General features: G+C 35.3%; 1 protein-coding gene across 2 annotated transcripts; it reads left to right on the top strand.

Annotated features, from left to right (window-relative positions):
• Positions 1-5,926: 5,926 nt before the first annotated feature.
• LOC118751766 (dopamine D2-like receptor) lies at positions 5,927-43,366 on the top strand. Of its 2 annotated transcripts, XM_036486584.1 has the most exons (6): positions 5,927-6,174; positions 6,364-6,671; positions 39,656-39,889; positions 40,383-40,517; positions 40,928-41,028; positions 42,881-43,364. In XM_036486584.1, exons 1-6 carry the CDS (start codon positions 6,037-6,039, stop codon positions 43,090-43,092), a joined length of 1,128 nt encoding a protein of 375 aa, XP_036342477.1. In that variant the 5' UTR covers positions 5,927-6,036; the 3' UTR covers positions 43,093-43,364. The 2 variants fall into 2 exon arrangements, with proteins under 2 accessions (XP_036342477.1, XP_036342476.1); XM_036486583.1 differs by lacking the exon at positions 40,928-41,028 and having other exon boundaries at positions 5,946-6,174; positions 42,881-43,366.
• The last annotated feature ends 11,424 nt before the right edge of the window (positions 43,367-54,790 follow it).

The raw sequence follows: 54,790 nt of genomic DNA, 5'->3' as shown, positions 1-54,790 counted from the left end.
TTTTACCGGTCAAATGATTGTCACTGTTCTTGCAGGGTCGTAATTCGCACGGCTATGGTTCATTTCCAGTTGTGAATAGCGAAATTATTTCACGTCTTCACATTCTTGATCGCTTAATTAAATCGAATGAACTCATCGTCGAGGCCACTTTTGATGGAAGAAGGATCGAGATTGTTCCATGCTTTAGCAAATTCTCGAATATAGAATCTGAAGAATTGGCATTTTTTCTCAATAATAATTAATAGCTAGTTCCGTTATGATTCACACGAAGGCGAATTTATACAAGGTGGTGTTGTCCAATCTGCTAATATATCTGATGATAAATACATATAAACTTTGAGGCGAATTGAGATTTGACATTTTGACCCTGATATAAAATACATGTGGTTGTTGTGTGTTGTATTCTTGCTACCACCTTGTATAAATTCGCCTTGATTCACATTATATTCTGAACTTATTTAAACATTTCAAAACCACTGAATTCAAATTGGAGAAACTTTGAAAATCTTTTAAATATATACATGTTCAAAATTGACTCGGTTTCCGCTAGGGATGGAAATTTTGAGCAGTAACATCGATACATCGATGTTTCGATGCATCGGAGAAAAGAATATCGAGGCTAAAATACATCGCCAGAGAAACACCGATATATCGATGGTTTCCGATGTTTTGCAATTTGTTAATTTCTAGTTAAATTTAAAGCAATATTGAATACTTTAATAATTATGAATGTATTTTTCTGTATTTTATTATCCTTTCTATACCCTTTCTATTATTAGAATCAAAATGCATAACATCGTAAGATCGTTCGGGCCTAAAGATCATAGGCCTGATCTTGTTAAAATTTTAAGGGGTGTTTGGTTCTGTTTTAACGGCTAGGTTATTAGCATGCAGAATGAATCCAACAATTTTATTGAGCTTGGGGCCGTTTTTTATGAAAAATGGGACATCACCACATCTACTAATCAGACTTCTTCAACCGCGGTCACTGAGGAGATGTGGTGGTCTCCGAAATAGCAGCTATAACTTCTACCTTTTGTAAATTATTGTTGATTTTCAATAACATTTTTCATAAGAAACGGCCTCAAGCTCGATAAAATTGTTGAATATAATTGCTATAGGGCCATAAATAACAAAAAAAATCTGAACGAATAATAAATTTAAGGTCAGTCAAACATACCGAAAGAAGGTCGGAGAGTCTCCTTAAAGTCGATGTTTAAAACATCGGTAAAACTTCCATCGATGTATCGTCAATTTCGCGATGTTAGTAAATTGTAAACATCGATGGCAAACATCGAAAATTGAACCGATATTATCGATGTTTCAAAAACATCGATGCATCGTTTGCATCCCTAGTTTCCGCACCGAGTGGTAAATAAACACTGCCGGTAAAAAGTATTTGCGCAGAGAATTTTTTGCAATGTATGCCACAATTTTCGTGTAATTGTTTTTGCTAATTTTTTATAAAAATATGGTTCATACTACAACAAAGAATATAATTTCTAAATATTGTGCTAAACTCGGGAAAATTCAATAAATTTTCATGCAAATTTTCAACTTTTTAGTCAGGATTTTTAGAATTTAAAAAAAAAAAAAAATTAACATCGAAGAAAAACATCGAAGCAAAAAATCGATGTTCGAAACCCTTAATCTTGTCTCAAAACATCGATGTTTCACCAATATCGATATCGATGTTGCAGGCCTAGAATAAATAACAGCAAAGAAATGTCTGTTTCGCTTCATGCAAATTGTGCACAAAACAAAACTCAACTATGTTAGTTCAACAGATCAACATGCAATCAATCGAATTGGATTTTAATATATGCATACCAGGGATGTTGAGAATATTTGCATTCGCATTCGTTATGCGAATGATTTACATCATTTTACACATTCGAATTCTACATTCGCATTCGCGTAAAATGATACAAATGCTTTGCGAATGCAAATGTGTACGTGGGCAGAGAGTCCACTCTAATATTGTTGAAATGGCTCTAAGTCTGTCTAACCAGAGTGCGGACAATAACCGGCTTTTAGCTTCAGGCGCTAAACGGTTAAGTAGTATATCAACCAAATTGATGGGTCTTCAACAAGTACTGCTAAAAGTCTTATAAACAATCTAGAAATAATTTTAGATTCCTCCAGTGAAAGCGAAGGCTCGGATGTAGAATCTGGAGGCATTAGAAAATGTGAAAGCTCAATTGAAGGCCCTTCTTAACTAAAAACGAGCTTATCTCGATTGGTGGAAAACTAAACTAAAATACGACAAATGGACAGATCTGGCCCGCAAATATTTGAGCGCTCCACCCGCCAGCGATCCAAGTGAACAATTGTTCAGTGCAGCCGGCCTTATATACGAGCCTCTAAGAAATCGGCTCATGGAGGCAGCAAAATTACTTTTTTGAAATACAATATGCCCCTTTTGAATTTTGATTACTAGATTAAAACACTGTATAGGTAAAGCACTCTGCGCAATATGTTTGGATACAGCAATCAAAGGGAGATAGTTTTGCGCGTGCACAGGTTTTTCATGTATTATTTAGTATCTGTGAATATATGTGACGAATACATTCAGGCGAGTTTTACGTATCCTCGGTAGGGTTTGAAAAAAAATTTGAAGGGGATTATTCTACTCTGGGGTGCTTAAGCCCCTTTGTTGGCGAGGTTTACTTATACAAACTGAAACTTTATGATTGAGTATTAAAGTTTTATTTTAAAGCTACCAGGAAATTAAAAACCCGTTTTGAAAATTTGTAAAATGATTAGCACTTTATTATTTTGGAATGTTTAATTCAAACATATATTTCCATTTTTCGCTGAGTATAAATTTACTGACTAACCTGGTAAAAACGAATAAATAACTATAAAGACTCACTTAAAATTGTAGTGATCTTTATACACCGCCCGAACAAAGTATTGGCACAGCAAATTTTTCATAATATATGCAACAATTTTTATTCTAATATTTTTTTGCCAATTTCGTATAAAAATATGGTTTATTCAACAACAAAAAACACAAAAATATAATTCCTAAGCTTTGTGCGATACTCGCGAAAATTCAGCAAATTTTCATCAAAATTTTCAACTTTTTAATCAGATTTTTGACAATTTTTTTGAGTATGCAGTTTTGCAGCCCATTAAGTTCTAGTGATAAAATGCAAGTTAGGAGTTAGTCAAAAATCGCGTTGATTTTTGAGAATTTTTTTTGTTGAAGGTGTTTTGCATTTTTTCCATATAAAGTATTTTCGAAAAATAATTGTTGTATGGAAGAGACTGTGTGGAAAAAATCAACGGTAATTCCTTGCTACTTAAATCTTGCACTTTATTATAAAAAAATTCATTGGGCTACAAATCTGCATACTCAAACAAATTCTAAAAAATCTTCTTAAAAAATTTAAAATTTTCATGAAAATTTGCTGAATTTTCGCGAGTTTTGCACAAAGTTTAGGAATTATAATTTTATGTTTTTCGTTGTAGAATGAAACATATTTTTATACGAAATCAGTGGAAAAATATTAGAATGAAAACTTTTGCATATATTGTGAAAAATTTGCTGTGCCAATACTTTGTTCGGGCGGTGTATAATATTCGCAATGTTTTTCATTTGGTTTTTTTCGCGTATTTTTTTTTATAAAAGTAAATTAAATTAAAATAAAAAAAGATATCAACAAATTATCATTACAATTGCAAACTTTTCAGCTAAAATTTCTAGAAATACGCATGTAAAGCTAAATATATTATTTAAATTATCCCCACTTCTTCTCTTAAAAAGCATCTGCGCGAAATTTCTACAATTTAATTTATTATAAAATTCATGAAATCTGTGTTCGCATGGAAAAGTAGCTTATGTCGAAGGGCTGGATTTAGTATAAATCGGCATTCGCAGCATGTGATTGCGAATGATTCACAGGCACTAAGCCGTTGAACAACGTTTGGCAAATAAACGTGCCAGAAATAGTTCCGATACTAGCAAGTCAATATTCTTATTAAGTCTCATCGAAAAATTTCTTCTCGTTTAAAGAATAAAGGGAATGCCGCATTATACTAAAGCCAGCCTTTCGACATAAGCTACTTTTCCATACGAACACAGAAATTAAATGAAAACTCAAAATTCTCTGTAATTTCCCTTTAAGCTCTATATCTTTCCAACTAGTAGCCGGAGCTCAATATATAAGGTATCCTTGGAAAGTTAATAACCTATAGAATACAGAAAAAGGCAAAAAAACGTGTTTTGTTTCACAACTTTAAGCCTAATTCTTAAGAATTCGGATAATCGTTTATGAAGCTTAAATACATTTTGTGGACACACTCTGAAAGACCTTTCCAACAAATCTCGATAACAAATCTCATGTATATATAAGCGAGTCATTTCAGCATGCGACTGTGGCTGCTTTCGTCACTCGCGCGCACTACCGTGCGCTGTGATAAAAGAAAATTTGCATGGATTACAATTTTAGACCGTCTTCCCTAGTATCTTTTAAAATTTATCTGCCTTTTAACATAAATTTTGTTTTAAGAAAATATGTTTGAAAAACTTAAAATTAATGTTTAAATTAACAGAGATTTATAGCTCATTTCCACCAAAAGCGTGAAGTTTTGCAGTTAAGAGGCCTGCTAAGTTCCAAGAATTTTAAAATGGGGTGATTGGAAAGATTTATTTCTTTCTTTCTGACTTTCTTTTGCCTGTACTTAACAATAGATTGGCGCTTACAAATACACTTGTGATCAGCTAATTAAGCCAGCAACATTTTGATAAATTTTGGCTATTTTGCTTTCGTTTATTTAATGTTTATTAATTTTCCATAAAAGTCTAGCTCATTATATAACAAACACCATATAAATCTAGATTTCGAACTTTGTGGAAAAATTATGAAAAATCTGCAAAGTTTCAGCTAAATTTTCAACTTTTTATTCAGATTTTTTTTTTGAGTATGGAGTTTAATAACCCATTAAATTCTAGGGTAATAATGTGCAAGTTTTAAGTTGCTAAAAAATCGCGTTGAGTTTTAATATTTTTTTTTCTGACTGCATTACAAATTTTTTTCCATACTAAATAAATTCGACAAATTTTTTTCCATACAAAATAAATTCGAAAATTTTTTTTGTATGAAAAAAATGCGTCATCAAGTCAGAAAAAAAAAAATTATTAAAAATCAACACGATTTTTTAGCAACTTAAGACTTGCACATTATTACCCTAGAATTTAATGGGCAATTAAAGTGCGTAATCAACAAAATTATGAAAAATCTGAATAAAAACTTGAAAATTTAGCTGAAACTTTGCAGATTTTTCATAATTTTTGCACAAAGTTTAAAATCTGGATTTATGTAGTGTTTGTTATATAATGAGCTAGACTTTTTTGGCAAAATTATAAACAAAAGAAACATAGCCAAAATTTATCAAAATCTTGCTGGCTTAATTAGCTGATCACAAGTGTATGTTGGTGTTAGGCCGAGCTTCTCCTACGATTTGTGGCGCGCGCCTTGATGTTGTCACACAGACCGAAGGTCGACAGCTATTTGAAAAAAAACGGTTTCTTTTTTTTTATGTTAGTCGGGACCTTGGCTTGAACCCAGGCGCTGCGGAGTGGTAGCGCGCATAGCTAACAACTACACCACCACCTTTTTCCAATAAGCATAACCTGCAGTTAAGGCTTGGCGGAAGTGAACTCTTATACCTTTTCTTGTGGATTTTAAAATTGTTATCAGCAGAAAGGACATAGAATACATATTTAGTGCAAATATAATGAACAATATATGGAAAGTGAAATTCAACCACTAGTTTTAACGAAATCCGCTTTAGAATGTGAAAGAAATAAATAGCTTTTTTATATTGATCCACAAAAAGACCAAACATTTAGATAAACGTCTTAACTATCTTTTACTACATAAATTAATATTTTGGTTTGCACATAATTTCAGGTATATTGCTGTGACGCGACCTATAGAATATGCAAAACACAGAAACAGTCCACGTGTTTGCCTGACAATCCTGCTAGCCTGGGCGATATCAGTGGCTATCGGCTTGCCCATAGTGATGGGTCTCAACAACACGCCTGATCGTGACCCGGGACTGTGTCTATTCTACAACACAATGTTTATCCTTTGCTCATCACTCACCAGTTTCTACATTCCGTGCATCATAATGGTGTTTTTATACTGGAGTATTTTCAGGGTAATTAGGCAAAAGCTAAAATTTATTTTTTTCGAATTCCTCAAAAATATGCAAACACATACAGCTATTTCATATTTTTGTGCACTTACTAGCATATTTTTGCATGCACTCCTCTTTGATTTCGCATAGTGTAATATTATAATATGTTCCTTTCTTCCTCCGCCTTTTGTGTCCTGTCACGAACAATAGGCATTAAGTATCCGAGCACAAAAAGCTCGTGCTGCCCGGACGCCGCACCTCTCGGAGTTGACGGGTGGCAGTGTCATTGAGAATGTGGCACAGACGCGTCGACTTGCCGAAACGGCGTTGGACAGCGGAAGGCATGCGGCCCGCATTATACCTGACGAGCCGGCGACGAACACAGCGTCCGGGTCGAATGAAGAGGAGGAGGATCCCGGAGGTGGTGCCTTTTCTCCGGATATCGACGACTGCCACGTCATCGTCAATGACAAATCCACAGAGTTTATGCTAGCCACCGTTGTGGAAGAGACCGGCAAGTAAGTCACAAAGAGACATAAAAAATAGTTATAATAGACTCTAGTTAATTACAAATACACAGAAATAAAACAAAAAGTGCAAACAAAAGAAATACAATGGCGGATAAAGTGAAATAAATTAAAAATTTTGATGGCCACAGTAAAAACTTAGTAATCAAGCATGGATAATTGAAAGGCGTACCACGAGTGGTAGATAGTGTCCCAAGGCCCAATGTGTTTACTAATAAACTGAAGAGCAATGACGGCTCATCATTGATTAAAGTTTTTATAAGAGGTAACATTTCATTTGCGCAAATCAATAGCAAGTTAGAATGGTTAACCGCAAAAGACTTTCAAGATATTGGAAAGGCTGAGGTATTGCAATATGTAGTGTTCAATTACCCATAATCATTCAGAGCCGAACTAATAAAAAATCGCAGAAATCTCCGTTTCCCCGCCCACTGAAATAAGTCATAGGTGCACAGACAATAACTAGGGCAAAGAAAATAGTATATCGCTCAAAAATTGAGTTAAGTATGCAGAAATCACGGCTTTTTCGTCTAAATGTTGTCGACATATTAACCCTTCGCTCTTAAGAAAAACAGAGCAGATAGTGATATACAATGGCGTAGCCAGGATCTTATCTAAGGGGGGCAACGAAATTTACATACTTGTTAATTTTTTTATACATTTTTATTTAACCCTTTTTACGCTAATAACAAACGTCTCGGATTTTCTGAATCATCTCGCGGTTTTCGGTAACGAGTTTCCTATGGACGCTCATGAGTCATAATCCGGAAAGCCTTACTTCTCCTGTTGTGCTTCTGAGCCAGGTTTTTACTCTACGAAGGGTACTAAACGATCGCTACACAGTCGCTGTTGTGCATGGAAAAGCGCTCAAAAGGGAAAGTACACCTATTTATCGCTTCAACATCCTTTAAATCTTCTTCGGACTACTTCTTTTTCTGTTTCTTCCATAAATTGTACCAAAGAATAAGTTCACTGCTCATAACTAGATCATAAATCTGTTGAAAATGCTTCGCGTTCTTTTGTACCTTTTCACTGGAAAATTTAAGTTCTATCCAGAATTACAGCGGACGACGGTAAAGTGGTTGGCGGTAAGTGAACAGCCGTCAGTTGTCATTTTGATTTGAAAATTTTCATTAAAATTAAATATTTTTGCGGTACCTGGAAGAAAAAATTGATGAAATCATCGGAAAAGTTGTGAAAATAATAAAAATTAGTACAATCAACACTCGAATGGGTTTTTAATTCAATTCTATACCAATTCAATGCCTAATGCTGTGCTTACTTCATTGTATCAACGATGAAAAACGCAGGCTTATGTGGAAAGTGAGAGCATAGTTACGAATTCGATATTGTAATCCTTAAATTATATGCGATTACGATTACTTTAATTGTAATCATAAATGGTACCACTATGATTATAACAGTTGTAACCTTAAAAATTTAAGGACTAAGATTACTGTAATCGTAATCATGAAATACAATTCTAAGGGGAAACCGCACAGGCCTGTGTTATTTTGGATTATATTCTTGGATGTGAAATAACGCGTTTTCCAAAATTTTTTAAGCAGATTTGCGCTCCAATGTAACGAACATACTTATTTTAAGCCATTTTACAAAATCTTTTATCAAGATAAAAGCATATACATATACTTATATATCTAGCAAACAAAATGACATATGGTAAGCAATAATTTTCGCCTGGTGGTTAGTTGAATCAAAAGTTAACATCATTTAAATGAAAGTTGAACAATGTAAACGCTTTTTAAATACAATGATTGTGTACGATTAGGAAATAATAATATTCTGAACGGAATTTTTTGAAAAGGAGGGCATTTTACCTCAAAAGGAGGACATAGAAGGACAAATCACGTTTGAGGAGGACAATCCTCAACACACAAACTCTTGAAAAACCAAGGCAAAAACCACCCTAATTCCTTTTCAACTGCAACCTTTGCGGACGTTCTTTGACCGCTTGCGATCATGTTTAAAATCATAATAGTTCAATTTTAGCATTTTTATATGATGAAATGCTGTTTATATTTCCATTTTATGTGCTCTTCTTAGTTATTTTCACGTATTTTTTATGCAGTAAATTACCGCCACTTGCATATCATTGGAATTTTATAAAATGGTCTATTTATAATTAAATTCTAAAAATATTTTTGAAACTTTTTCGATTTTGAAATTTACGGGACAGTCCAAAACTTCATAAAGTATAATTTGTTTTCAAAAAAACTCATTCTAAGCCTATGCTTATAATTCAGGTTTTTAGAGTGATGTCAAACAATAACTCCCATGAACCATTAACTAAAGCCAAACGCTTCAACCACGAAGCAAAAAAATTCATTTGGTTGCCGCACAAGTGGTTTCCAAATACAATCAAACAATGGGTGGCGTTGATCTACAGTGAAGCAGCTTAAGTACCAAACAATGATGATTAATAATAGAAATTAATCAAATAATTATAATCGTGTAATTAAAACAAGTAAAAAATAATTGAAAATGAGCAAAAATAACAAAATAATGATGTAATTAAAATTAATGAATTAATTAACGTTTTTAGCGTATTTAATTATTACTCATTAAACGGTTATCCAAAGCAACATGCTTTAATTAATAATCATTATGAATATTAATCATCAGGGAATGGATTTTTAGGACCTAAAAAGGCAAAATAAAATAACGAAATAGGCTGGAAAAGGCAAAATAAAATAGCGAAAAAGGCAGGAAAAGGCACTTGGTATTGCAAAAAAAGCAAAATAAGGCACAAAAAAAGACATAAAATACGAAGAATAATCAAAAAATACATTTATTTTAGAAATGTTTATATTACAAGTAAAAAGAGAAAAACTATGAACTAGTTTCATTATATGAAAAATTTGTACTTTGAATCTTTGACTATTTTATCCTTTCGAGTTTCTAACTCATAAAACTTTAATCTGTATAGTTGTAGTAACATTGAACCGCAAGATGCATTTTGAAGTTTTCTGGCAGCATTTTCATTCGATTTTCGCGAAGAAAAGCCTTGAATGTACGAAATGTGCGCTCGACGTAAGTTGATACAAGTGGAGCCCAATTTAAATATGGAACGTTTGAAACGTTCATATTATCAGGAATAAGGGCGTTTTCCTCGCCCTTTACAATTTTATCCACACTCCTTATTGTCTCCAAGCCTACGTTAGCTGAGAAAACGGCTTTGAATTTTTCCAACAACAATTTGGCAAGAGGTCCCTGCGCTTCTATAAGCCGCATGGGCATGTGAATATTTTTTAATCTTAAAAAAAAAATTGTAAATGCTATAATGACTTTTGTAAAGGTAGAAAAGGCAAAAAAAGGCAAATATCTTAAAAAAGGCAAATATCTTAAAAAAAGCAACATCAAATGTGTATATATGGAATCAGGGAAAGCTAAATCGTGGACATTCTTAATCGAATATAATCTATCTCTTTAGCAGAAAAAAGGCAATTTCCATGAAATCCGTTCCCTGTTAATCATTATTCAACAGGTCTTGTATGTAGCATTTTCAGTTTAAATGAAACCATTTTAAAATTAAGCGAAACCTTTTTCAAATTAAATGAAACCTTTTTCATGTTAAGCGAAACTTTTTTCAAATTAAATGAAACCTTTTTCAGAAACAACTGAAACTTTGTTCAAATTAAATGAAACTTTTTTCAAATTAAATGAATCTTTATTCAAATGAAATGAGACTTCTTTTTTGGATTACTTTGAATTAGCTCTCCCTTACGGTCAAGGCATGTTAAATACAGTGTTGCCGTTTCGGTCCAATTGGACCAAAATTGGTAGTTTCATTTCTTAAAATAAGGCTTTGGTAGGTTGGTTGGTTTGTTGTGATTTTCGAGGGGTTTTGGTAACTAAGCAAATCATTAAATTAATTCCTCTTATAAAACTTCAAATATCTCTGTTTTCGGGAGTACATGTAAAGGATGGTGTGAAAAGGAAAAGAGAAATGGGACATGTCAAAATTATTCTTGAACCGAAGTTGAATGTTGCCGTGATTAGACTGTGCTCTAATCCATAGAGTTTGTTTAAGTTAAAAGAAAATAATTAGACAATTAATATGCAAATGCCAAATTTTACATTTCGCTTAAGCGAGTGAGTGAGAAGGGAGAGTATTTGTACTTTATTTGCCTCTTCTCCCTTAAGAAAATAATAGTTGACAGCTTTGAATTCGTGTAGCAACAGTAAAAATATTCTCCCAGTTAAACATCATGATCGGCGTTATCGACTCCCTGATATAAGTATGGCGTCGATAACGTCGATGTTATGGGGAGTTAAGGCTCTGTTACGTACGTGTTTTTACGTCGAAATCAAAAACCAACAGACTTCTACGTATGTAATGCTGTGTGTTGGGTAACAGCTTACACGCGAAGCTCATTTAACAGATTCCTTATGTGACAACTCTCAAGCAATGCCAAGTATGCATAACAGAGCCTTTAGTGTTAGCCAGACATGGTGCAAACGGCCCTTACTAGGTTAAGTTGATTTCCTGTTCCCTAATTTAAAAATGTTTAATACTTAATTTGAATAAAGTTTCATTTAACTTGAAAGAAGTTTCATTTGGTTTGAATAAAGTTTCATTGAATCTGAAAAAAGTTTCATTTAATTTGAATAAAGTTTCATTGAATCCGAAAAAGGTTTCATTTAATTTGAAAAAGGTTTCGCTTCATCTGAAAAAAGTTTTAATTAATTTGAAAAAGGTTTCGCTTAACCTGAAAAAGGTTTCACTTAATTTGAAAAAAGTTTCATTTAAACTGAAAATGCTATAATTGAATACATACTCCCTTTAATGGTTTACAATATACCCAAATAAAAGTTATAATATTTTGTTTACTTTATTGTATTAAACTGTCGAAGTTAAAACAGGGCATGAATAAATAGTTTGTACTTGGTACAAGTCTGGTAATTTTCGAACTAGTTCGGTTTCAGTCAGGAAATTCTAGTTGTAAACTAGTATTTTTCCTTACTAGTTTTGGGTTTCACTGCAGGGTACATCAGTAATCATGTTCGCTTAAGTACCCGCATCGAGGTACTGAAGCGGGTTCTTTTAAGTACCTAACCCGCCTAAGTACCTCAAAAAGCTGAAATTTTTCGTGAGGTACTTAAACGGGTTTTACTGTATTTAATATCGGCTATGAATAATTATCGCATTAGCATGCGTGGTAAAAAATGGTACTGGCCACTTTTTACAAACGCATTGGGCGCTGCAATGGTTAATTCGTGGAAATTGCATTGTTCGTGCGCAAAATATGAATGCAAAATACCTATGAGTCAATACGAATTCCGTCTTGCAGTCGTTGAGGACATTATTGTGCCTATGGCAAACGCTCACAACAGTCATGGAAAAACAGTATCAACGAGATCAGAATTGTCCGTTAGAATGGACCGCGTTGACCATTTCAACACCAAACTGGACAAACGCTCTCGCTACTTCCAGTGTGGAAAAAAACTATGTATGGATGCCGAAAATGCAATACTAATTTACATACCAAGTGTTTTAAAGACTATCATAATAATAAGCCACGGAACCAAGCTAAATTCTTTAAGTCAAAATAATAAAATTTTATTGTTGCGATCCATATTCAACTCAAACAAAATTAAATCCCAATTTGCAAATTTTTAATAAGAAACACATATGTTAGTAATACTCTGTTATTTTATGCACACAAGGGACCAATGGGTAAAATATGTCAGCTACATCGGTAACTTCTCGCATGTACTTTATAAAACGAAGGTAAAGTTTGCATCGATGTAATAGTAAAAGATGGAGGAAAATATTCCTAATTACAATTTAACAATTTATTAGTTGTCCTGTTTCCCCCGCTTTATTTTCCAAACTCGAAAAATTTGTATTACTCGGCGTCTAATAACTCCCTTTAATAAAGGAAATTGCAGTATGGTCTCTACTAGACTTAGACTCAGTATTAAAGAATTCTATACCTCGTTGAATTCCATGGAACTTTACTTTAAGTTGTGCTGAAATGAAATTTTATGATGATGGGTTGAGGAGTTGAAACATGATAGCGTAACAAACAAACAAACTCATTTTAGCAATTATAATATGAGTAAGCAAGTAAGGAAGTAAGGATTAAATAATGTGAGTGAAGGTTTTCCTTAGGTCACAGCGCGAGTATCCCCAACGAGATTAATAATAAGAACAAGAATAATAATATGTATGTGTAAAGAGACAAACATGTGTGTAAGTCTGTACAGAAAATTAATTGTTATGCGTAGTCAAGTTGTTTTTGTAATACTAGCTTTGTTTTAGTTTTACTAAATGTTATCTTATCTACATTTTTAATAAACTTGGCATTGGATAAATAATTTAAAAACTTCAAAAATTTTTGGTAGGTTTTGGTTGGCCTTGGTAGGAAATTTTGATAGGAAAAAAATAGTGGCAACACTGCTGCTAACAAATGTCTTGTTGGGCGACTCAAATGTATCCGTGCAGTGTTTTAGTAGGTATAGAACAGTGGTCGGCAAAAGTTAAGCGCTGGTTATACTTGCATTGTGCTGCAGCGCATAACATGAATACTGCCACATATCGAATATGTTTAATAAGCTTTGCATACAAGCGATTATCCTACGCAGCGCATGACAGGGCATGGCAGCTAAGTCTGGAAAATTTTGATTTTTCGCTATGTGACATTTTCAAAGAGAGATGCCACTCTCATTGCTCTCATTAGTCTGTTCCAGTACCAATGAGATTTACAGGAATTACTGAGAAGTCGTTCTTGTACATACATTAGGGCATATTTATATTCGAAACAAAGTCAATTATAAAGTTAGTTGCCGCCATTTCATTGAAAATATTAAAAAAAGCAGCAATTAACTTTAGTGTCGACTTTATTTAAGCTATGAATAAGCATTCTTCAGTTATGTTTTCCTAACTAAATGCTGGAGTACTGGAACAGACTAACTGATTACACTAAACAGCTGATTCTGGGAAATTATGCACTCTATGCCGAGTATAATTATGGCCTGATTATGGCAACTTAACGTAACTTACGGCTCTCTCTTAAAAATTCTGTTAAATGGGTGTTGCTTATAATTGAACAGCCGAAACTTAACGTAACTTAATGCCACGGCGAAATCTGTTTCATTTTGATTCTCTAAGGTCTACGTTCCGTTAAGTTGCCATAATCAGGCTTTTACACCACTGCTTCAGATGCGCTGCTTCTCACGATTGAGAAAATAAAAAGGTTGCGCCGATCTCGGACCGCTATTCCTCTCTTAACGAATTTGACAGAATCGTTGTTTGCATGACGTCACACTTCTGCAACTTGTTTACGTTTTCCTTGCAACATTTTTTCTTCTTCTTCCATTCTTGCTCACGTTTTGGCATTTCTCTCTCGCAATTGCACCAGTGTGACGTCACACAAAAGTTATTCTCAAAAATCCTCTCTGATCGGCGCAATCTTGCAATGTAAGTATAACCAAGGTATATTTAACAAGGTAGAAGTGACAACTAGCTCGAACTCTCTTGTAGCTAGTTATAATGTCAAAAAAACTGTAAACAAACAAATTAACCCTATGAGGTGCGCGTGCTATGTTTGCTACAAATTAGCATCAATTGAACCTCATCATGGTGAAATTATACCAGGTGTAGTAATAAGAGCGAGATGAAAGATTTGACCCTATCTTATTTTAAAATTTGCCTTTAAAAATTTTTATAAGATAGCCGCATGTCAGGAAAATAAAGCGAGAAAGATTTTTTATTACTTTACCTGCTTATAATTTCACCATGGAAATGCAGCAGCATAAGTACATACATATGTATGTACGTATACTAATTTTAAGGATTACTTCAATATTACCCTCAAAGAATTTTGGCTGCATTCGCATCTTATATGCACATATACATATGGACAGAAAAGAATACCTCATAAAGGAAACCACGTCATTAAACGAAATAAATGTTTTATGAAACTGTTTTAAACATTTTTTGTTTCTATTCGCCCAATGTTTTTGCACGTTTAGTTAAATATTTACTTCTAAAGCATCCCAACTTATAAAAAACGATTTAATGTTTTCTTCTACATACGTATGTATATCAGTGTAAATCGAGGTCCTGACGCGGTTATGTGTGCATAATATTGTAAGAAAATTCTCTTACTCAGTTCTGAAATTCCGTGGCTTCAGGCAACCAAGTCTTCTAACCAGTGTTGCTATTTTAGCCGTTTTCCGGCTAGATTTAGCCGGTTGCGATAGCAAACAGCCGGAGAAAATTCGGTTTAGCCGGCAGCCGATTTGTTAGCCGTTTTACAAAAATAAATTAGCCGTTTTTAACCGATTTTGCTATTCGCCTTATTTTATTAAAATTCAAATATACAAGTTTTTATTTTTACAAATTTAGTGATCCAAAATGTATTAGAAATGGCTAGTCTTATCTCTGAGAAAATTTTCATGTCGGACTGTGTTACTTGCTTCAATTTTGCGTCCCAGTTTATATTTGGGAGGACGTAGCGGGGATTTTCTTCATAAAATTTTTGTTATGAATGTCTTAAATTTAAGTCTGAAGTTTTATTCGCTTTACTTAGAAAATAAAAGAGCACGAATTTCGATGTGGAGCAAAACTCTCTGGGAAGACAATACATGGTGCAAACATACTTTTTAAATTTTATAAAACGAAACTGCATTAGTTTCCATTTTATGTGGATAATTCTTGTCACAAATACATAGTTTCGTGCTTATATTTTTGTATATATATTTTTTAGCAGCACCACATCTTTATCAGAAAATTCCGAGAATCAGAAAATTGGTACTATTACAAGTTGCAGGGCATCATTTTAACTCGACCTTCTTCCTCGTTCCACGGATAACGGTACATCTTTTAGAGGTTTAAAAATATTTTGCGTCAGCAATTTGTCATCAAACTGCATAGGATCGTACTACGTACCCTATCCTCGGAACAGAAAAAAAAAAGTATTTTCCAACGTTTGCTCAGGTGTACCGAATTCTGGCAGTTTGGAAACGCGCAACACTTTTAATATTTTCATCCAACTTCATTAAATTGGATTTTTTTTACTTTTCCTGGTGGCATGATTTTAGTTAAATATCATAAACTTGTTAAAAGTGAAGGGTTCGGCAACAACAACGAATGTCAATAAATTAAACTACCTTCTGTGTTTGTATCATGGCGTTTTCTTTTCTCGAAATAATGTTGCCCTGTTTCCTCAGCCCGTTCACAGCTTTACGTGTTCATTTCTCAAAATATTGCCCTCCGACTAAGCAAAAGTGCCATACTTTTTGCTAATATAGCCATTTTTTGGGATAAAAAGCAACCTACTGAAAATGTTCCCATATTTTTATAAGAAGGCAAAATTGTTAAAAGAAAACGCCATAAGTTTGTAATTTATCTCTGTTTTTATATTTAAGTAATACAAACATGACTTCTGATGTAAAGCTGAGCTACGTATAACGACAGTTTCCTTTGTTAAACAAAAATAAAGTGGTGTACAGCTTAGCTACGTATAATGTTTATTAAAAAATTCAATGGATTTAATAGTATTTCTAATTGTAATTTATGTACTTAAAAAAAATTAATTATAGTTGAAACATTTTAGCCGTTTATAGTCGCTGTTCAAAAGAGAGAAATGTCAAAATCACTTCTACCTTGTTTAATATGCCTTGAGTACACGATTGAGAGAATACAAAGGTTGCGCCGATCTCGGACCGCTATTCCTCTCTTAACGAGTTTGACGGAATCGTTGTTTGCATGACGTCACACTTGCGCAACTTGGTTACGTTTTCCTTGCAACATTTTTTCTTCTTCTTCCATTCTTGCTCACGTTTTGGCATTTCTCTCTCGCAATTGCACCAGTGTGACGTCACACAAAAGTTATTCTCAAAAATTCTCTCTGATCGGCGCAATCTTGTATTCTATCATTCTTGCCTTGAGCATAACCAGCGCTTTAAACTGTGTCTGTGTTGGTGAGCATAAAAGAACAGCTCCGCATGAGCAATGTAGTAGGAAATTACGAGAAGTGAAACAAAATTTTTAACGCATCGGGCTTCAACAAAAACACATATTTAACAGATATCGTCACCTGAATGCAAAAAGACGTAACAAACATCGTCGCTGAAATGCAAATGGTCGTAACCCGTAAAATATTCAAAATAAACTTTTTGATTGATATGATGGATTTTATCGAACTACAACTCCCCACATCGTTTTATGACAAGGAAAATATTACTCACGACTTTTTCCATTTCAGGTGACGATATGTATATGGGCATCGCTCACGATTGAGAGAATACAAAGGTTGCGCCGATCTCGGACCGCTATTCCTCTCTTAACGAATTTGACAGAATCGTTGTTTGCATGGCTTCACACTTGTGCAACTTGTTTGCGTTTTCCTTGCAGCATTTTTTCTTCTGCTTCCATTCTTGCTCACGTTTTGGCATTTCTCTCTTGCAATTGCACCAGTGTGACGTCACACAAAGGTTATTCTCAAAAATCCTCTCTGATCGGCGCAATCTTGTATTCTATCATTCTTGGGCATCGCTCATTTACTAGAAAAGTTACAAAATCCAAAAAAGCAAAAAATCTAGTTAAGTATGCAAAAATGAACGTTACCTATTTGAAATGATGTGTAAAAATTGCATAGCTGTAACGATTACCAGTAGTCATTAGAACAAGATGTGTATTAATTTTTCCCCTGGGAGTATATGCAAATTCAAAACATTAATGCCGTTTTGCTCGAGTTTTTAGTTTTTTGAGATATGACACTTCAATACTGTGTAATGGAGTGATATGTACATACATAAAAACTCAAATAAAAAATTCATTTGGATTCACCCACGTCAATATTGAAATTCATGTTCATCAAAATCTTTCATATCATTGTGAAATGTATTGTAAAAATGTCTTTTAATAGCATATTCCCTAGTTTTTTTTAAAGGACGAATAACCCAAAAGGCATCGTATGCCACCAAAATAATTTTCAATGTATTTACATACATATTTCTCACAATCCATCTTTGTATTCAAGAAATAACGCAGAACATCCATCCGCGATGTTGATTTGTTGCTGTCTCGCTAACGACTAGGCATGGGTAACACTGTGCTGCGCGGCGCATTTGCGTTAACACCGTAGCCGGAGTTGCCGCGCCAACAACAAGATATGTATAGCGCTAGCGCCATTAACGCCAAGAAATACATGAGACAAACACACAATTCGCCTCAATTCTTTGTTTTTACTTTTGAGTGGTGAGAACGCCAGAAAATTATGTATATTGGCTAATTTAAAGCTTTACTCAAGAAAGAGAATATCGTGGCATTTCCTACATTCCTAGCAGCTAAATTCGGTTGGCGGTACAAGCGTTGCTCAGCGAAAAATAAAGAAATAAGAGACATGACACCACTGTGTTGTGTATGACACGTGGGGACACTCAGATGGCGCCGTGTTCATATCAGTACACTGCGCTGTTGCGCTGAGTTAGTGCGCTGATACCACAAGGGGCGCCGGCGTTATTGAGCCAGCGCTATAAAAATTGCACTATCACCCATGTCTACTAACGACTAAACGATAGAGCGTAATAGCCCAGTTACGCATAGATAGATGTTTCATTCGTAGTATACATATGTTTTTTGTTGAATGTTTTATTGACTTTAAATACAGTTTTTGTTCTTTTGTAAAAAAAAGACAATTACCCCAACGTTATAGCAGGAGTACAGAAACAAAAATTACACCAACTACGCACAATTAAATAATTTTGACATTAAGAACCACCGAGGCGAAAATCTAGCTGCTCCGATAACACCACCTTATTTCTTTTAAAAAATCTACCAACTTCTACCCTTTTTTGTATGTAAAATCTACCAATATTAATTTTTTCAAAGTTCGTGCACTGCGTACAATTTTCGTATCCAGAAATAAACAGGAAACGGCTACAATTTTCGTTAATTCACGTATTCGAAATCGTTCAAAAAAAAACAACGAATAGAAAGCGACTACAGTTTTCGTTCATTTTCGTATCTGGAAAGCACTCGAATATGATGACGTTATTTGAAAACAATTACAGTATTTTAGTTTTTCAAGAGGCAGCGGCTGAGCGTGCAGAATAGTGTGCTAGTATTTGTTCGCTTTCAGAAGGTGCCGTGTTCGATGCCATCAGGTACTTCCTTAATTTATCTTTTTTTCGAACTATGAAAAAGCATATGTCAAGTGCAGAAGCAAGGGTTGGAAGGCGGGGGGGGTTAAATAGGGGAAATTTCCCCTCCCAAATCCGAGTTGGTCGAAAAATCCGAGTTTGGTTACGAATTTCAATTACACTCTTGGTATTGTAATTCTACTTCCGGAACAATTTCGTGGTAATTGAAATTTTTTTCTGATATGAAATTTAACCATTTCTTATAGATTTTTTCGCTGAACTCATATCTGAAAAATATGCCCAGCATTTTAAAATACATCTCTTGTCCTTTCACAAGCCGCACAGTGTGCTTTTTGAACACTGCACGCGAATTAATCGTAGCGCTTTCGACAGAAGCAGCATTTTGATACGAAACAAAATGATTTTGAGAGCTAAAGTAAATCCCTTTCAATTGTGGCCACTGAGCCACAATTACCCCTTGACCTTAAAAAAATTGGTGAAATGTAGTGTTCTTTGAAAAATGTAGGTAGGCAGGTTGTCGCGGTCGTCTATAAGACACACTTAGGCTCAGGGCCCATTGTGATGCCGCATGTTGGGTCAGCAACTCCCAATCCCTCCTAAAACCATTTTGAATTTTGAACGCATGTTAGAAGATCCCTGATTTCGACGCATCTAAGGTCCTCCAAGTTGTCGAAGAATTTCCTACCGAGAGTGGAGAGTCTTCGTCTAGATAGAGCAGGGCATTGGCACAACAGGTGCAGAATCGTTTCCTCCTCTTCTTCATCTTGACAACTTCTACAGAAGTCATGTGAACGTAGGCCAAGTGATAGGCGTGCTTGTCAATTAGGCAGTGTCCTGTTATGACGGATACTAATAATCTAATATTGGACTTATTTAGACTCAGTAGTAGGCCAGTGCGGTTGGCGCTGAGCACCGGCCATAATTGTTTGGCAGTTTTGCAGGTGATTTCGTCCTGCCACCTTTCGTTCGCTACTTTAGTGAGCCTCTCGGAGATAAGTAGCTTACAAGTTTGTAAGGGTATTCCTATTTCGACGTTTATATCCTCAAAAGGAAGTTTCGTGCCAAGTCGCGCCAGTTCGTCGGCCTTACAATTCCCCTCTATGCCGCAGTGTCCCGGAACCCATATTACCTTTGGGCGAAATGACTCAGCCATCTCGTTAAGAGATGCGCGGCATTTCATGGCTACCATGGAGGTTGTCGACTGCTTCGTGAGGGACTTTATTGCCGCCTGGCTGTCAGTGAAGATGTAGATATCAACTTGGGGTATCATATCACACTTTACCAGTTTCGTGGCCCTGTCGATTGCCATCAGTTCAGCCTGAAAAACGCTACAGTGGTCCGGGAGACGAAAGCTGAGGGAGATTCCCAGGTGATGGGAATATACACCTCCTCCAACCCTTCCCTCGAGCTTTGAGCCATCTGTGTATACATGGATGGACTCTCCACTACTTACAACGTCATGCTTCCACTCTTCCCTTGAGGGTAGGAGGGTCGCGAACGCTGTAGCGGGTGCAGGCTCCGGAAGTGCATAGTCCACCAATCCGGGTAGCCCCGGAAACTCCGTTAATATTCTACCGTGATCATAACTGGTATTTGACCACTTATTTAGAATGTTCATTCGAATTGCCGCGCCACTTGCAACTTGTTTGGTATGTAGGTCCACCGGAAGAAAATTCAGCAAGCCTTTGAACCTTGTCCACTTTTTTGAAGTTTACCCCTTTCCCAAGGGTGTTCCACCATACCACTATACCGTGATAGAGAATTGGCCTAACCACCGCCGTGTATAGCCAGTGTATTATTTTGGGTTCCATCCCCCATTTTTTCCCTATTGCTCTGCTGCAGGAATATAGTGCCACTGTTGCTTTGCGCACTCTATCTGCAACGTTCGGCCCCAGTTTAGTTTCCTATCTACTATGAGACCTAGATATTTGGTCTCTTCCTTTATTGCGAGGGTGTTGCCCTCTAGAGTTATGTTCCCGAGATCAGGTATCTTGTGCTTCCTGGTGAACAGCTCAAGGTCTGTTTTTTCAGGATTCACTCCCAGTCCTCGCCTGTTACATCACAGGGATAGTTTGTTGAGGGATCTTTGGATCAGATCTGTCAATGTTGAGAGATGTTTACCCGAGATAGCTATTACAATATCGTCGGCGTATGCAATTATCTAACCGCCAATGTCTTCAAGTTCCCGAAGAAGGCTGTCTACTGCTATGTTCGACAGGAGCGGTAATATTACTCCCCCTGGGGTGTACCCCTGACGGGGAACCTTTTTATTACTGATCCACCTAATCCTGCGCTTATTTCTCGGCCGATTAACATTCGTTCAATAAATGAGGTTAGTGAATTGCTTACTCCCAGATTTATCAGAGATGAGATAATCGCTGCAGGAGATACATTGTTGAAAGCACCCTCGATGTCCAGGAAGGACGCGAGGGTGTATTCTTTGTAATAAAGTGATCTTTCGATTCTGTGCACTAAAGAATGGAGTGCTGTTTCGACTCATCTCCCTTTGTTGTAGGCATGTTGGGCTACCGAAAGTTTGCTGCCCACCTTGTCTCTAATGTGCCCATCTATTAGTCTCTCTAGAGATTTCAACAGGAAGGACGACAGACTAATTGGTCTGAAGTCTTTTGGTCTCGTGTGTAAACTACATCCCTGCCTTGGGAATGAAAACTACTCTTACCTCCTCCCATTTGTGGGGTATATAATTCAGTCGTAACACTGCTTCAAAGACTGGTACGAGTATGGGTGCAATCATTCCTGCTGTATGCTGTAGGTCAGCGGGAATAATGCCGTCTGGTCCCGGAGATTTAAACGGTTGGAAGCTGCTAATAGCATGCTTTATGTTCTCCTCGGTTATGATATTCGCTGGAATGTCATCATGGTTGCCTATGATTCGGGTATTTGTGACTCTACTGTGGAGGCAACCCGGAAAGTGCATCTGTACAAGAAGCTCTAGAGTTTCTTCGCTGCTAGTTGTCCAATCACCATCCTCCTTGATGAGATAGCTAATATTGCTGGGACTCATAGATAGTATTTTACGCAATCTGCTGGCCTCCGAAGTACTTTCTATCTTCTGACAGAAGTTCCTCTATGAGGAGCGCTTAGCGTCTCTTATTGCATACTTAAATCGGCGTTGCCAGTCTTTAAATTCACTCCAAGAGTTGGATCTCTTAGCTTCATTAAATTTTGATCTGCATTCCCTTCTAAGGGTTGCAATTTCAGTGGACCACCATGGAGGTTTTGGTTTGGTTACTTGTTGCCCTGATTGGGCAGGCTAATTTTGCTGCACGATGAAATGCTTTAGTTATATCGTCTACGACGTTATCAAGTTGATGTTCCGAGTTTATTTGATTTGTGAGGCCAGAAATATTATTAGAAAATATTGTTTCAAATTTTTTCCAATTTGTTTTTCTGCGGTTTAAGACCGCTTGTTGTTTTCTTACTGGTACGTATAGGTTATAAACGACGTACATGTGATCCGAAAAGGAGTTGTCTTTTGAGACTCTCCTGTCATTCAAGAGTTCTGCCCCCTGCTCATTGACACATGTAATGTCAAGGACCTCCCTTCTAACAGACGTCACAAAGGTAGGGGTATCACCTACGTTGCTAACCTGTAAGTTATTGCACATAATGAATTCGAATATCGACTCACCGCGTTCATTTGTATCTGAGCTGCCCCATATGTGATGATGGGCATTCGCGTCCGCTCCTATGACCATCGGAGTGCCGCGTCTAGAGGCCTCCATTACCGCGCTCCTTAAGGATTGTGGTGGAGGTAATGTTTCTGCGTCGTGGGCCATATATGTGGAAGCCAGCCAAATAGACATTCCGCCTGATTCCACTGCTATGATGACGTTGTCCGCATCGCTAAACTGTATCAAGAGAAATGCATTAATACACTTTTTTATCAATATGCACGACCTGGGTTTACCTTTGTCATTTACATAGAACAGCTTATATCCTTTCATATTCAATCCACAAACCCGATCTTTTATGACCCAAGGCTCCTGGATGAGTGCGATCTCCTCTTCTCTTTCGGCGAGACGGAGGAGAAGTGCGGCTGAGGCCGCCTTGCAGTGGGGGAGATTAATCTGAACTATCCCCACCATCAGTTTTGCGTGCTGCTGCTGGACAGCCAACCACAGTCTGGTTGACGTCCTCTTCGTCAGAAAGGGGGAGGATATCCTCCCCTTCTCCTTTCACCATGGTGTCGGAAAAGTCGGAGTGGTCCCCCGCCCCCTAGAGTCACCCTCTCGAAGAGTTCGCCTACCATTCCGGAGGTGGATGCCACTTCGTCGTCAGTAGCACTTTCCGCTGCATTCGCTTCGTCGGTAGGGTGTTGTTTCCCTGACACGTCCTGCCGATAAACGTGGAGGTTCAAGGCTTGGAAGCCATAATTTATCCTCCAGTTTTGGTTGGTTAGCGGTTCTACTGATTCCTCGTTGAGGACTATTACCGCTAACCTTCGCTTGCCATCGATATCGCCTATCTTTGCTACCTTCCAGTCGTGGGTGGGTAGCTCGGGGTTGCCTATGCTTATCCATTCCAGCACTTCCTGTGGGTCCGTGTGGAAGTCTGGAATCCAGGCCCTGGATCTGGGCCGATTGGGAATGTCTTCCCGCTTTATCAACTCAAGGCATGCACCCGGCCAGACCTCGCCTACTCGACTTATGGCCAGGGTGTATAGGTCGACGGATCTCTGGTCTGCGCACCTTGTCAGTTTGACGCGGTTTTGGAACCAACCGGCGTCCGCACAACGGGGGGTGGTCCTGGGTTTTCCCCTAGAACCTCCTTATAGACGGCCCAGAGTCGTCTGTTGACCAGGTCCCAGTTCTGTGATGATATTACACCATCAAGTGAGCTGCGGTCTATCACAGCCCTGGTAAATGTGTCCTTCGCTGCGTCCGCGAAGGATCTTTTCTGCAGCTCGTCCGCTGTTAAAATGGCGGATACCCTTGTTCTCTTGGGTTCCGAGCTTATCTCCCTAGAGGACTTCCGCTTGCCTTGAGCAGAATCCTGTTTGGCTTTTGCCTGGTGTTCAGCCATAAACTTTTCGGCCCAATTTCTTGAGTCCAGCTCTTCTGCGGTCAGTTCTTCTGGCTTCTTGTCCCTCAGTCTCTCCAGGATTCTGAGGGCTGACCGTCTGGTACGATAGTACCTTTCTGATGTACTAATGTGCTTCTGGGGATGGCTACTGCCCATCGCTACATTAGTGCTAGAATGGCGCACCTCAGAGTCCGCTGGCTTAGCCATGCGGTCTGATGTCGCCGACGCCGCTTTAGGGATTGCACCTGTCGATGTTCCCTTGCCTCCTGGAGTGGCGGGGACGGCAGCAGGGCTAGCTTGTCTTCTGACAGGGCTGCCCTTGCCTCCCAAAGACCTATCTGCGAGGGTGGGTCTGCTACCAGCACCGGACGGATTTACATCCTCGCTAGCTTGTCTAGGTTCCGGTTGCCGGAAGCGGGCCTCGATGCCGTTGAGGCAGTCCCAGAGGAGACGGAGCGTATGCTCAGCCCTGGCTTGGCCACAGGCTTTGCACCGCTGGCTTGCTTGGTCTTGTCCGAGGACAGACCGGACCTTCCTGACTGGGTGGGTCTACTTTTTTTGGGGGGTTCTCGGTTATCCGAGGCGGGTTTTTTGTTGTGGTTCATTTTTTCATAAACGTCTGCACTGCTCGACGTGGGGGGGGAGGGGGGGGGGGAGAAGGGAGACGTCGCCCACAGCGGTCCCCTCCGCCGTGGCAAGGTCATTCTACCTCCTGAGGTGACCCGGTATCAGGAGAGCGCCGTTAGAATACAGCCGGATACCCCTGGCTGCAAACCATCCAATAGACACGGTGACGCATAACACCCTGGATTAGGGGGGAAAGGATAGGGAAAGATGGGAGAGAAGGGTTGGTCCTCTCCGTATGTATAATTGGAGGAACACGACGCCCACGGTTACGCAGACGGGTGGTCAACCAATTTCCATACAGAGCTTCCCTCTTGGTTCGTGCTGGTTTGAAGCCCCCCGAAGGAAGATTTAAACCACCACTTAAGCCTCATCCCCACGGCAGGGGGGGGTTCTTTGAAAAAAAAACATGCAAAATACACGGGATTTATTCCAAAACAAAAAATTTTTGTATTTTTATTACACTAGTATTATAGATTTTGAGACGAGCAACACGATTCCACTGTTCAAAATTCGAAGAAAAATTTGAACACCTTAATTTAAAAAATGCATTCCTTTTTGCATTTTTTCTATTTGTATGCAGCTGTGCATCCTTCACTAAATTTTATATCCCTCGAACAATAAGTGCAATTTAAGACCTTTAATTTGAGCCAAGGTAGGCCCTCTGAGAGCCAAGTTATAACAATTTTAAACCAAACTTCGAAACTGCTGTACTAGTTTTTACTTCTAAATTAGAAAAAAAACAAGTAAGAGCAGCGCTGTCTTCGGCTATGCCGAAGGCTTCATACCTTTCATGAGCAGCTGAAAATTTTACTTTATAATAAATTTATATATTCACAGCAGGCATAGATAGAGGAGATACATATATAAAAAATCATATCTAAACAATCAGAGGTATGGAAGATTTACCTTATATAGCACCAATCTAAGTGATTTCCACTGCTGTGTGATCGGTACGTAAACCGGTAACACAATTTAATGGGTTTAGCTTCCTACATAACATCATATCTATATCTATATCTATCTATATCTATATATAACATATATCGCAAAAACTGGTATCTGAACAATCAGTGGTACAAGAGATTAAGATTATACAGCATAGATTTTGACGATTTTCTCAGTAGACTTTGTATTATTATTTAAAAAATAGCTTACGAAATTTATCGGTTTTAGCTGTCCAAATAAAGGAGTTTTACAGTAAAACCCCATATCTGAACAATCAGTTGTATGGGGGCAATAAACAGGTTATAGTGACCCGATCTTTGTTAATTTTACTGTAAACTTTCTATTGATAATGAGTGAAAATAGTGCGAAATTTCATGTTTCTAGCTGCATAGATGGAGTAGTTATAACAAAAAATCTCATATCTGAACAATCAGATGTATGGGAGCTATATGTAAAATTGACCCGATCTTTGTTATTTTCACTGTAAGTATTCTGTTAATAATGAGTGAAAACGGTGCATAAATGAAGAAGTTGTGGCAAAAAATCTCATATCTGAACAATCAGTTGTATGGTGGATATAGGTTGTAGCGACCCGATCTTCGCCATTTTCATTGAAAGTATTCTTTTGATAATAAGTGACAACAGTGCAAAATTTTATGTGTCTAGCTAATTAAATGGAGGAGTTATAACGAAAAATCGTATATCTGAACAATCAGTTGTATGAGAACTATAGGTTATAGTGACCCGATCTTTGTAATTTTTACTCTAAGTTTTCTGTTGGTAACACAGGCCAACAGGTTCTACTACATTTTTACTCTTTGCTCGAGCTTCTCAAATATTGAAAAAAAACCCGATTTTTTGACACTTTGACCACGATTTTCTCAAAATCTGTACGTGATGGAATCTTTATAATTACGGATTCGTAATCAACTCAAAAAAGTCTATCAAAAACAGATTTAACATTTCCCGCACCAAATTCAGTGTTGCCCTGTGTAATGGGTGGAAGTATTGCAAAATTTCACGTTCCTAGCTGCATAAATGGAGAAGTTATAACGAAAAATCTCATATCTGAACAATCAGTTGTATGGGAGCTATATTTTATAGTGGTCCGATTCTTCCGGTTCCGACAAATGATTAATACATTATAAAAATACACCCACCCACCAAATTTGATCCGGATATCTCGAAAACTGAGAGACTAGATTGCATACAAACAGACGGACAGACAGACAGACAGACGGACAGACGGACATGGCTAAATCGACTCAGCTCGTCGTTCTGATCATTTAAGTATACATTTTAATGGGTCTATCTCTTCTTATTCTGGTACTTACAAACATCGGACCAAAGTCATAATACCATTTCATGCTCATGAAATGTATAAAAATGCGTAAAATGTCGAATGAAATTTCGAAGTTTAACTTTAGAATCGTAATAATTTAGCTGTCAAAGGGAATAGAGACTTCTTCTTTGGCTTAAATTAAAGGTCTTCAATAGCATTAAAACTGACTTGTTCTTCGAGGGATAAAAATTGTGTGAAGGATGCACAGCTGCATGCAACTAATAAAAAATGCAATATATAATGCATTTTTCAAATTGAGGTGCTGCAATTTGTTTTTTAGTTTTTTAAACAGTGGAATCGTGTTTCTCGTCTCAAAATCTATAATATTAGTGTAAAATCGCCCCATTGTGATGAATGATGACCCTAATGCCCCCCGGCTTTTTGCTTTCGCTACTGCACCAAGAAAGTAGAGAGACAAAACACTCCAAATACAACCGTCTCAGCGCGCGCACACGGGGAAACGGCCACCGCAGAATAATATAAACGGACATAAACATATTTACAAATGTATGTATGTAATTATTATAATAAAAAATGCAAAAAATGTTTTTTTTTTTAATATATCCGTTGGATTTTGCATGTTTTTTTTCAAAGAACACTTGTTTTGACCAATTTTTTTAAGGTCAAGGAGTGATTGTGGCTCAATGGCAATATTTTTCCTTGAAAGGCAATCAAATAAGCTTTCAAAGCCATTTTGCATCATATCAAAATATTGCTTAAATGTATGTATGTATAAAAAGTGGAATTTCGGCACGAAATATATTACACCACCACTTATCATTGCTGCAGCACTTAATACACACATCGTCATACATATGAGCCATTCTCTTTTAAGTCGGACGGATTTCGTAAAAAAAATATGTCATGTCTCCGATTCGCTTCAAATTTTCTTGCGGATTTTGGCAGAATATCGCTTGGTTAACAACATTTGTTCCACAACCTTTTCAATCAAAGAATATTCTAGAAATGGGCGTGGCTATGTTAAAACCAAAGTTCAAAAATTTTGACTTTATTGTGGATATATCTGTAGAGAATATCTATATGGATTGAAAAAGTTGTGGAACAAATGTTACTAACGAAGCGATATTCTGCCGAAATCTGCAATAAAATCTGCGCTTTTGCTAACTTTAGTCCCGCAATTGCCACGCCCATTTCTAGGAGTTTGTCGCTTTAAAGACAAATCTTGCCATACCCATACTATATCTGGATAGGTATTCTATCGGAATCCGCAATAAAATTTTAATTTTTGCAAAACCCCGATGTTTAACATCCTCCTAAATATATCTCAACATCAGTTTTCGAAAACAAATTACAAAAAATTGTTGATTCTCACCAAAAAAAACCATCTCGTCATAAAAAAAAATTATTTTAAAAATAGTTCTTGAAAAACCCCAAATTTTTTTAAATATGTTTTTTTGTAGAGAATTAAACAAGGATTACGATGGTATAATTTAAATCTCTAATTTACTGGTCTTCACTATGCAAATCATCTTCAAAAAGTTCAATTGTTAATAGCTAGGTTAGCTTTGGGAAAATCTTGACCACCTTATATAAAGAAATGCTAAGCCCGTTTCTTTAGCTTTAAAACGACATCAAGACGAAGTCTCTGCGATGCGCAGAACCCGAGATATAGGGATTTGAAGTAGTACATGATTAGTCAGAATCACAAAAAAATGCAAACTTTGACAGATCATATCTCCGAAGAAAAAAAAAAAAAAAAAAAAAAAAAAAAAAAAAAGTAAAAATTTTAAAAGAAAATACCCCAAAAAAAAAAAAAAAAAAAAAACCCTCGAACACGTGTTATAGCCCAGTAAAATTAGACTTTTTCTTGAAAAAAAAGTGTAACAGCAATTTTTTGCATTTTTCGTAAAAAATGGTTAAATACAAACATGTAGAGAATTTCATTTCCCACATTTGTTATATACAAGATTTTTTAAAAATAGCATTTTTTATTGTAAAAAATTTGCAAAAACTGTGAAAAAAATTTACATTGTCACGGTTTTCGCCATTTCGCAATTTCTGTTGAAAATACACAGCATATTGAAATTCCAAAGATGTAGAGAATTTAATTCTACACAACTTTTGTACCAACATTTTTTTTTGTACGGCGCTTAGATCACGGCCGAGAACGTGCCAAACATAGCGATTAGCCCACTAAAAATAGATAAATTTGGCAGGAGAAAAAAACAAAAAAAAATTTTAACGGCAATTTTTCGATGCAGTTTACTTCTATTTGACACGTAGATCATGGATCCACAGTCTTGTCCCTAAATTTCATTTGGCAACATTCCGCCATCTTAGACTTAATTTTTTTTTGGTTTTTTGCGATTTGCAGGCTTATTTTGCAATTTTCGTAGAAAATGGTTAAATACAAATATGTAGAGAATTTAATTTCCCGCATTTATTATATAGATGGTTTTTTAAAAATAGCAGCTTTTATTGTAAAAAATTAGCAAAATCTGCGAAAAAATTTTACATTGTCACGGTTTTCGCCATTTTTTGACAATTTCTGTTGAAAATACATAGCATATTGAAATTCCAAGGTTGTAGAGAATTTCATTCTCCAAAACTTTTGTGCCTACTTTTTTTTGTACGACGCTTAGATCACGGCCGGGAATGCGGTAAGCATAGCAATGTACGGGATGCGCCGTAAAACTTATTTCCACACCTTCACCTGCTTTCATTAAAAAGCAAAAAACAATGCCCATGGATTAGGCCTACTGGGGACACCACGATAAAAAAAACGCGCCGAAAAACTCTATTTCAGCGGTGGTGTGGAAATAAGTTTTACCGCGCATCCCGTACATCGCTATGCTTATCGTGTTCCTGGCTGTGATCTAAGCGTCGTACAAAACAAATGTAGGTACAAAAGTTGTGGAGAATGAAATTCTCTAAATCTTTGGATTTTGCTATGTATTTTCAACAGAAATTGTCAAAAAATGGTGAAAACCGTGACAATGTAAAATTTTTTCACAGTTTTTGCTAATTTTTTACAACAAAAAATGCTATTTTTATAAAACCTTCTATATAACAAATCTGGGAAATGGAATTCTCTACATATTTGTATTTAACCATTTTTTACGAAAAATGCAAAATAATCTTGAAAATCGCAAAGAACCCCAAAAAAGTTAATTCGAAGATGGCGGAATGTTGCCAAGTGAAATTTAGGGGCAAGACTGTGGATCCATGATCTACGTGTCAAATAGAAGTAAACTGCATCAAAAAATCCCTGTTACAAATTTTTTTCAAATTTCCTACCAAATTTATATAATTTTACTGGGCTAGCTTATTTCATGTATTGAACCCATGAAAAAATTTTAAGCCAATCGAAAGTGTGACACCAAATTTGGTGTCCGATATGAAAAATAATGTCTCATATGTACAATAGCACCGCAAACAAATCACGCCGCCATCACCACCCTCTATTTTTCACATTCATTTGTCGTGGCATTAGCCCGATCACTTTAGACCAAAATCGACGTAAGAAGAAAACAAATTCCAGGAAGAAATTTTTTGACGCAATTAGGTGTCTCCTGTTTAGGTGAACATAAAATGAAATTTTTTCCCCCAATTGCGATATGGGAAATGTCCGCCATCTTAGATTTTGTGTTTTTACGATTTGCGCGCGAATTTTGCATTTTTCGCGAAAAAAGTTAGAGAACAAGTTTGTAGAGAATTCGATTCCCTCTCAATATATGAACTATGTTGATATACGTACAATACAATATACGTACCACGGTGGAGAGAATACAGAAGGTGGCGCCGATCGCAACACCGCTAATCGGCTCTCAGTGAATTTGACACAATCAGCTGTTTTGCTGACGTCACAGTCGAGATGACAGCAGTAGTGATGTGCTGAGTCAATACTTTTAAGTACTGATCGATATTCGGTACCGATTTAAAAAGTATCGAATACTCTCGATACTCGGTACCGAAGCATTTAGACTTCGAATAAAAGCGCACACAGGCCAAATATATGGAAAAAACGGCTCAGGGGGGAGGGGAGACTCGCCTATCAAAACCCGAATGTAGGAGCCAATAGAGCTTTTAATACTGATTCAAATGAAAGATGGATATATGTCGGTTCAAGGCCATAACGCAGAGAAACTCTTACTTGTTTGAAGCATTTTTGTTCCAGCTGAATCAGACGATATCATTTTTGGAGGCCTGGGGGCAGATTCTATAACCAGTTAGCGACAATTTTCGAACCGGTATCGGTTTTGTTGACGTATGATATGAAATATTTTTACGCCAACAAGTGCGATATCGATCCGAAACTTGTCGCTAACTGGTTAGGTCTCCCCTCTGAAAAGCTTCTTCATCCGTCAAAGCATTTTTCTTGAACCTTGGATCGACTAAGGTTAAAACTGATAAAATAATATTTTTCTGTTGCGATAAGTTCAAGTGTTTTAGCCGATATCATATAAATTAGTAATGAAAGTTTTTTCTAAACTTGAAATGCATATAATGGCGAAGGTTTAAGGTAAAGAATCGGTATCGAATACCGAAAAGGAAGTATTGGGTACCGACAATTCAGCACATCACTAATCGCCCTTATTCTCGACGCTCCCAGTTGTCAACTCTACGATTACGTCACGCCAAAATTACTCTCACGAATTCTGCTGCAATCGGCGCAATCTTATATTCTATCATTCTTGAATACGTACTGTGTTTATAAACATCTCTGCCTATCTGTATGTTTGCACGCGCATCACTCGAAAACACAAAATCAAAGATGGCGGACATTTTCCGTATCGCAATTGGGGGAAAAATTTTAATTTCGTGTTTCCCTAAACGAGATTGGTGTCTCCTGCGTTAAAAATTTCTTCCTGGAAGTTTTTCGTTGAAAAGGCCTAAAGTGATCGGGCTAACTTGGTCGACCTATTGGTAATACAATTCACTTGGAACACAAATCGATTAACCGCGTTCTAGACATCCCTCGCTTCATCTTATTGATTCTTTGCGTTATATATATTTTTTTCAATATTATAATAGCTATCAACTATTCTAAGTAGAAAGTACTTGATTCTGGTTTAATTTCGTAATAAAGGGCTAAGGAAAACGCTCCTAGCTCCAACCCGAACTACCAATTTTGGTTCAATTAGACCAAAACGGCTACGCTGAATACTATTAGTTTATAGAAAATTTTCCATACGAAAAGTATAATAATTGTAAAATTGTAGAAAATTTATATAGGTTTAACCCATGATACAATAATTTTTAGAAGGTAGTTTCACTTCTTCTTATACGCCATGTTAGCTATCTGACAGAAAACGTGTTTCGTATTTTTTGTTGTACCAACTTTTTCAAAAAAAAATCCAACTTTTGACGCTGGAAAAATAAAAAAATGGAAAGCCAAACATATACTTAAGTAGTGGAATTTTCTAATATTTTTAAATAATTTTCTTCATAAAAATTTAAGAAAAAATTAACTGCTGCTTCCATGGATATTGCAACACACGGAATAGATGTAAGGACGACGAAAAAGGACACGTGAAAAAAATTTTAGAAAAAAGACGCGTGAACATGGATTCAACATCAAAAACTCTTTGGGAATTCGTATACTGTTACACTCGCAAACGTAATTGACCGCGAACGTAAGTTTATGCGTCTTTCTTCACCGTCAAAGAGGTTAACGTGGCTTTCTTGCCGTCACCTATGTAAAGAGTTTTTCTTCGCCGACATTTTTTTACGCGTCTTTTTTCGCTGTTAACTTTTGAGCTCGCGTCTTTATTCATATCTAGTGATGATATGTATGTATATATAAAAAGATATAAATTTGGGCAAGTCTGTACAGTAAAATGAATCGTTATACGCAGTTAATTTGTTTTTATTTTACTAGCTGTGTTTTAGTTTTACTAAGTGTTATTTTAGCTGTCAAAGTCATAAATTTGACATTGCAAAAAAAAAAATATTAAAACTCAAAAAAATTTTTGGTAGGTTTTGGATGGTTATGGTAGGAAATTTTGGTAGGAACAAAAATTTGTCTGTAGCAACGCTGGTGACGCTGCCTTGGTGAAATCTGAAAGTAGACTGAATCGAAATTCGTTGCTTTGCTTCTGTGTACGTCCAGATTGTTCAAAAAGAAAATAGCCATTTATTGTTGCCTGGGTAAAAGATTCTCGTATGTTAATTTCGGCAGGTTGTGGGAAATCGAGGTTGAAGTTTGGAATGCAATTTCTAAAAAACGCAAAGATAGATTTTCTCCAAAGTCTCTGAAAATGTTACTAGTTCACAAAATTCTTAAATCATTTAATTTTTAATGTTTATTGCTAATTAGTTTTGAGTTTATGAAGGATTTATTTAGTAAAATTTTGTCGTAAGCGCTATTTGTCCACAACTTGGCAGCCACTTTGTATGAAATACGACAAAATATGATCAAAATTTCTACTAAATTAACGACACTTTTTACTCAATATCTCGGAAACTAAAGGATATATACAAAAATGGAGAACACCACTTCTAAGATATTGATTAGTTTAATATAACTGCATCATCAACTATTTTTTTTACTAAATTATCGAAAAAGTTGTAGTCAATATCTCGGAAACTAAAGGAGATACCTAAAAACTGATAACACCAATCGAAAGACCTTTTTTCAAAATATATAACTGCATCTAGAACTAAAAATCGTCAAAATGGCGCTTACGACAATCTTTTACCCAGGCGACGCACATAGGGGTATTTGGCCGATTTAGGCGGCCAAAATTATTTTTATGAAAATTTTATTTCAAAATGTTTAGAAAAGACGTGTTACGATGTCTAAAATTGTAAATGTTTAAAATCAAGTAAATATAGGTGGAGGACGTACATTTATTCCTCCAAAGCAACGAAAATAAAGTTGGTTAAAGTTTGACACCGATAGACTCTATGTTGCCGTGGTCCGATTGTAGAAACACGCATACCTACATACGTGTTCGTCTCGGCGATGTTTATATATAGGTTAGTACATGCAAAGAGTTGCCACCTGGTAAAAACTTAAATATAGTTAAGTTAACTGAATAACTACAATATGGGTATCAATTGAAATGGTTTTGAAAGGCTTCATTTATAAACAACATGTGGCAGGGTTACCATCTGTTTAAAAATGAAATTCAACTTTAACTAAGGGAATAACAGACAAATTATTTTTTTTTTTTTATAATGTTGCTCAAAAATTTGTTTTTATTGTTAAAATGCGTATGGACTTGAGATGTAAGTTACAAATAAAATGATGGCAATAACCCATTTTATCTTGTAATGCAATGGATAATAAATGTGTAATTGAATTCTAAAACAAAATTTGTGTAAAAAACTATTTTAGGGTGATGATGAGTGCCAAGATTCTTCATCGGCCCCTTCTTCCTCTTCTGAAGACTCTCCAGACTTCGTGTCATCCTTAGTTGGTTCAGCTGGAAGCAAAATATCGATTTCTTCCTTTGAAAAGGGTTTGGTTGATTTTTTGGCTTTGGCCTGAAACTACTAATGAGTGGATTAAAGCTTAGGAGTAACCTGTTCAACACGACCAGATCGCGGCTGTTGCATACCTTTGGGAATTGAAAATCTTCCTTGTAGCCATGTTACGTTACTTTAAAAAAAAAAAATTCTTCTTTTCCACGGGCTTTTATCCACCTTTGTATGAACTGTGCTTTTAGTTGGGAAAATTTGTGCTTTATATTTCTTATTTGTTCATCGGAGAAGGTGTCAGATGATAATATATCATTTTGAAGAAACTTTATTTTGTTCTCAAAATTCATAGAATTTTGTCGATGCATCTTATCAAATAAATATTTTCGAGTTACTGATCTATAGCAGGAACCAGTTGGTGACTCTAAAGCAAAGTAAATACAGTATATTTTTCTTTGCTGCCTCTATGCTTAAGTGCACATTTAAGATACCTACCCCAAAATGCCCATCAAAAGCATTATTTTTAACATTTATAAGGAAACTGCTCCGATAGATGCATTCAACATACCTGCACATTGGCGATACCTGCCTTAAAAATTGTGCGACTAGTATCAATTATCAATGAAAGTATTACGTTTACCTGCACTGGCTCTACAATTACCTAATTTTACAACCTTTTATTTATTGTGCTAATCTCGCAGAACAACGAAAATGGCTATCAATTTATGTAGTTATATAGATAATTAGATAACATTCGGTAAAAATTTCGCTTGCAGTAATTTCAACATGGTAAGTGCTCCGCCAATATTTGGTTTCATAGGGATTCGGATACCTTCCTCATTGAAGTAGTAAAGAAAATTCGCTTAAGTGCCTTTTCGGTTACGTGCACAAGTTTTTCGTGCAAAGAAGGATGTGCAGCTAAGCAAAATATACTGTACTTAAAAATGACAAAATGTGTATGGAAACGAAATTTTTTTTTTATATCTATCTTAATTATTGGTCATAAAAAGCTCATCGGTAGCTATCGGAAGCTAATTTTTGTGCAGTATACTATCAAAGCTCCATTCTATAGAACGCAACTAGTAATGTAACGTGGAAATGCATGGAAGTATAACTAAAAGCTTACGGTTTACAAAGTAATGAAAAAATAATCACTAAAAAAATATAATATTTCCGATAACTGATATTATTACTTAGATTAAATTTTGCTAAATCGAAACTATTTAAAATAAATGTAGATTTACCTGTGTCTTCAGACTTCATAACAATTTTTAATTGTATAATGACCACAATAATAATAATCACTTTTGAACGCAACACAAGGAATGTCGTAAAATAAAACGTGCACTATCACAAACTGACAAGTTCCGACTGAGATACTCCGTCAAAGTGGCGTCATAAGTTCTTGGTAGGGGTTGCCTATTGTTCCGCAATTATTCAACTGTGGCAGGTAGTATTTTTTTTGTTCCTACGATAAGTTTAAAAAAAGTAGACTTATAACCGCCTAGATCGATCAAATACCCCTATGTGCGACGTTATGAAAAACAAATCGCCAATTTTTTTTTTATTAAATTCATATAATCAGCTTAAAAATCTTTTATTTTAAATATGAGATCTTGTTATAACATAATTTTTAAAACCAAAAACGAATATAATGCCTTCAGGATAATAATAAATAACACAAATCACTTATATGATTCATTATTTTAAAAAATGCATACTTTAAAAAATATTTGTATTAACACATTTCCCAATAGGCACAATTCGCTTAAATAAAATAAAAGCCATAATAAGGTGAGATCAGCTAAATTTTTACGCGCTAATATCCAAAAAAAATCGCCAAATTGGCGCTAAATGCCCAAATCTGGACACGTACGTATACGAACTGCGACGCTGGCGTTGCTCGCGAGCAAAAATTGCCAACCATCCACATTAGGTCAAATGGTTCATTTGGCTGTGCGAAAGTCCAATTTCTTAAAGGCAGTTTTACATATTTTTTTGTTACCCTGTAGGGAATGCTCCAAAATTACAGAAACTTCACTTTGTTTTTGTAAAATAGAAACCACCGTTAGACAGCAATCAAACAAAGTTACACTTTCAAAACGTTATTGACACGTTGTTTGCGCAACCGGTTTATTTCTTAAGTTTAAAGTGGATTTTTTTTTGTAAAATTCGAATAATTAAAGGAAAATGTTTAATGGAAAACAAAAATATAAGTGAGAACATGTGTCCTAATTTAAAAAAAGTGACTTTTTATAATTTGTTTGCAAAAAAATCGGACTTATTTGCATAACCTCAAAAATTGTATGATTTATTTCCATTTATGATTTTATGTAAGCTTTTACTATTTTGTTAACTTTTGGCAAACAAAATGGAAATGGAAATGGATAAACTGGGATGTAGTGAGTTGATCTTATTTTACTTAAGCCGCCGTTTTTGGCCGTTTTCAAGAAAAACAGTTTTTTCTGGGCTATCATGCTATGTATTACAAAAGGCGAGATGTTTGTAGTTTAGCTGATTGGATGTTCAAATAAAGAAAGGCTTTCTTCGGTTGTCAACCATGTTGAAAACCAAATTTGGTGCTGTTGCTATTTGCGAAAGTTTCATGAAACTCTTAGAAGAAAAAACGCGTATTTTTTGCAATTATTTATCAAACAAAGACGAAAATTATGGAATTATTATTGCGTTTCTTACTGATGGAGTTGTTTTAGAAATCAAAGCCAACTGTGACGACCAGCAGCCGGATTCTAACTTTCGCTATCGCTAAAATATATAGAATGCGAAAGCTAACATTTTATTCGAATTTTTGGTTATCCCCAAAAATTGCGGTTCTGTCCTCCCTTTCGCTAAAAATAACTAAGCCTAAATTTTAGTATTTTACCCGGCCGCAAGTGGTGCTGTACAACAACAGCAGCTAAGGTTGTCAGACGTACTGATTTTATCAGTACAGTACTGATCTTCCAACTCTTGTACTGATTTTATTCATTTCTTCAATCAGTACTCTAATGTCTTGATTTTTCAAAATTTGTACTGATTTGTACTGAATTTTCAATTCAAACAAAATGCTTTAGGATTTTCTTAAGGTTTTTACATAACGTTGGAACTTCCGTAAACTGGACTAAAAAAAATAAGAAGAAAATAATTTAATTATAGTTGACACGTGTTAGATAATGTTTGATATGCCCAAGAAATTAATACAACAAAAATATCAATCGTTTTATGGGCATATCGCCGGGTCGTTACGTACCGTAGTTATCTCAAAAATAACTTTCAGTTTAATAACACCAAATTTGAATATTCAAATGGCTTTTGCCTATAACTTACAATTCCTTTTTTCAATTTACTGACTTTGTAAAAGAGTTTTGCATACAAGACATAGGGCTGGTTTCTACAACTCATCTTAACTTAGTTTAGTCAATTATTGGACTTAGTCAAGAATAAGCTGATTAAAACGTAGGCTAATTTTTGGCTTAGCCTAGATGGTGAATATGACCATGAATATGAGTCCAAAAAATGGCTAAACTAAGTTAAATTGAGTTAGAGAAACCCAGCCATAGAGTTAGATACTCTTTTTAGCGAGTTCTTAGCCTTTCACGGTTTTTGCGTAGTTTAAAAAATTATTTAAGCAATGAGGAAATATACATGAAGTCTTTAAAAAATGGTACTGTTCACAATTTGAAAAAATACTTCATTTTGTTTTTTTTTTCAATTCCACACTCAAACGAAGCAACTGAGAGGATCTTAAGAATAAAGTTTGTTTTCTGGCCTAAAGAGGGAAATCGGCTTCTATTTAAAATTTTTTAAAGTGAACTTCAAATTAGAAGTAATTTTGAAATGTATTGAGTTCTTTGACTAAATATTTAAACACTGAAAATGGGAATGATCTCATTATTGCTATTCAAAAATGTAATAAATATAAAATAATTTATCTGCCCTTGTGTATAATGGTGTGCACACTCATTTTAACATGATACACTTTTAATTATTATGCACTATATTTATATTGTTGAAAACAAGAACTCTGGAGTTGTAAAGTATTTTCTGTTATTTACATTCATAATTTGTACGACAGTTTGTTGATTTTTAACCGACTTCCAAAAAAGGAGGAGGTTATCAGTTCGTCGGAATATTTTTTTTTTATTATAACTTTGGACCACGTCAACCGATTTCGATGCATCGGGGGTAGTGTCTCAGAGGTGGTCCCATACTAATCTGGTTTAGATCCGATCATTGGATCATGAGATATTTATATATATATATTTTTTTTATGAGAATTGAAGTCGGTTTTTTTTTGCTAAAAATTACTTGTTTTTTTATATTGCACAAAGTTGGAAACTTGGATTTATATGGGTTTGTTAAATAATGAACTATATTTTTATAAAAAAATACCAAAATTAAATAAGAACAAAAATAATACGTTAAAACTTGGCAAAAAGTGGTTCGGCTATAATTTTTTGACCACTGTATTTATTTTTTTTATATATTTAATTACACTTTACACTTGCACATTGTACATAAAGGAAGTACAGACAGGCGGAGCCGAACATTAAATACCCGACGCAAGTATTAAATATATGATTTTTATTTTTGAAAATTATCGTTAAATGGGAAGTGGGCGTGGTTACAGTCCGATTTCGCCCAATTTTCAATACCAACCTTCCTTGGATAAATAGAAACCTACATACCAAATTTTGTTGAGATATCTCAATTTTTGCTTTAGTTATCGTGTACACGGACGGACGGACAGACAGATCCGAAGAACTGATAACCTGCTCCTTTTTTGAAGTCGGTTAAAAATTAGCGATGCTTCCAGTTTTTTCAACAGACCTTTGACAAATAATATTCGATATTTACATAATTCTTACCTAATTAAAGGTTACCTTTTACTGCGCAAATTGTCGATTATCTTTATAGCTAGACATTGAAAATTTCCGCTGGAATTACCTATTGAAGGATCTTACTCTCTGACTTTACAAAAGAAGGAGGCAGTTTTAACGTAGCATCTCCACAGGCAAAAAATATTGGCTAAATTTATCATTTTGTGTGCCAAATATACGTTTTATCAGTACAATTGCACAATATTCGTGTTCGCAAAAGATCCGCATTGATATTTGCGAATGCGAATGTTAAAATTAATGCGGAAGCTAAGCGGTTGCGAATGCGAATAATCGCAACAACCCTGGTACATACACACACATTTACGAAACCGCAAAAGTAATTCTGATTGTCTTATGAGTATGCGTTTACAAGCACAAACAAACAAACATACATATACGCTATGCAATTAACCAACAATGCCAATTTTTAATTAATCCGCACATTTTTCCATTTTTCTTCTTTTCCCCTTTTTGTTGCCACTTTTGAACTGTAAATACCACGAACACGCGTTGTCGCCACGTCCGCATCGTCGACATAAATTTAAAATCCGCATCAAAAAACAAATTCAATCGAATTCGCATCGTTGTTTCTCAACGCATCTGCTGCCGTCACACAGTGTTGTAGCTCAGATAAGCAGCCCTCCGCAACTTGCGGTGGCCGATCCAAATGGTAATCATGATTCTGGTTATGCACCCTCAAACGTTGACGATGTCCTTGCAGGCGCAGCCGCTGATTCATCGCCGCCGGATAGCCCGGAGCCTAGTGGGACGTTGAAGCGGTCAAGCGTGAGCAGCAGCCGGCGCAATACCGCAACTGGTGATTCACCCACCAAACGGGAGCCCGCACTCAGGTATAGCACACCCTTAAGCACATAACCATACCTATAGGACATATTAGGGTGTCCTTTATTTCCTAAGTTGGCTTTTTTCTTTAATAACTTTGGGGAGTAGTGTTTTTATCGAAAAAATCAAATAAAACTTTTTTTGTAGAGCGTTCAATTTTCAATAAAAATATACATTGGTCATTGCAGACGGATACCCTAAGGACACATACAATACATATACATAGATATATATAGACATACCTCACGCTCATTCCACGTCCTAATGCTTCTCCAGCAAGTTCTGCCCAGTATTTCCGTCCTGTGGTCTTTATAGGTTATTCATACAAAAAACCATACCTACATTAAATGTTCACCAAGTTGCGTTGACACTTAAAATTTATTAGCGATTAAGTTTCTATTTTGCATTTTTCTTCCAACTTACCCGTGATATTTTCCCTGCTTTCGGCCGTATACGTATGTAAACATGTATACGTAACTGATGACAACTTGGCGCCCACAGTGTTGCCATGAAACCGCTGTCCTATGTCCGCTATGGCGTTCAAGAGGCGATGACGCTGGCACGCAATGACTCCACCCTCTCGGCTACATCGAAGACATCTTCTCGGAAAGACAAGAAAAACTCGCAAGCGTCAAGGTAAGTAGAAGCCAGTTAAGCCAGTTACAGGTGACTATTCCATCATACCTCGCGAGCTCTTTAACGACTAGCGCGGCGGTGTTGGCGTAGCCATCGGCTTCCAAGTACTCCATAATTAAAAGTTAGTAAGCACCGAAGCGTAGTTAACACCTTGTTGCATAAATTTCCACTCTAACGCTTCCATATTTCCACTCACACTTCCTCGGCTCGGGCCATTATTCACAGAAGAGTTATATTTTAACTTTAAATTCTAAATATTCTTTGTCTTTTTTGTCTATTCCATTAAATTTGTGGTTATCGCTGCGACTGTTGCTAACCACTGCCATCTGGTATCGCTGGGCTGCTTCCACGTGCTGCATTTTCTATCTATGTATCAACTACATTGTGGCATGCAAATTGGCTTGAAGCAGATTCACGATTTACAAAGTCCACAAAGCTTCGAAAAAGAAGCGCGAAAAGTCGTCCGCGAAGAAAGAACGTAAAGCCACCAAAACGCTCGCAATCGTTCTGGGTAAGTAGAACTAAAGGAGGTTGCCGTCGAGATGGGCAAACAAACTTTTCAACTAAATGCAGGGGCGCACCCAGGAATATATTTTGCGAGAGGTTTATACTTCAGAAAATTTGCTTCAGATAATATGCTTGTTAAAGTACATTTATGCAAGTTTTACACAAGAAATGGAAAAGAAATTTTCTCCTATCAAAATTTCTGAAATCAGTTTGTAGCTATCAAGAAAAAAATGCTCGTATCAAGGCGAATTAATATAAGGTGATAGCAGGAGTACAAAAACAAAAATTTGCATGTTTTTGCTTTGGCGGCATAAACTATGGAAATCTTTAAGTGTGTGTGTGAAAATTAAAAAAAAAAAAATTAATTTTGACATTAGAAGCCGTACGGCGAAACACAACACAAAATCAGCTGATCTAGTAACCCCACCTTATATAAATTCGCCTTGGCTCGCATATTCAAATATTTCTTCAACAATAAAAAGTATTTCTTGTGATTTTTCTTGAGAGCTGGATTCTAAGCTTTAAGATACAGTTTGTATTTGAGGTTATTAGCTTTAGGGGGGGGTTTGACTCTATTTGAAAGTCTTACAGCACGCTGGCATTGTCGACTTTATAAATGCGAAGAAAAATTTCCGCGTTAATTTGTATTAGGGAAATGGTTAGCTGATTTAAGTGAATTGACGCACTGGTAGCGACCAATTAGCAATTAATGAATTTCAGACATTTCAGTTTATTTCAATTAAAAATATACAACAAGAAAATGCAACAATCGTAACTTCGATAAGTGTATAACTCACAGTGAAATGTATTAATTAATTTAAGAGCTTTCTCTGTTCTTTTGAAAAGCCTTCGAAGAAAATTTTCGGAAGGTACGGAAGTGGCGACAATTGTTAAATGTTTATAAGCATAATGAAATATAAGTGAGATTCATAAAACGTCGCCAAGTGGCATTTTTAGCGAAATGGAAATGTTGGGAACAAAGTTGTATGAACGACCTATCGCAACTCCGGATTGCAAATGTAAAATTTTTTAAAAATGCCGCGCGTTAGAGAAAAAGAAAAGTTTTTACAATTATATTTCGAAGCAGCTTTAACTGATACTTTTTCATGAAGTATTTGAAGACAATAAAAAACATTTGTTTCGCGACTTCGACTTTGCAATGATTGCCAGCTCAAATACTATGGCAATGTCGCAATTTTGTCGCAAGAAAGTTCCCATACAATAGTAATCAGCTGCGTTGCAAGGTGGCAAATTTTGCGTCAAATGCGACATGTGAAACAACTTTGCGACGTTTCATGAATCCCACTAATATAAAGTGTGCCAGCTAGCAATGAAATTCTATTTCGGTACACATATTTGGCAATTGACTTTTATATTAACCCTTTTGAGTGCGGAATTATGAAGTTTTTTTGATTTGAGTAAAAAATTACAAAAAAAAAAATGCCAACATTTAGCTGACAATGACACTGGTGACTATGTCAAGCCGGTGTACACCTATAACAGACAATGTCTTGCAGCGGTCATTTATAAAACGTCCATTACGGGATACTGTCGCTTGAATGTCATCAATGATCACTGCATGACAAAGTCATGCAGAGGCCATCAACGACCAAATTACAATTTCTATGAAAAAGTCGTGAACGACTTCCATATAAATGGAGCCGAAAGTCATTTAAGACATAAAATGGCCGTACAAGATACTTAAGTGACTAATGCATGACATTCGCTACGGGGCATATTTTAAAATAAAATCATTGGTTGAAAAAACCTAATTATATGCAGGAGTACTAATTATATTTATAATTGATTGCATAAACTATGACTTTTGAAATGCAATAAATTATGTTCTTACACAGGCGTATTCCTCATATGCTGGCTACCATTCTTCACTTGCAATGTGACGGATGCGATCTGTGCGATCATGGAAATAGACTGGCGACCAGGCGTGACCGCCTTCATACTCACCACCTGGTTGGGCTACATCAATAGTTTCGTCAACCCAATCATCTATACGATCTTCAATCAGGAATTTCGCAAAGCATTCAAAAAGATAATGCATTTAGGGTGATCGACGTTGGAACTTATCGAACGAATGTTTGCATGGGCCAGAGCCATTTCGCATTATGTTAAGCACAACCTTATTGCTATGATAAAATTTTCTACAAATTACCAAAAATATTCCATATACATAGTTAAATAAAATATGCAATAATTTCGGGGTGGATACATTTAAGCCACTAAACGAAAGACAGCAATTTTATAAAAGATAAAAACAAATCGTACATATGTACATCCGAAGGATCAATACTACAACTTTTAAGTACATATATATAATTAAGATAAAATCCTTACGAAACTAACTAAGAATAAACTGGAAAATACTCGTAACTAGACCGAATTGTGAGCTTTTGCTTTAGTTTGCTACCTGCATATGGGGTATTCCATGAGTAAGTGAATCAGTGTGTACAATTATAAACTTGCTTGTGAAACATGCAAGGCTTAGGGCCGTCTTCTCAAGTAAGCTGTAACTTTAAAGCTCACTTCATATTTAAAGACTGCATTAAAATTAATGCTTGTGCCTAAAGTAAAGCATTTTATTATCGGTTTTAAATTAGTTTACAACCAAGAAACATACGTACATCAAAAACCGATCATAGGAATGCTTAACTTTATAATATAATAATAATAATAGATTGGCGCTTACACATATGTTAGTGTTTGGCCGAGCTTCTCCTCCGATTTGTGGCGTGCGCCTTGATGTTGTCACACAAAGCGGAGGGACCTACAGTTTTACGCCGACTCCGAACGGCGATTGTATTTTTATGAGAAGCTGTTTTTCATGGCAGAAATACACTCGGAGGTTTGCCATTGCCTGCCGAGGGACGACCGCTGTTAAGAAAAAACCTTTTTTCTATATTTTTTGCGATGTTGCTTTGACCAGGGTTTGAACCCAGGTGCTGCGGAGTGGAAGCGCGCACTGCTTACCACCACACCACAGCGGCCGACACTTAACTTTATACATAGCTTTATTTTTAATCCAACCTTTAAATATAAAGTGAGTTTTAAAGTTAAATGTTACTTCAGAAAACGGCCGTTGATGAATTAGTTCTTAATACCCCAAATCAACGTTTTTTTCGAAGAAAACATTTTGATATATGATTTTATTACACTCTAGATACCTCAGCAAAGTTAAAAATTATACAACTAATTAAATACGAGTACTATGTATGTACACATATTTTAATATAGAAGACTAAGCAAAATCATGATTTTATACATTTTTTTTTGTTTCGAAGGGGTTAGCAAATGATTCGATCTTCCATCCTCCCAAAGCATTAGTATTGCATTGAAGAAAATTAAGCATTTCAATTCAATGATAGAATGAAATAATTACGGTTCCTTATGTCCGACCCATGACAAAAAATTAGTTACTGCTTTAGGCTTTTTATAAAAATTCACAACTGTAGTGTTTTTTCACTATACCCCCTATTTCATTACAGTAAAGGTATACAAAATGTCCTTTCAAATTTTTATCCTTGAATATCCTTGAAAATTTCCAATATTTAATATGGCAAAAATTATACGTTAAGGACTAATAAATACAGAACCACATTCTCGAATGTCGTCTTTCTAACTTTATTAGTTGAGAGTAAAAAAATTTATTAGAAGAGTATTTGCAATACCTATTCGTCCTTGTGAACCGAAAGAAAAGGATTTTTAAGTTTCAAAATTTTTCTTTTTCGTTTGGTACCCATATTGTATTTCTGCATTGCACGGAATTAGAAAAAAAAACAGTTTTGAAATACTTCATATTCACGGTGCAGCGAACAAAGGTGGCGCCGTCAGACATACCGCTACTTTGGTTTTCTCGATTTTGGCAATTCTGGTATACAAGTAAACGACGCCCCAGAAACTTTAAATGCACTGAAATTCACTTATATCAGCACAAAAATCACAATTTTTTCACAGCAAATTTTGAAAAGCAAAAAAAAAATAATAATTTGATAATTCTTGATTTAATACTTAAGTTTGAAAATTATATTTTTGCTTTTCAGTTTATTTGTATTATATTTCTTTAAACTTGGTTCATTTTTTTGGTAAACTGCTTTAAGTCAATCAAAGGTACAGTATTATTTTTTATGAAAGTAAAATCGAATGTTTAGCACAAATAATGGGTTTTGAATTCTTTTCCTAGGTATATGAGAAGATGGTAAAAAAATTAAATTGATTAAAAAAAAAGTTTTTTTATAAAACAGGAATCGAAATTTTACAAACTGACCACTTTATTTTGTTGCCCAATAAGTTCTCTAATTGCTGTAAAAAAATCAGTCGAATGAATGAATGCTGAAATATTTCAAAAAGTGTAAAAGCCTGCATAAAAAATTGCTTGCAAATAACTCGCCAAAAAATTAAATTAGTGCAAAATCTTTGGTGCCAATATTGCACACCATGTTAACCTTCAAATCGGTAAATGAAATATAAAAAATCGAAAAGTAAATTTTGGGTGGCCCACTTGAGAAAACTTGACTCATAATAAAATATATAATCCAGAGAGAAATTTGAAGTAAATATACAAATTTTGCATATAATATATCTGCTACTATATATGTATGTAATACTTCTATATTGGCAGTAAGCTAATTTCCCAATGTGTATGCATTCCGAAATCAAAGCGAGACAGTCTAGTACGATTTTTGTGTATGTGTTGTGTACGTGAGTGCCGTTTTTGCCCTGCAGCAAAATTTAGAGACAGTCGGCAAAGCGCTAGTTCCGCCCTACAAATTTCAGAACTGTCTCTGAACTACTGCAAAAGGGATGCAGAGCTGGACGGTTGAACCTCATATGTTGCTAATTGCGCTGTCATCAATGTTACTCATCCTGGTCATGCGAAAGCTGACAAAAGATGCACAAATGTACTGTACTTACGGTGACCATCCGTTCTGTTTTTTGCAGGACCGTACTGTTATTTAAAGGTCTGTCCTGCGTAGCTTTTCAAAACAGAAAACCCCCAAAATGTTCTGATTTTTTCCAAGTGTCCTGCCTCTGTCCCGCATTTTCTTCGATATTTTAAAATTAACTTTTCCTAATCGAAATAAAAGCAGTGTAAGTTGGTTTTGAAGGTTCAACTAGTCAATGCGTTCTTAATATTGTACGGATATGGACAATGGGTGACGAGAAATTGAAGACCAGCATCAAATATATTGATAACACTGTTCTACAAATTTTGAGGTAATCGCTTAAGAAAAAAAAATATTTTCCAAGCCGATTTTCTTTTCAAACAAGCGTTTTCGTAATTTTTTCGAAAAAAGTGTTTTTGGTACATTTCGGGCCTATTCGTCAATGTCTCATGAAAAAATTATCCAATCGACATAAGCGACCTACAAAAATATATTACTTTGCCGATTTCCATGAAAATTATTAGTGTTACAAGCGAAAAATTGAAATTTCAATCATTTTCTTTTTACAGTAAATGAAACTCTGATGAGAAATGTAGATGTTACGGAACACAGTCTACACAAAAAATATATATTTTTGCAAAGAGCCCATCAATACCTTTCGAACTGTTGGTCGTTTCATGAGATATTGAGGAATAACTGAAAAAGTACTAAAAATACGTTTTTCGAACAAATCTCGAAAACACTTCTTTGAAACCATGGGTATTTTTTCGTGTTCAACGACCCAAAAAAATTTGCTTTACAGAGGTTCATATTTCGTGTAAAGTAATATGTAATATGCCTTGTTATAATTATGTAAATATTCATTTATAAAAGATTAATACCAATGAAGCAAATGTGATTTATGTTTAAAGTTTAAAATTGGATTAATAATTAAGAAATATACCATCTTCGTTATTTAAATAGCGCATCCTTTTAATACTTAGTAGGTACAGTTTTCGTTTTGTTTGTTTAATATACATTAACTTTTTATAAAAATATAGCATATTCTACCTCTACATCCCATTTAAAAAATTTTTGAAAATGAAAAAAAATAAATATAGGGGCGACAATTTTTTTTTGTTGACGGTGCTGCGCATTTTCTTCCATATAAAAATTTTGTCAAGCATACTTTGTATGGTAAAAAATCAAAAAAGGGTACGCTGCTATTCAAATGGCGAGGAATGTATATATGTAGTATATTTTTGTTATTTTTATACAACGCAATTATATGTAGGTACATTGCATTTTCAAAATATATTTATGGTCACCGTAACTATACTATATTCATTGGATTTTCTTAGACCATAAAACTAATAGCAAAATATAATCATAAAATTTAGTTAAATTACACTTAACAGCAAAAGTCTGCGTACACCATTTCTTTTTTAAATATTCACAATATATTGAGAGTTAAAATTTGTTTATTATTTTATAAAAAAAATTGATCATGTTTAAAACAAAATCATATAAACCGTGTTTTCAAACTTTATGCAAAACAAAGGAAAATTTAACGATTTGTCATCAAAATTTTGGACTTTTTAATCAGATTTAAAAAAAGATAAACAAAAGTGTGTAGTTATGCAGTATTTTTTTTTTAATTTCCAATGTTTTGCATTTAAATTATTTTTCGTTAAGTATGTCTCATATTCCATGAACAATTTTAATTCAAATTCCTAACTGTGCTGCAAACTTGATAGAACTCTAAAACTGTCTTCAAATTTCAAACTTTTTCATAATTAATTAAAATACTACTAAATTTCCAACGCAGTTAGAAACGTGAGTTTATATGTTTATGTTATAATACTTATGAGCCATCCTTAAATAAAAAAATTTACGAAAAATATTTAAAAAAAAATACGAAAAATATTTGGCATGAAAGCCATTGTAAAAATTCAAAATTCTATATATTCTTATTAGATGCATACAGTATATGTATTACATTTCAATACATTTAATACAATTTAACGCTGAGTTATCACAAATAAGCATTCAATATATCACCGTTTTTTCTCATTTTATCACACGACTTAGTTTATATTTTTAATTATAGGTATCACAAAAATACTCTTTATACGTAACAAATATAAATTATTTTTAAGAATAACGGTTTTAGACAATGAAGGAATAACTGACACTTTATGCTCTTAATTTTAAAGTGCGGTTTGCCTCAAAAAGTAAGTTAGTTCAAAACAAAAAGCTCATTAATCATGAAATGAAGAATTTCTTATTTACAAAATTTTATGCGTGCTTATTTAATTACAGTATTTAAAGAAGAGGCTCTATACTATACTTCTTAGAACCTGCTCAAAACTAACCACATTTGTTCTAGCCCGGAGATGAGCCTTTTTGAACTATCTAGGAACTGTTGTTATATGAACTGTCTTAGAACCATCTAAGCCAGAGTCAGCTCAGAACAAGCTCAAAAGTTCTGCAGAGGGCGACAACTGTCACTTCGTAGGACATCGCCATGTTAAAAAAGACAGTTGAAAGCATTGAGTTGGGATAGACGAAGACCCAGTACTGTCCCTTTTCAGGCTAGCTCAGCGCAAGTTCGGAACCAGTTTGATTTGCTGCAGGGTGTTTATTGATATATCTGTACTGTAGTGTTTTCGGACGGTACTAGCTCTTGCTACTGCCAATATAGGAGTATTACATACATGTTTGCTACAAAATTTTTTTTTGTACCACTTCTCACAGAAGAAAAAACGCAGCATTTTCCCATATAAAATTAAGTTGGACTTTTTTCGTATTTGGTAATAACCCATAAATTAAAGAATTAATAATAATATTTTGGCGCTTACACTTTTGCTAAGTGTTTGGTCGAGCTTCTCCTCCAATTTGTGGTATGCGTCTGGATGTTTGTACACAAACGGGTGGACGTACAGTTTTACACCGCCTCCGCATGGCGACTGGACTTTATTAGAAGCTATTTCATGGCACTCGGAGAATTTTCATTGCCTGCCAAGGAGCGACCGCTGTTAGAAAAAACTTTTCCTAATTAAATGTTGCTCGGACCAGGAGTGGTATTACGTATTTCTAACCACTAAGCCACACGGCCGACTAAATTAGTGAATTAGTTGTGGCTTTATCGCAATGAAGAATTGCGGAGTACAGATACAATCAGTGTTGCCACACATGAGCTTTTCCTACCAAAACTAGCAGGCTTTTTTCCATTTGGTAGGTTGGTAGGCTTGATTGGATTTTGGTAGGTTTCGGGACAATGAGTAATAGTTATTTGCGGAAAATAGAAAATATGTATCTCCACACATTTGAGCAACCTTTTTTACACGAATATTTCACCAGTGCGTTCTAATAACGGCGGCCGCAAACATGCAAATATACCTGATTCCTAAGTAAAAACGTGTACCCTTATTATTGCCAATATACAATACGAACGTCCACCTGGGTGCCCACAATACCGTAACGCAGGGACAACGAAAGGGCTGACTGTCTTGCAAAGCGAGGAGCCCAAATGCGTTTGCATGGTCCCGAGCCTTTCTGCAGTACATCTAAAGGATATACTGCATACCTACTTAGTAGCTAGCAGGGAGTAATCTCAAATTGCTGCCTGCTGGCGAAAGTCAAAGGGAATAAGAAAATCAAAAGATTCATAACTCTTTCAAGAGGAACTCCGAAAGACACCTTGAACTTAGAACCTTACAAGACACTGCAAGTTAACGTACCTTTTTAATTAAAGGGTCTTTCTGTAGAGACGGACTGTAAGTTTTGTGGGCTGGTGAAGGAAACCCAAGAGTATATTCTATGTGCCTGTCCGCGAAGCATGAATCGTAGATTGATACACTTTGGAGAACGATTGTCTTCTCCATCTAAAGGTTGGAGTGATTACAATTAGAATTTAGCACAATATACATATCTTCTTAAGTCGCAGCGCGACACGAATAAAGATGCTCGGGTGTTTTGACGGCGAAAAAGAACGCGTGAAAAAAAATTGCGAAAAAAAGCGTAAACATCGATTCAACATTCGTATACTATTACACTCGCAAACATAGTTGACCGCGAAAATAAGTTTATGCATCTTTCTTCGCCGTCATTCGCATCTTTATTCGTATCTAGTGACGATTTGTATGTATGTGAAAGAGACATACATTTGGATGAGTCTGTACCATGATTCAATAATACAAGGTTATGTAATTTGTGACAGCTAAAATTTGACACTCCTTTATCTAGATCTGTATTTTGGAAGTAGGAGAAAGGGAAAGAATGTGATCACCTTTTGCGAAAACGGTAGTAGAAAGGTACTACAAAAATGCGAATGCGAATTTTAAATATATTTGGTGTTTTAATGGAAATACTAAACAACACATAAAAACATGCATTTTTGATTTCAGTTATTCGTCATTTCCTGGAAGAAATCTAAAACACCGACCCTTCAGCTATGCAAAAACGAAAAATGCAGATCCATAGAACTTTTTATGCTCATTTCAACCATGCCCAAATTATTTGGCGCAAGTGAAAAATGAAGACGTTCTCTAGAAGCTTAAAGTTCAGTTTTTAGATTTTTTAATATTAATATCTTATGAACTATGTAACCGATTAAAAAACTAATGACGTCACCATGAAGATAATTAATTTTTCTTTCAGCTGATGCATGATAAAAGCATAGTAAGTAAAACCGTTCTCTCAATGCGTCGGCCATGATTTTTTTTTTGAAGTTTGCCAACATTTTAAAATCGTATAAAATTGAGAGTAAAAAAAGGAATTGTTCAAAGTGGTTGATGTTTGAGAATGAAAATGAGAATGTGTGTGTGAGTTTGTGTGTAAAATTTTAAAATTAAATTGCTTGCAAACGTCAAGAATTTGAAAAATTCCTCTCAGCGGTTCTACCTTCCTATTTTTTTATCATGAGCTGATGTACATAATTTATAGCCTTTTGTATTTTTAAATCAAAACCACTAAAAACGAAAAAATTTTATTTTTTCATGAAATAATATAAAAATGTTATTTTTTCATGAAATAACCTGTTTTGAAAAACCTGCATAATTAATGGTAAAGAAATTTATATTATTTAGAAAGTACAAGTTATTACCTTTAATTCGATATTACATATTTTGTCATGATCTACAAATAAACAAAGCAAATAAACCTCTTATATCTTCTTTATTTTTTACCTGCGCCAAATAAATTTGGTATCGTTGAAATCAGCGTAAAAAGTTCAATCAATCGGCATTTTTGGTTATTTTATAGCTAAACGGTCGCTATTCTACACTTGTTCTAGAAAATTACGCAAACGAAGGTGATGCCAACGAATATTTAGTATGAAGAATTTTTGGTTTTACTACTAATATCACTAGAAATTGTAGAGTAAGCAACATTCTGCACAAGTAAAGGAGCCGATTTTATGAGTGGAAGCGAGAAGACTGTTTTATTACAAAACCTTTCTATTATTGAATCATGAGTCTGTACCATGAACCAAAAATACAAGATCACGCCTTCTTCTTAGTAGCCCGTTATAATCGCGTTTAGGAAAAAAGTTGGGCGACTTTGACATTAGCCGTTTGTTTACATTTGTTCGTTTCTTACAATTTGTTGGTGGCTTTTTACTGGAATTTTCTTCATTTTCGCTTGTGACAACGTGTGTACACATAAGGTAAAGAATAATTTAACACAACGACAAGATTTCTAAAAGAGTTTGTAGAATAAAAATGGTTATTCATGCGTTCAACAATTACGCGTTTTTTTTTGGTCTCTTCGTTGGTTACTTCTTACAACAAATATGGCGTCGAGATTTCGACAGCTAGAAAATAATTTTTTTCTTTCTTTCGGGAAGGCGTGATCTTGTGTCTTTCGTTCATGAGTCTGTACAGTAAATGAATACGCAGCTAATTTGTTTTTATTGTACTAGCTGTGTTTTAGTTTTACCAAATGTTATGTTAGCTATGTTTTTAATAAGTTTGACATTGAAAAGAAAAAATTAAAACTTAAAAAGATGTTTGGTAGGTTTTGGTTGGTTATGGTAGGAAATTTTGGTAGGAAAAAAAAATGTGTCTGTGGCAACGCTGGATACAATTAAATTTGAAAAAGAAAAAATCTTTGCTGCACAAAGGTCCCACCCGTGACCCATGTGAATGTTTCACTTGCCGAATTGATGAACTCCATTAACAAAAAATTGAGAGATGAGATCAAATAATGTACATTTTTTAGAAATTCAAATTAAAAATGTTATTATAAATATTATATATTAAAAAAAGTTTAAGATAAATGGGGTCAATCGATTGCCAATTGAGGCATTCATATGTATATTTGTACATACAGTTACCACACCACAAACTACGAGTAATTAAATAAAATAATATATGTACATTGGAGTGGTTCAAAAAAAATTTGTTTTTGAAATTCTAAAACGCTACCTCAAATTATTGTTATTGTAGTAAAAAAAGAGAACCGTATTTTTTTATTTTGAAATGTTCTTAATTTTTTTGTTTTCGTTACATGTTAAAATACAGCTAATATTGTTGTTTTTACGTGTAATTACTCTGTTGTTATTGGGGAACATTCTCTTAATTACATACCTGTCTTGGACATTTAGAATGAGCCTAGTGCCCGAAAATATGTTTTCGAAAAAAAACTTCGAAACTTAAAACGTTGATACTGAACTATTTACGCATTGTCATGGGTGGGAACTTATCACTAGAGGGCTTATGGGGTTGCTAATTAGGAATCTTAAGTCAGTTTCCGAGTTTCGAAGAAAATCCAATAATTATAAAAAAAATTTCGCCATATTGCCACCGCCATTTTGAATTAAAAAAAACTGATATCGGATGCGTAATCAGCGACCCCAGAGACCCCCTGGTAACGAGTTTTAACCCATTACAATGCTTAAAAAGTTCACTATCAACGTTTTTATTTTAGCAGTCTGTTTTCGGAAGCATATTTACGGGCACTAGGCCCATTCTTACTGTCCAAGGCAGGTATGTAATTAAAGGAATATTCCCCAATAATTCCTCAGTAATTACATGTAAAAACAAAATTTTTAGCTGCACTTTAACATGTTACGAAAATAAAAAAATTGAGAACACCAGCGTTTTTATAAAAAATCGACCAGCGCGACCTCTAAAAAAATTTTTTTCAAAATAAAAAATGCGTGTCTCTTTTTTATCACAAATAACAATATCTTGAAGGAGCGTTTATGAATTTCCAAAAATAGTGTGTTTTGAACCACTCTAATGAACACATACATATACAAAGTAGGGCTGGTGCTTAGAGCAAAAAAAATATTTCATAAATATTTTTACGCGAAAAATTTGTTCATAATTAGCTTTGTATATAAAAATGTATATACTTATTAGCGCGAGTAGTGCGTAAATTTGTAGCGAAGTTAGATAATCAGAAAACCAGTTCACATACATATATTCATCTACGCAAACTAAATATTTCGTTTTATAAACCATGAAAATTATTTAAAGCTACATTAGAAAGTATCAATTTGTATTGAAAAATGGCTTGACCACCAGTATTTTCAAGAATTATTTAAAAATTCACCTATAACACAAACCTGTGAAAACACAACAGCTATGCTTCTTCTAAATAATTTTCAAATAGACATCTTAATTCCAAACCGTCTTATATTTTCCCCCTCACCCACGGTCCGCATGTTTAAAAACATTATTCTATAACAACACAAAATTCTATTGCATAAGTATCTGATTCGAAAATGGTAGGGTAGCTTCCCATTGATTTATATTTTTTTTTTTTAATTCGACACAAATAAGATAATTCCAGTTGTTCTTTCTTCAAGCTTTGATCCATCTGTACAGATGCGAGTATATACATATAATTTATATGTATGTACACATGAGCCGTTCAGTGCACACATCGATTAACTCCACTCTCTGAAAAATCTAAAATTTAAGTGTCAAAGCACTTGGTATAGTCATAACTAGGGATGTCAATCCCGGGATCCCGGGATCCCGGTCTTTTTTAAGTACCGAATATCCCGGGATTAGTCGATTTAAATCCCGGGATTGCTGGAAGCAATTTTTTTGTTAGCCCATTAAATTTTTATCACAAATATCCGCTCTCAAGGGCAAAACAAGAATTTTTTGCAACCCTTAATGCTATAATTTCTTTAAGATCGCAATTCCATCAAAAGAAGGAATAATTTTGCTTCGCTCAAAATGGAATAGGTGATGCACTTATATATTTATTTTTTACTTAAATGTGTTAACTTTTTAATTATTACTTAAATATACTGATAATATCTTAAATTGATCTCAAACAGTGATTTAACAAGTAAAAAAGTCTAAGTTCGGGCGGAGCCGAACATTAAATACCCGGCGCAAGTATTAAATATATGTTTTTTCACCTTTCCGAAAGGGTGTATAAATTTTGAGTAAATTAGCGTCCTTAAATTTCGAAATATTCCAGTTTCAAGCATTTCTGAAATTTACCGTTATATGAAAAGCAGCCGTAATTTTAGTCCGGTTTCAATAATTTTCAACTTTTTGCTTTTATGTGGCAAGGACAATAAAAATACCGAGTTTGGTACAAATTGGTATAACGGTTACCGATATACATATATGTGATCATAAGCGGGCGGTGCCACGCCCATTTTCCAAAATTTTACCATAAACGTATTTCTTGGTAAAGAATTGTTGCAAGCATCAATTTTGAATAAATTAGCTTTAATATTTTCTGATTTATCGAAGATTTTGTATTTCTCTAAATTACCGTTATATGGGATGTGGGCGTGGTTATTGTCCGATATTTTAAATTTTCAGCCATTTAGTATGCTGTACCCAGGCCAACAACTGTGCCAAGTTTGGAAGAAATTGGTGCAGCGGTTACCAAGTTATACACATGTAACCATAA

Source organism: Rhagoletis pomonella, unplaced genomic scaffold (assembly GCF_013731165.1).
Source record: "Rhagoletis pomonella isolate Grant_MI unplaced genomic scaffold, Rhpom_1.0 Rhpom_scaffold_00977, whole genome shotgun sequence".
In the NCBI taxonomy this organism is placed as follows: Eukaryota; Metazoa; Arthropoda; class Insecta; order Diptera; family Tephritidae; genus Rhagoletis; species Rhagoletis pomonella.
Note: the sequence above shows the minus strand (reverse complement) of the source record. Positions and strands in the feature narration are given on the sequence as shown.

Bases quoted from the DNA above. Each gene is read 5' to 3' on its own strand.
- LOC118751766 (XM_036486584.1), top strand. From the start codon at position 6,037: ATGGGTCTCAACAACACGCCTGATCGTGACCCGGGACTGTGTCTATTC. The intron at 6,175-6,363 runs GTAATTAGGCAA...CACGAACAATAG, and splicing joins TATACTGGAGTATTTTCAGG to GCATTAAGTATCCGAGCACA. The intron at 41,029-42,880 runs GTAAGTAGAACT...GTTCTTACACAG, and splicing joins AACGCTCGCAATCGTTCTGG to GCGTATTCCTCATATGCTGG.